Genomic DNA, 67,763 nt, shown 5'->3' with positions numbered 1-67,763 from the left:
CGAGATTTTTAAATATACCATAATAGAAAAAAATATTTATTTATTTATTTTCCTTTTTTTCCTATTTTTCTTCCCAAATTGATGCGGTTAATATCGAAATTTTCATTATATTATTTTTTAAACAAAAGATGCGGTGCAAGTTGAAGATTTTTTTTTTTTTTTATAAACCATAATTAGAATCAGTGTTTTAAAATGCGGTCGCATATGCTTATGTAGTGGTCTTCCGTATACAGAATCTCATGCAGTCAAGTTTATGCGGTTTTGAATATACGGGCACACATATGGTTCATGCAGACTTGAAAAAAGCCTAAAAGTTATTTTGCAATGGAGAAAATTAGAATCTATAACCTTTATAATATGATAAATAATATAAACCACTAGACTAAACAAGTCTTTAGATATAAATTAGTTTTATTTTATCTACATTTCTTTAACAAAGCATAGTAAAACTAAAACTGCATATGTACTTCTGCATACAAATCAGTATATGTGGCCGCATGCTGCATATGCGCTATGCAGTGGTCTTCCGCATGCATAAACAAAATCGCATTTTAAAACACTGATTAGAATACAAATTATCAAATTTAAAATACATATATTGAACAATCATAGGTAATTTCAATGATATTTGAATAATAAATGAAACAGTAATCTATTAAAAAAAAAAAAGTAAACACACACAATAAATAATAAATGCACAAGTTATGGTCGTTTAAAGAGCATGGGCGTGCCATCGATATTTTGACAATAAAACATCGATGTACTTCTGCCGTCGTTAAGCCGAGCATAAAGCATCGGTGCGTTATCGGTGTTTTTTGCACGGAAGCATCATTTTTTTTGAAAAAACTTTAAACAATTATAACTGACTAGAAAAGTCGAATTTGCGCGTATAACTCTAATTCAGAAGGAAGGGGGGGGGGTCCGAGAAGGTCGGAACTTGATCCGGAGATCATTCCTGAACACCCGACGGAATCAGAATTACAAAAACACTTCGTTTAATGCCTCAAAAGTTCAATTTAAATTTTCTATCAACAGTGTACCAGTAGTCTTTCTTTACTGAAATGGTCCGTATCCTCCCAGGTACTGATTTAACACAATTGAAACAGACGGCCCAGATTTACTCTCAGCCGGTTCTTTCTCGGAATGGCGCAGGGCAGTATTATTTGTGCTTTGAGATTCGTGCCAAGTTAAAGGCTGTCCAATTCAATTGTACTCAGTCCGGTAAGGCGGTAACCTGAGAGGATGTGAATTCCTCTTGTAATCGGATCTACTTTTTTATTTTTAAGCTTGACCGGTCAATTAAGTCCAATAAAATTCCGTATTCGATTTCTCTTCTTCCCTAACAAAGCTTCTTCGGTTCTCAATCGCACAACCCTGGTAAAAACCTACGAAACTATCAGTAACTATCAGTCTCACCATTTAAGTGGCTCTATTTGTTACCTTCGCTTTCGTCTATACAGTGCAAGAGAGAGGGATTACTGACGGCTTAAACTTATTACCTTCTCTCTCTCTTCTCTCTCGTCTGTACGTCACATGGTGAAAATGGGCTGTATCACAAGATGGGTAATTATCAGTCTTCCTCAATCAAACTTTCATTTCAGTAATTTATAATTTAGCTTTTAATTGTAGTCACGAGAACTATCTTAAATAGGCATGTCTAATTGTGTATATTTTTAAGATGTGTGCAATATAATGTCAAGCTTCTCGCTTGCTTGAAGATAGTAAATCATTTATAAGAAAGGCATATCGAACATGTATGATTGAATCACAGGAGTATTAATTCTACTGAAATGTTAATTGAGATTGGTCTTGGGGAGAGATTGCTGACTAGTCGAATTGGAGTTAAGATTGCTTGTATTTGTGTTTGATTCACCTGAGAGGCTGAGAGCCTGAGACTGATAGCTTCATTGGCGTTTGAAAGAGTTAAGCGATGGAGAGAGAAGGAGCACAGCGCACACCACTACACCAGATAGAATTTGGATGAAGAAGCGAAGAGGCGATCTGGAGCGCGCCCCAGAGAGAATTTGGGAAAGATTCTAAAGAACCGAAGCAGCTTTGTTAGGGAAGAAGAGAAATTGAATAGGAAATTTTATTCGACTTAATTGACCGGTCAAGCTTAAATATAGAAATAAAAATAAAAATAAAAGTGGATCCGATTAGAAGATAACTCCGCTAATTATCATAAGTGTCTGATGAAATCGTACGGTGCTACTGCCTATCGAATGCGATGCGGTGTATTATTATTATTATTATTACTAGTGTCAGACCGTGCGGTGTAAATATATGACCGCTTTAGTTCAATAATCTTCTATGAATGTCAGTTGCTGCAGATCCTGACAAAAATAATAATATAAATTTGTTTTCTTGAAAAATGTATATCAATTAGTGATAGTGCAAACAAACATACATTTTTTTTTAAAAACCTAATATTATTAAAATAGTTGCATAAGAATTAAACGACTAAATAAAAAGATGAGTGGATATAAAGAGGTGAGGAGGCAGAAATTTCAGGTGCATGAGAGAAGCGCCTCATCAAAAGATTTCCTTATTTTATATTAAATTTGAAATAAATATGAATAAAAATAAATCTGGTGTTTATCATTTATCACATTGAAATATTATTTATTCGTAGCAATTATCAAATTAAAGTATCAATAATCCATTTATAATATTTTATATGAACTTATGTGTGCTGTGTGAAGAAATCAGAGGAAATAATTAATACAAGGAAATAAAATTTTAACATTGGCATTTCTTCCTAAATAAAATTAGATGCCACAAAATTAATGATTCAGAGAATCAAATAAAAATAGAAATAAAGATAGCCACTTTTAATAATTTAGGAAATAAAAATCATTTACGATTTTATTTCTCTATTTTTTGAAAGCAATATAATTTTCAATAAAATGCGTTACCAAAATAGTTATAATCTTTATTATATTATAAAAAAAATTGTAAGTATAGATAATTATAAATTAATTTTTCGGAATGTTAACTGATAATCTAAGTGATAAATAAGTTAATAATCTAAGTGCCAATGAATCAACAATAAATTATGTATTATTTTGGTTCAGACATTTTCTTGAACACAAAAAAGCATTAATATATACATTGTTTAATAACGTTAAGCAAAATATAGTTTTTCAATCAAATAATAAGAGATAATAAGAGGGACACAAAGAATTAAGAATTACCAAGTTAATTTGAAAAAAATAAGCTCTTGATTCTTGATTTTCTCTGGACTGTCTGTGTAGAAACAAAATTGAAAAAATGAAAATAAAATGGGGTGATCTGTATGGCACAAAATTTTTAATATATAAATTTTCATTCTGTCGTTAGATGATCTTAATATATAAATTTTCTAATAGATGATATGTATAGAAACAAAAGAGAAGTAAGGAAAGTAAGAAATAAGGAAAATAAATAAATATACTGCTATATTTTTGGTGTCTGTTCAATTTTAATTGTAACGTATCGTGTGCCATTATGTATGGCGAGTATGTTTTTAACTAAATTTAGACTTCTACATATTATTTATATGTATTTAATCAAAAGAAGATGAATAATGTGATCGGAGGGTTGAGATTAAATTCGAAATTTTATCTTTCAATCGTAGCCGTTGGCGGATAGGACACCCAACGTGCTTAATAATGGAATGGAGAAATGGAGATATATATTAATTTGGAATCATGCTGATATTGAATAGAATATATTATATTTATTTAAATGAGATTATTAAATGATAAATAATATTTTTAAATAAAAAATAAAAAATAGAGATATCAATATATAATCAATTAATTTAAAAGTTTCTTAAATAATATTTAAAAAATGAAAAGAAATTATCAGAATCAATTTGAAAATTAAATATCTGACAATTAAATAAGTGCGGTAAAAATGTGTCTAAATAAATTTAGACTCTACACATAAAAAATATTAAAAAAAATACATATAATAAAAAAGCACAAATTATTTGATGAAGGATTGATATTCAATTTGAAATTTTATATTTTCGTCAACGGAACAGAACATCTACAAAGTTAATAAGAGAAGATTTTTTACGCTCGTTAATACTCTTACAAAGTATCATAAATATCCAAAAGCCCTTGGTACTCCTGTTTGTAGATGCTTGTTCTTCCCATAGAGTAGAACTAGGGTGCTTTAAGCTCACCAAAGTTTTGGTGAGCTTAACTCTAAAACTCATCAAATCGATTTCAAACGACGAATCCGAACCGTTGAAACCCGCTTACCTTACGTGTGATGCATCTACATGTGAAATTTTTAAACATTCGAATTAATTTAGTATAAAGTCAAGCGGTCAAAATTAGAAAGTTAATAAATTAATTTTAGTGCATTCATTTTTTGAACGTTTTTTACCGCTTGACTTTATACTAAATTAATTCGAATGTTTAAAAATTTCACATGTAAATGCATCACACATAAGGTAGGTGAGTTTCAACGATTCGGATTCGTCATTTGAAATCGATTTGATAAGTTTTAGAGTTAAGCTCACCAAAACTTTGGTAAACTTAAGAGCACCCTAGTTCTACTCCTTCCCATATTGATATTGATCATATTTTGAATTCTCTTTTATTTATTTCTCTTGTTGTCTTTTATCAAGGGGGTTCTTTTGGAAAGTGGCATCGAGAGATCAAACAATTATTAACAACTCGTGAAAAAGCACGCTTACAAACACGACCACCTTTTTCTCTCTGTTTTTTCCAATACAAGTTACAAATTATATATTATTAAAGGGAAATGGGGTGTTACTGTAGCGAGAAACAGTAGCACCTCCATTCCCTGCCCTTTGATTCTTATCCTGTGGTTTATATTCAATTCTTTGATGTCATCTTACGTCACAGCAGATATTTCCCAATCTCCTTGTATCATGTCATGGGTGAAAGTAAAAATGGTTTGGCTGTGAATATCTGCAAAATATTTGAATGTGCACCTATTTATTTCTTCTGTTATTTAAGTGGTGTGATTATTTGGCTGATCAAGTAAAAATTAGAATAACAAAATGACTATTTTTCGCAATCTCTAGGTATGAAGGTTACTGTGGGGAGAAAATCACTTCCTTAATTTGGGGAAAAATTTATAATGTCATGGGTGAAAGTAAAAATGGTTTGGCTGTGAATATCTGCAAAGAGCAATAATATTAGTCTACTGATTAATTATAAAGCTATCAGTGATATACGTAGAGAAACAAAAAAGTGACGTGACGTAATGTATCTAATACGTTGTAACTTGATTTTATATCACGTCACGATACATCACACAATTAATTAAAATTTATTTTTATTTGACATGACATAATTAAAATAGAGGAAAACAATCATGTCACATATAGTCCTGACTTAATTATTGTTTTTATATTCAAGTTCGTTAAAAAAAATAATGACAAAATGTACCACAAAATAAATTATAATTAAGAAATAATATTAAAAATAAATAATCATGTGACATGACTAAGATAGCGGAGAACCGTCACGTCACGTGATCAACACATATAACGTGCTGTACCGTGACACGACTAATTTTTTTTCTCTAGATATACGTATTATATATGCTTATTGCATTAGATCGGATTGGATGTAATCAGGCACGGGTCAAGGATGATCTGACCCGCATCCGATTTGGATGAGTACACTGGTCAACCGATTCGACCTAGCTGTTAAAGAATAAATATAAGTTAAACTAGAAGTCCGCACTAAGAATGAAATTTCTGTCTTGCGACTGCTGCTCTTTGGACTCTAGCAAGATCTGCTCTTTGGACAAAATGTTATAAAAGCTTGTGGATGCAATGGAAAATAGAGAAGAGTGACGCCCATGAGTTGTACGATAAGTTAATGACACTCTTTTATGTGACACCAGATTACACTCTATGTTTATATTTTAAAGTCTAAACAATTGATCTAAATTGTTCAACATGATAGATATGTTAAAATGTGCTTGCAGATCAAATTTAATATTTTTTGAATTTTTTTTACTATTTATTAAGATGAGTACAAAAATTCAATGGTCCGAATATATATAGAGATTTTGTTAAATACTTAATAAATAGTAAAAAAAAAAAATCCAAAAAATGTAAAATTTGATCTGCAAGCACATTTTAATATATCTATTATATTGAACGGTTTGGATTGACTAATTGAATTTTGAAAACTTTAAAAATCGAGAGTGTAATTCGATATCACAAAAAAAATATGTAATTGAATCCCTCCTCATTATATATATGAGGAGGGTTCAAATGCACCCAAATTTTTGTGCACCCAAATGCACCATATCTTTCAAATCATTTTTCTTCGTTTTCAAAGTCTGAATAGTCAATCCGAACCGTTAGATACGATCTATATATTAAGATCTGCTTGGAGACCAAATTTTATATTTTTTGAAATTTTTTTACTATTTATTAAGCCACTTTGAAAATCGCTGATTTTGCATTTTCTGGATCATTGAATCAGTGATTTTTAAAGTAGCTTAATAAATAGTAAAAAAATTCCAAAAAAAATATAAAATTTGGTCTCCAAGCACATCTTAATATATAGATCGCATCTAACAGCTCGGATTGACTATTCGGACTTTGAAAACAAAGAAAAAAAATAGGGTACATTTGGGTGCATTTGAACCCTCCTCTATATATATATGGGTAATTTTTTTTTTCATTAACATGATACCGGTAAGGGTAGTATAGTACTTGATAAGTCAATAACACATTTTCGTTTAGTTTATCTTATTATATACGGATAAGGGTAAAGTTTTTTCGTTAACATGAAACAAGTAAAGACTATTCTTTACTCGTTATCCTATACGATAATAAAAATTACAAAATTATATATATATTAATATATATTTATTTAGAGATGATGAATGATACTATATAGTTTTATTCATGCTTATATATATATATAGAGAGAGAGAGAGATGGGCTATGGTGCATTGCAATGCATGGAGGGGTTTGTGCATTGGACCATAAATCTAAAATTTAAATTTCAAATGACTGATCCAAATCGTTCATCTTGTTCTCCATATTAATATGTGTTTGAAGACCAAATTTTTCATTTTTCTGAATTTTTTTACTATTTATTAAGTATTTTACAAAATTGTTGATCCAACGGTGGCTTAACAAAACAGTAAAATCAGCAGCCACCGTTGGATCAACAATTTTGTAAAATACTTAAAAAATAGTAAAAAAATTCAGAAAAATGTAAAATTCGGTCTCCAAGCACATATTAATATGGAGAACAAGATGAACGGTTTGGATCGGCCATTTGGATTTTGAATTTTAGATTTATGGTCCAATGCACAAACCCCTCCATACATTGCAATTCACCATAGCCCATCTCTCTCTCTCTCTCTCTCTCTCTCTATATATATATATATATATTTCATGGCATTTTTTTATTCGTTTATTCGATAAGACAAGGACAAATAAGTTTTTATTTTCCATCTAACTTATCATGTACGAATAAGGTTAGGGATCTAAAAAAGTCACGACGTGTCCGAATACGTCACTGCATGGCATGGTACGTGTGCCGGTTACATGCCGTGACTCACGTATCTCATGCCGTGATCATTCATGTGATGTGACCATCTTTTGAAATTTTGGTATGTCACGTCACGCGAAAGATCTGGTCACAACACGCGGTCACGCGAATAATGTGTAATTATGACCATTAGATCTTGATCAAATGGTGAATCTTGAATAAACTAACTTAAATTATGAAAAAAATAAAATAAACGTGACTCTTCACGTGTGGTCATGGCGTGCCTTAGTCATGGCGCAACTAACGGGTCATGACCATCCTTCCAAATTTAATCATGGCATGCATGACACATCACATATAAATTTGACTTGATTACGATACAACACGGCACACCAGGTATTGAGTATTGAGAACCCTAGGTAAAGGTAAAGTGTTTTTCGCTAACATAATAGGTAAGGATATGAATATACTTCACCCGACCCGTTTATACCCATTAACTCCCCTAGTCGGGTTAAGAATTGACATATCTACTCTTGATTTACTTTTTGCTTATATATGAAGAGAATGGTGTACTATTTTCCAGGTATGAAAAACATATTCACATGATGTTGGAGGGCAGAAAACTAAGATACCATGCTTTGAGACAATACAATAATTAATGTTGATAGAAATGGTAAATGAACTGAAAATTTAGGGTTTCAATAATACCAACAATGAAAAACAGAAAAAAAAAATACTTATTGTTAGATGCATGTGATATCAGTATCACAGTATATATATAATTTAAAAGAAGATCTGAAATAACTTTAATCCCCTGACTTGAGTTCTCTAAAAAGAAAAATTAAGGCCCTGATCACACACACACACACACACACAAATCTCATTCTATCTACAGTAACTATATATCTAACAAACTAATCGTATTATTTTCTTATGATTTTTTAATAAACCGGTCAACAAAATGTTTAGGGGTTCATCTTACAGGTTCATCCTATATATAAAAGTTGAGTACAGAGAACACATGTTAAATTGTTAATGAGTCACATATGGAAAACGTATCACAAAAATACAAAATGTGTAATGCATTACATAAAAGTATCACATAAGATCATCTCTTGCATTTTTTTCTCAAAAAAAACCCATCTATAGCATTTGTACTTGATCTCTCTTCAAAAGTGTAAAGTGTTCCTAGTTCTTGTTCAACCATTGAACTGTAATTAGTCCATCTAACAAAATGTGGAGTTACTCCTTTACAACTAACCTGCTGTTCGAATCAAATTCATTCCATGCATCATGCATGTGCTGCATTTAATTTGTTTTTTTAATCAATTATCACTCAAAAGTGTGGTTAAAGTAACCAGACATCATGGGGCCAGGACTAGCCTTAATTAGCTAGTTACTAGACATATTTTATATAATTTTTGCTAAAAAAATGCCCAGTAGGCCCAATGACAAGTTGGTAAAAATCACTAGTTTTCCATGTGAACTGTTATTGCCAAATAGGGCAATGCCTGTCCCAGAGAATAGAAAGACATATAGCAATATACGTCAAATTAAATTAATCATGTGCACTGGGGATAATTATCACAAACTAAAATAGTATAGACAATTATGAATTTACTTGATATAACAGGGAATATGTTCTTCAAACAATGTTTTCATATGCCATCTTACTTGTGTAGTCTTTTCCTTCAAGCATTTTTTAACTTCACCTTATAATTAAGCCAAACATGGCTTTTTCAATGATTTTCTAGGTAAGCGATTCCTGTGGTTGAAAAAAAGGGTAGCATAATACATTACAGGATAGCATTCCTCTTCAGTTTTAAGCATAAGCCTCAATCCATACTAGGCACCAATATATCTACCAATGCTGATCCAGCATGAAAGCCAATATCAGTTATGCTAGCTAGCTAGCCCCACCTTAGGAAGAGGAATTAAATCCATGAAATAATTAGTTATGTTATAAGTCACAATGTTTTTAACCAAAATTTGAAAGAGAAAAAAAAGTTACAGGAAAGTTTACTTGACAGCACATGCTGAAACTTGATGAAATGAGACATCTTGAATTTTCTTAGTGCGCACCAAACCGCGAATTCACTTCTATTGGGATTTGGGAGAGAAAAGAGAAGCCGAGGCGCGCGGTGGCCATGACAGAAAGAGCAGAGAGCACACCCCAAGCAAAAGTGAAATGCCTTGTCACAGATACTGGATTGTGCCCTCTCTCTTCTGTCACAAATTCCAGCTTATGCCTCCTCTTCTCTCCTCTCCTCTCCTCTCCTCTCGTAAGCTATATAACATATAAATAGAATCATGCAAGTTAAACATATATAAAAATTAAAGGAGAAATTATGAAGCATAAACATCCACATTTCCTTTACATGCACGTCTCATGATGTATAAAAATGAAAAATGAATGGTCTAACTAATCAATTATTTGTGCATATGCATGCGTGCATGCATATATATTGCATAGTTTATTCATGACAGAATCTGAGTTGTTGGAAACTAGCTAACTGCTAATTAAGGAATTAAGGGTAATTCGACAGGAGGAGATCCTATAACCATCGTTCTCATTGTATAATAAAAATTTCTTTTTGAGTATGTGAGGTAAGTCATGCATGCCTTCCATTTGAAAGATACTTCTATACGACTAAAATTTAAATTGGACAGAGATTTTTAACCAGCAACACGCCTTGGCGATGGATATCGTTGTTTCTTTCTAATTCTCTGTTGGGTGCATGAATGAGTGTGTGTGTGTGTGGTGGTGGGGTTGGAACGGCACTACTTCACAGGTCGAGAATTGAGCAATTATATAGCAGAAAGGAGAGTTTACAACCGGTTTACTCTGAAGAATTGACCGCCTATAGCAGGTGATGGAGTGGTCCAGCAATTTGGGGCCCGTTTAGTTTCTGTTGCATTGCAAGTTTGCAACTATTTTTACTGCTCAAGCTTTATGGTTTATTTCGACTTTTTTTTTTTTTGGACTAGTTCCCCAAAGAGTGTCGGCCAAAATATAGTAGCTTACAAAGTTAAAAAAAAATATGTTGATTTTTGGGTACTTTTTAGATATTTTTTTCTCTCATCTGCTGGAACAGGAAAAAGATGCTTTGCCATATATCTATTTCAGACATTTTAATTTCTTGGTTTTGGATGGAAGAGGTTTTCCCGTTCTTTATATCCTGCATTCAAATAATACTGAACAGTAACTTGTTCGAGATAAAAAAGAAGGTTTAATTATATATGAGGAGGAATTCAATTATACATCATTTTTATGGTGATACATTTTGACACCATATTTTTATAAGAATTTTTGCAATTTTAAAATTCAAACAGATGATCCGAACCGTTCGACATGATCTCCATATTAAAATGTGCTTGGAGACTAAATTTTACATTTTTTGGAATTTTTTTTAGTATTTATTAAGATGTGTACAAAATTGTTGTTTTGAAGCAATTTTGGGCCATTGAAAAGCAACAATTTTAAAAAATTCTAAATAAATAGTAATAAATTTTCAAAAAATGTAAAATTTGGTCTCTAAGCACATTTTAATATGGACATCACATTAAACGGTTCGGATCGACTATTTGAATTTTGAAATCGCAAAAATGAATTATAAAAATATGGTGTCAAAATGTGTCACCATAAAATAGTGTAATTGGATCCCTCCTCATTATGTATATTTTAAATATAGTTAAATGTCACTGCTAAATTAACTGTTTTGTCAATTTGGGACTGCTAACTAATTACATTTGTATTAAATCAAGATTAAGAGGAAAGTTCAGTCCAAATGCTTTAATTTTCGTCGGTAAGAAACGAAAATATTCTCCCATGAGTAATGCCCATTTTACTTTAGCACCTATCAATAAAACCATGAAGCATGCATATAGCTAGATTCATTTTACTGGGATAGCATGCAGTATATTATTATAATGTGAGGCCACCACCAGTGCCAAACTGCCAATTTATAAGGATTCCACAAATGGAAATGGGGCTTTGATGACGCCCCTGTTGAGGTAGAGGGGTCAAAAGGGAATTGAAAGAGAGAGATGACAAAAATAGGCCTTAAAAGAAGGGCCTAAAAATGGAGAGCGACTGAAACCCACCCTGGCCGTTTCAGGTTTCCTACGTTGGATGTTGCATGCATGTGACCCCAGTCCAGATCCCCTGTGGTCATCATAGATGCTTCACATCGTGTGGCATTTCACTGGTAAGGAGTGACTAGTCTAGACTCTAGAGAGTATAAATAAAACTTAGAGCTACAAAATAGAAAAGCATTCACACTTCAATAACATCAACTTTAGTGAGTTATTTTTATGGATGTATATTAAACAACCACAAAATAGTACCGGCTCAATGCTATTCCGATATGAATCAGATACATTTGGATGAAACAAGAAATAGATCAGTAAGAATAAAGTTAATCTCAAATTTGAAAATAATAACTAACTCAACTTTTGATTATGTTAATAGAATAGTAAGCTAACTAATATAAGACAAACAAAGAATAGTGTTAATATTCTTGCTACATCTAAACGCACCCAGATAACTTCAAAAAAACAATGAAAACGAATTAACGATAGTGATAGGTGCGGTGTCACAGAAAAATTGGGAAAGAATGGCTAAGCATGTAAACTCGAAACATTAAAAAGATGATAACCTCGTTACAAAAATAGATATAGTGGTAACTTTTGGTCTAGAAATTGCATCATCTGCAGTCGTATCATAATAATTACAGAGTCATATAAACAGACATAAATAAACTCGAATAATTCGGAGGGTTTATCTCATATTAGAGATTTAAGACCGTACGTAATATACACTGAAGAGTTGCTAAAAATTATGCTCTTGGCGGATCCAACATTTTCGTCCGGATTTAAAAAAATATTGAATCAGGTTTAAATAGTTAATTGACTTTAAATTTATTAATTAATTGGATACTCGATAGAAAAAAATAATATTTTGACTTATATTTTTCAATACTCTGATTGGTAATTTTTGATGCTTTAATTTATAATTATAATTGTCAATTATAATTTAAAAAAAAATATTTTGATTTTAATACTAAAATTTACTCAAATTACAAATCAAACATCGGAGGGGGAAGAAAATTTTTAGAGGAGGGAGGCAAGTCTATCAGTACCGATAGCTCACTGCTAAAAGTCAAAATCCAGAAGGGTATCAGCCCGCCACCCACCCACACTTGATGGGCCCGCCTCAGCTTCAAAAATATCTTAATTCAATGAATAACACAATCGTGAGTGTTTCTCTGTGTTGTATGACAAGTCATATTTAATATGTTAATTGATATAATATTATATGGAGTGAGGCTATGGTACTATGCATAGCGCGCATTGAACGGTACTGCAGATTCATATCTATATTTTTAAAATTCAAACACTCTATGTGAACTATTTAATATAATTTTTATAAAAAATGTACTTAAAAATTAAATTTTTATTTTTTAAAACTTTTTACTATTTTTTTAATTCTAGACCATTTGAAAATAGTGATTTTTTCCCTATTAAAAACTAGTAAAAAATCTACAAAATGTAATATTTGACCTCCAAGTACAATTTCTTATGAAAATCATGTTGAACGGTTCAAATTAATTGTATTAACTTTAATAATAAATACATATATCTATATTACGGACCGATATGTGTTGTATATGCATAGTGCTCTTTCTCACTCATATTACATATGTCATGCAAAAAAATATGTATATTGATCATAATGGCTTAACGGCTCAGCCAATGATGATTGTGACATACCTATTTTTTTTTTATCAAGTATATGTCCTGATTCGTTAGCTAAAAAAAATGAAATTTTAGATTGAATATTAGTCATTAAATCAAATAGTATGTTTTTTTTTTAAAATTCTATGTATTCTTTGATGTTTTATATTTATTTTTATTCTAGACCATTTGAAAATAGTGATTTTCCACTATTAACAAGTAGTAAAAAAAAATCTATAAAATGTAATATTTGACCTCCAAGTACAATTTCTTATGAAAATCATGTTGAACGGTTCAAATTAAATGTATTAACTTTAATAATGAAGACCTATACGGACGGATGTGTGTTGTATATGCATAGTACTCTTTCTCACTCATATTACATGTCATGCAAAAAATATATAAGTATATTGATCATAATGGCTTAACGGCTCAGTGAATGATGATTGTGACATATCTTTGTTTTTATTAAGTAGATGTCCTGATTTGTTAATGGTTGTGATTAAAAAAAAATGTAATTTTAGATTGAGTATTAGTCATCTAATCAAATAGTTTTTTTTTAATAATAGTCATCCAATCAAATAATTGATTTTTTTTTACGTGAAGAAATCTAAATTTATATAGACACGTACTTACCGATACCTCTGCAATGCTCTCTATCTCACAAAATCTACGTTTCTTCCTCTTTCCTCATTTTTTTTTCGAAAACTTTCATAAACTTTCTTATTTGATAGTCAGCTACTAAATTTTCGGATTAATCCATATTTCTTTAAATTTGTAAATGTCATTTAAGAAATTTTCGGATTGATTGATAATTGATTAATCATGTCTTCATTTTTTTCCAATCTATTTTATTATCATTCATGGATATTGTTGAATAATTATTCTTTTTATTAGTCTATTTTTTATGAAAATATATCATTTTGTATGATTTTGTTTGTTATCTTATAATATGTCATGTTATCACGCACATACACGATATTAGTATATAATTATGATGCTAGATATGATGCTTGGAATGATCATGACATGTAGTGATAACCACAATGTCTTAATAGCGAATTGTATTTTTCATATAATGTAAAATTCTTATGTTATATATATGATGACATTATACAGTTGGATAGTGAGGAAGCAAGGAGGATATTAATTTTAGCAAGATAGTGCTATTTATATTACTCTTTAGATTTAATTAAGTTGTCTTTTGAAGTAAGTAATTGGCAAGTCCATATAACTGAGTTTGGTGATTAGAAAGTATGTTTGGTGCTTTAACCAATAATTAGTATGTTGCCGCATAGTGTTATATGGATACGAATCTGCTACTATTTTAAGAAGAATAGCAGCTTCCTACTCTCTATTTTGCAGGTTGTTCAAAAAGAGACAAAATTTTCTTTGAAGTAAATAACAAACTAATTTATACATAGATATCTGATTTTTAAAATTCAGAAATAGATAATTACCTAATTCTAATTCATTGTAGCTTTGCTACCGATTATTTGAGTTGAAAATAGGTTAACTTAACTTGGCAGCCGCGACCTAGAATTGAAAAAGAAAATGGGGTTAACTTCAGAGATTGATTTGGGTTCAAATGTGCATTTAATATAATTGTAAGTTAAAAAATTCTTAACACGATGGAAGCTGAAAGCTTTAGTGGTTTCGACACGTATGAGAAAGAAAGAAGAGAAAAATAACTATAAAAATATTATTACTCTTAATATTCTATTATATAACATCAGATAATAAATTAACAACGGCTTTGTACACTAACCATAAGATAACAATTGTAGAAATTTGTACATAAAAAAAATGAAAAACAGTTATCATTGGTCTTCTTAATTTGTTGTATTACCTGCTGTCCAATAGGACAACGGAGAGATAATTCGTAAAATCAATGCTCTGAAAGTTTTCAAAAGTGTACAGAGATAATTGGTATAATCAATGCACTGAAGCTATCAATTAAAACAGAGATAATTGGTCCGAAAGTTACCAAATCTTTTTGGATTGGTTCTAGTCCACAAAGAACAATTCTTTTTTGGACAAAGAAGACCAATCATCTCTCCGTACACTTTTACGGACTTATGAAAACCAATATGACAACGGACTAGAAGTCTAGAACCATATCTCATTTCTATACTTTTACACTGTCCGGCGTACATAACAAAATACCCAAAGGAAACCAATTATTTTTTTCTTTGGTTATTTGTAAAGAAAATTAAACTGTATCCTCACATGCATTTCAAGTATGAAAAAACTATCAAAGTTTTAAATAACATTTATCACATTATAGCGGAACAGTTAATAAAACGATGTTATGTCAGTATTGCACCATTATAATGCACTATAATACTGACAGTGTCATAGCTTTTATAGTCCGAAAATGATATAGCGTATTTAGAAACTTTGAGAAATATTGACTTTTATTCTATGTTACCCCGATACTTCATAATAGGCTTCGTACGTACCTCGATTGTCAATACGTGTTGAAATGCATCGATATGGCTGGATACGTTATGATGTGTTATGAATACGTTCTTGATATGCATCTGATTCATGAACCGTGCTTGTGAACTGAGCTTGCGCCATTAAGTCGCATATACACCGGCGTAAATGTGTTTTTTCTGTTGTTGGCGTGAATTGAATTTGGGAAGTTTATTTTTTGCATCAAAACTTTTAACCACTACACCGAGTGTCATATATGATATATATTAGTAACAATAATATTTAAGGTATAAGTAGATTAAGCTTTTCATTTTTCTGATAAATTTGATTTAATCTATGATTATCTAAATACAATATAAAAAACAAAAATATAATATACATAATAGATGTATCGTATTATATATATTTTTTTAAATTGACGTATCGCCGTATCTGTATCGTATCTGATACAGTACTTGTATATGTATCCGTACAACATATTTTTTATCTAACCAAAATTTGAAATTTGTTGAGTAAGAGAATGTTTAAGAAAAAAATGGTTTGATGACAAAATTGACATTTGACATTTTCTACCTACCTTTTATTGAAAAGATTATCTTTAATAAGAATCTTGTTATGCATGACTAACCACGCGAACATTCTAATTTTAGGTGGAATTAAAAATTTCCACCAGATCATAGGTTTAACATGTTGGATGTGATACTAAAAATTTTATAATAGAGTGAACTAAAATAAAATTCCCTGAATTTTCTCGTCTCTAAACAATCTTCATGCAAGTGTGTGAATGATGTGATACTTATGCCCATTCTATAAGTAAAAAGATCTGTTAATGTCCTTCTCTAAGGTCATGTTCGGCCGCGTTACTGTTTCTGTGAGAAAAAAAAATTCAGTTCAACTGATTTTTTTTCCCACAGAAACAATACTTTTTAGTTCAATTTCCGTGCCCATGCCAATTCCTAATTAAAGGCCGAACATACCCTAAGGACCTGTTCGGCGTTTAAATGGGCTAGGGAATGGGCATGATAATTGAATTGATTTTCACTGTGCTTGTGGGAAAAAAAAAATTCAGTCTGAGTGAATTTTTTTTCCCACGCGCACAGTAGCGCACCGACGCACACAGTAGCGCACCGACGCGCACAGTAACGCACCGAACAGGCCCTAAAAGTCACACCTGAACCTTGGGATCTAACAACTTCAGGTAATAGTATTTGTTTGTTGCTTCACAGTTGGAACAAATAGAGATTTAGACTCTGAGCTTCAATTTTGGTACCAAATGTCTTGTCAGAATCCTACTTTTGACCGAGTACCTGGTTTAACAGTTCTACCTAGCTGGCTGAGTTAGGTGAGCTATTACCTAAGTAGATGTTCTAGCTTTAAGATTTCAGCCCTTAAGGAGGAGCTAGGTGAGCTATTACCTAAATAATACAATTATATTTCTTGTGTTCTACTCCTTTCCAACCAGTAAAGTTTGCACAAATTTTACTGCACAAAATGTTAACATGCACCGTGATACATGCAAAAAAATAAAAAATAAAATAAAAGGTAACGTAGTTAGAACGTAAAATTACCAAAGAAGGATATCAGAAATAACATTTAGACTCGCTGTCAATTACAAGTTCAGTACTTCTATCTTGTGCTAAGTAGGCATTTTTTTTAATAGATTAAAGTCTTATTAGCACTTGTGAGCACAGTGACAAATGAATTATTCGGGTTCGGTTCGGTGAGATAAAAAATTTATGATTCGGGAATAATTCGGATATAATTCGGGAATGATTCGGAATTATCATGATCAGAAATCTCAGTCCTTGCAAGGGATTAAAAAAAAAACCAAAAAATAATAATTGTTCTTGAAAAAATTCGGAAAAAATTCGTGAATAATTTGTAAAATTCAGGAAAGGTTCGTAAAATTCGTGAATTATTCGGGTTTAATTCAGTCAAAATTCAATTAACCGAATAATTCGGCGTTCGGTTCGACATCACTCTAGAAAAAAATTATTCTGTATAATTCGGATATCTTGTCACTATGCTTGTGAGTTGTGACTAACGATGAAGTTAGATATCACTAATCACCCATATATATATTTTGGGCTGTACCTTTACGGCCTCTTTTAGGCCTTTTACTTTGTTCTAAATTGATTAAATATCCAGCCCAATTTTTCCTTCTATCACCTAGTGAAATATCTGTGAAAAGGAGAAAGCAGAAAAATGCTCTCTCTATTCCCTCGCTCTTACACTCAGTTCGCACATGCAATCAAATCTAATTCTCTCTTTATCATTGGTCGCTGCCTTGAGCATATGGACTCCGCACAACTCTTGAAGAAAATCGTACGATTCTACTGGTAATGTGCCTCATGATATGTCCGAATTGGCGGGAAAACTACACCAATAGCGATTGGTTTCATTTGTTTCCTTGTTTATATCATTAAATTGATAAATTATTTTATTTGTTCTTTTTTAGAGAAAGATCGAGCTCCGAGGTCTTCTTCTGTGACGGAGAAAAATGATGAACATAAGAGTTTTTGCTCCTCATAGAGCCGGTGAGAATCTGTTTATGAGTTTGAATCCCCATTTTAGCGTCAAACATTGCAGCTGGTTTTATCTAGAAATAGGTTAGAAATGCCTCATCTTCGCATCCCCTTTAACAAAGAACTTTTTCCTTTTTCAATTCTCTTTATATGAAATGAAGGAAGGACTGAATTGGTATAAGTCATTATTTGTAAGGACTAATATAGGAACTTTTACGCCTTAGGGAAATTACCATTTGTGTAATATCATCTTAACCATTAGCGGCAAACTTTTTAAGAGGAATTGCTATTATTACTTGCCTTTGGTTCTACTAACATCCCTATAGTGAAATGCTGGAACAATTGATTCAGCCACTTTACTTTCCTGCTATATATTTTTTTGAGTAAACGTCGGAGGTCAAGCCACCCAACTATTATTATCCACAAGGGATTCCCCCATCCGGGTTTTTCCTTTGCCACTATACCAAAGGTTGGTTCTCTTTCCTGCTATATATTGATGTATATCATTTCTATCTGTAAGAGATAGATTGGGCATCTATATTTATTCCCTCATTGTTTACTAATTATTTGGAACAGTTGCAGCAGTTAGGCTATTAAGGATAGAAAGGGGCAGGGCTTTTGCTGATTTGTTGAATGCAAAGGGAAAAGGTTCAGGGAAGAATGAGATGGATTATGTTGAGAGAACTCTAGGGTTTAGAACTCGGGAACTGGAAAATAGAGATATTAGACTGATTACTCATCCATTTTACCTTCTCTTATTTTCTATTTCTTTGGGTTGATAAGAATGTAACCTCTTCTAGGTGACTGAAATTGTTGGGGGCACTGTCAGGTGGAGGTGTTATTTTGATCACCTGATCTTATCTCTATGCAATGAAAAAAGGGTCTTCAGTGATATGGAACCCTTATGTCTACAAGTAATTTGAAATATTTGTTAAATGAGGTGGATTCAAAGGCCTTCATATTTTGTGGATCAATTATATATCCATTCACTGAAACATTAGTAATTAAAAAATCTATGAACCAAATGACAAAACAAAACCTTAGATGTGACCTAGATATCGCTCTCTTTAAATGAATGTAAAAGGTTTGTTTTGAGTGGCATCAAGAGAGCAAAAAAAATTAAAAACATGCATGAATTTCTCAGATCAGTCAACATTAATGAACCTCTTCATGCCCATAACAATGGAACCAAAGCCACATAGTTCTTTGACATCTATAGAGGGAAAATGATAAAGATCAAATTTAATGGGTTTATTTTATCATTCTAGTTCTTAGACATTTGGGGGACCAAGGATGGAGACATTTGTGGTGCTGACCAATATATGTCTGATGTAGGAGTATACTGTACAACCTATACATGTATTGGTCCCACCAGATATTATCTCAGAAAATGGCTTCTATTCTGGAATCCAGTAAAGCATTGCATGGACGGAGCATTTGCAGCCTGCCTGGCTCGGCCACTCGCTAAAACAAATTTGTATGTGACAGGAACCCTTATTTAGATCTGTTACATGCTCCATGTTTTATAAAAGATATCTTCTTACATATGTTTACCCTATGAGTATCTTTCCTTAACCATCTTGCTTTATGTCAGTAATAGTTTGAGCATGTCTTCTAATATAATTTTAATCTAATGTACTGCAAAAACAAAAAATACTGCCTAGATTGATTCCGGTTAAATGTGAAGCTTACCTAGTCGTCAGTGAAGAAACCACAGCAAGGTAAAGACCTCTATTCTCTTTTTGTTTTTGTTTTTTTTGGTTTTTCTTTTTAACTCGTACATTCCTCGTTAGGATTACATCCCTTCAATAGTAAGTTATTCAAGTTTTTTTTTTCCCTGAACATATAGCTGGTTTCTGTGCTGATAAATATCTGATGAAACATTTCTAAGCACTCTTACTTTTAGGAGAGTCATAAATAAAAAAAGAAAAGAAGGAAGAGTCACTCGAGTCTATTTGACAAGCTTTCATTGTTCAATGTAAGGCATCATTACACCTTTGCATTTAAATAAGAATTCTGGGCACATAAAGAACACTGCTAGCTAATTATGTGGCTTTAAACAATAGGTACTAGACACACCAGCATCACAACCCCAAGTGAGGTAAATGTAACTGACCAAGGAATACTGCCCTTATCATTCCTTAACAAAAGCCCTTCGTATATCGCCACATTTACCGCCACTACTAACCCTGAAAGCACAATCTGAAGAAAGTACCTCTCTAAAACACCAGCCCATCCCTCCATCACTGCACAACTTGTTGCACCAACCAAACATGCCAAATTGAGCAATGCAACAAAAACTATGATAGCCAGAGTCAATGGAGATGTATCAAACTCTATATTCTCCTGCTCATACCTTTTCAACGAATCTTCTCCGCTGACCTTTGTGGTAAGTGTGAATCCCATTTTACTGACTCCTAAAGTTTTCAAAAATGCAGCCAGGGTTCCATATAGGTATGAGGTGAGCCGTTTTATTAGCCACATTCTCTGTAGGTTCCACCAACCTCGTACTGTAATCTCTTTTGTTAATAGTGCCTCTATCAGGCTGTAGATTTGTTTCCCGACCATGACATAGGCAAAAGGTACGAACCATGGGCTTGTCATCTGAATTAGCAATTTTAGTGAAGATTAGGTTAGAAATACCAGGTAATGTTCTGAATCCAAGTTTTCAGTTGTTATAAATCTGTTTTATGATGTTAAATAGGCAGGAATTTATAGTAGATGCATCCAATTTCGGTTGCTACTGGTACCTGAACTTGGCTGTTGGTACTCGTCAGTGTAGGTATTCTTACAATTTTCCATTTAGTTTTTTTTCAGAAAAAATAAAGTGAAGAAATTTACCATACATTTGGAAATAATGGAATGCCTCTGAGGAGGCTAAGGGACGGAACTATGACATAGTAGAGAGTAGGAACAGAATTTGCGGCCCACAAGTTATAGATGCAATAACCCATCTGGAGCCCTATCTTTATCTTCCCATGACCATAGATGAAGACACAATACTTGGAAAGAAAGATCTGAAAGTTTCCTTCAGACCATCTCTTGTGTTGTAGTACTGTCTGTGCCAGTGTTGTTGGACCCACTCCTAGGAACCCTTTCTGTGCAGGGCTGTAGTACACGGATTTCCATCCTCTACATTGGATCATTAGGCCTGTTATAATATCCTCCACCGCAATACCGTATTTCAAGCCAACCTGCATTTCTTGTGTTAATGCCCTTTTCCTTTACTTTTCCTTTTTTTTTTTTTTTGTTTGAGAAAAGAGTAAATGATAGAAAGAGAGAAAGACCTCATGTCCCCACAAGGTGTTTAGCTCATAGGTGCAAGTAGCTAGAGATTCAGCTTTCTCTTCTAATTCTCTGATATCAACTCGTGGGTTCCTTTTAGACCCTCTATTCCAGTCTTCCTTGTAGTCCTTTGTGTACTTTGTGCCACAGAGGATCTCTCTCCTGTGGAAACATCCGGTGCCGATGTATGGTGGGCCACCCCAGCTATCCAAGCCTCGCATCTCCACCTTAGATTATTCAATTATATTTATTTCTGGTTATCTTTCCTTTTCAAGACAATAAGGCAAAACATTTGAAAGATATGCTTGTGTAATAACCAAACCTCATTTATAACACTGAGGGTATTTCCGTAAGTATCATTCTTCGTCAAGTTGTTATAGTTCTGTGGATATTGCACAAAGGCAATGTTGTGACCCTTCTGTTCATCTAGAAAGAAGCACAATGCATCTCTGATCGAATCAGAATTGTTTGAGTACATGTCACAGTCCGCATTTAGGATTATTGGGCTGTTGCTTATAACTGATGACACTCTTATCTGCATTTAAGCTTTTTAGTTGGTAGTTTATCATCTTATTTTTGGAACAGGTATTGACATAAAGAATTGCATACCAGAGAGTTCATGGCCCCTGCTTTAAAGTTGTGATGATATTCAGGGTTCTTTTCACGTGCCATGTACACCATTGTGGGTAATGCATTACCATCATTGTCAAGTGCATCGGGGTCCTTTCCATCAATTAGTATCTGTCAAGGGCAAAGGAAAATCAATTATTCAAAATTTTAATCATTTAGTCAATGATTTAGCTCAAGTTCATGGTGTTAAGAAAATGACAAATTCAGGGCAACCACCCTCCACACCACAAAGACTAAGGATAATGATAATAAAAATGAAATAGAATAACAATTCTGAAAATTTAGATCTTCAAATATAAACAATTTTTCTGTTAATTCTAACTGACAATGCTGACCAAAATGGAAATGATAGGAGACCTCAAACATGTTTGTTAATAGTGTCAAACCCCTTTCCTCCCAACCATTAAATTTTATCCAGCACTTTTGACTTTGACATGAAAAATGATCAAGTTTTATTTTGGCAGTAAAATATATATTGCAAAGTCAAGGGTGTTAAATGAAATAACTGTAGTTTTTCTTTTCTTTTCTTGTTAATTGTCAAAATTAAAGGTTTTCTAGGCTATTTATCAGAGCTTTTTACTTCTTTTGGGGGGGGAGTTGCATCAATCAGTAAACATAATTATAATAAGGGGAGGGATCACTTAACAATCATTTCAAATAAAAATAAGATTGAAATAATAAAATAAATTTACAGTATGTTGTTCGATGTGTAGATACATACTAACAGATGTCATGCAATTTGAGTATCACTTTATGATGTATCAAGAGCTCTTAACTTTAAATCAGTGAAAAGTTGAAATCCCTTGATGAGTAAAACATGCACCAAATCTATCATATTATAATAGGCATGATATGTTGCACCATATAGATCATGATTATAATGTTGGATTTAAAATTTTGAATTTTATTTTAATAATTGTCAAAATTGGCAAGATAAATAATTGTTAAGTGAATTGTTTCCTTATAATTATTTATATTTTTTTATTAAAATAATCATTACAAACACTTTGAAATGGGTGCATTGTAATGGTTGTTACCTGAACAATAGGGGGGTGATTTTTTGAAGTCATCTCAGGTGTCCATTGAATAAATCCTTTGTGATTTGCCTTTAACTCTTCTGGGACCTTGCCCGATGCTAATATGGAGTCTATACGGTTTGTCATTTCCTCGTATAAAATCTGCATGCATGCATATTAGTGTAGTGCTATTTTCATCTAGTTAGACTATCCAAATATACAGAAAGTTAATTATTTAAGGTAGCATTACGGACTGCACATATGTCGGTATGTTACCAAAGTGATCTGTTGCAGATAGGTTACTGATACAGCACTTCTATGGATTGGTACTGCTTTGGTAGGACTTTTTATCAAGAAAAAAATTTATAAATTTCTTATAGAAACCAAAACTGTCAGACAAATTTGACAATTTAAAATTGTAAGTCAAGGATGAAATCAAGCAGCTGCGTCCCCAGAGCAAGGGTTTTCTGCAACTTCCAGAAAACTGACTCTTCTTTTTAGGGGGGGGGGGGGAGGTATAAACATTCCAAAGAATGCAATTTGGGATAGAATCCTTGGGGATGTGAATCAGCCCCACAGTTGGATTGCTTACCAGGGATGCAAATAATTCCATGCATCCTTGAACTCCAGATTGAGGCTGATTCATATGAAATTCTCTTTCTATTGTTCTTAATTGCTGGTTTCGTGGTTGTCTTTCAATTTCTGGCAAATTCATCTGACAGTTTAGGTTTCTATGAAAAAAATTAAAGTTTATGTTTCACATACCTTCATATCTAACCACTCATGGTTTGACGTGTTGTTGGTACCATCTGCTAAGGAGAAATATGCAGCTGGGGCTCTGGGCTCTACCTTGTACCTTTTGCAATACGGAATCCAATACTTGGCAAACTGAGATGCTTCCCACATTGCATAAAATGTCAAAATGGAGCCACCATCATCAGAAAGATAAATATTCAATTTCTCTGGTGGATAATTGTATGCCATGAATGAGAGAACCGTTGATACTACTAGACTCGGAGGCTCTGCAAATGGATCGGCTGTGCATACAAATATGTCCACATTTGGTAGTCTTTCTTCGTTTCTGCTCCAAAAGTGTTAAATAATTTTATGTTCAGGAAAACCTATGCAGACCGGGAGCTTTTTGGAGAATTCCAGCAATTCTATCAAATCCAGTATATGAATTACATGAGTAGAACTAAGGTGTTAAGTCCTGGTGAGCTTTAACTCCAAAATCTATCGGATTGGCTTCCAACCATTGAAAAAAATTTAATGATATACATGTGAAATTTATAAATTTTTGAATAAATTTAGTATTAAGTCAAGCGATAAAAAAAAAATTATAAGTTAATTTTAAGGATGTTTGTTTGTTTTTTTTTTAACCGCTTGATTTTATACTAAATTAATTTCAAAATTTATGAATTTTACATATAAATGCAGCACTAAAAAATTTATATATTAACTCGTCATGTGAAGCCAATATAATAAGTTTTGGTGTTAGAAGTTTTGGTCAGCTTAAGAATATGTACAAATGTTTGAATTTTGAGGTTTGTAACAGTTAAAAGACGAATAGAAAATTAGAACAATAGTTTGTATAGGTGCATGTGTCACACATTGGTGGATGCCATCCAATAATTCATTTTCAAATATGTTATTTGGAATCATTGTGTATATTTGGAATTTTGGATCAATTGTGGCTTTTTATTCAAAACTGACTTTTTTATGGAAATTGAAGTTCTGTTAAATTTGATCAAATATAGAATGGAGCGGTTTATCGAAAATATTGGACGTAGGAAAAATTATGAATATATATATGCTTTTATATATATATATGGTGTTCTATGGAGCGGTTTATAAAAAAATTCTTAGACTTGGTAAAGAGAGAAAAAAAAAAATCAGAGCAACTTTGTCATTAAAATTGGTGAAACTGGTTATTGAAATGATATGAAAACAACTGTAAACTAGTGCTCGAAAAAATGCTTCCATAGATTAAAAAAAAATAAAAATGACCAAATGATCCAAATGGTTTGGGACCTGTCTGTAGTACAGTATCATGCATATTACAGCAAATTGTTCTCTTGTAACTTTGACATCAGGTTTTGGGTTTGAGAATTAGAGGGACTTTTTGTTATGACTTCGGGTTTAAGAAAAGAAAAGTTGCTCTTCACTGAAATATGTTCTTGAACATAATTTTGGATCAATTTATGCTTTAAACCGTTGCATTTGATTCGATCAAATTACTGTTTCTATTAGCACTTAATATATCCAAATATGATAACCAGGGTAATTGTCTGGACCATTAGATGATGAGAATTAAAAACGAAAAATGGTAAAATTAAATAGGATGGCACAAAGATTCAAGTGAAGAGGTGTTTAAAGAGAGAACCTCTGTGAAAGTTTCTCTTTGAAGGTGCGGCGATACACCGGGTTCCAGCGTACCGACTGGGTGATGATCCAGTAAAATGCATACCAGAGCTCGGCTAGGGAAAGCCCGATCCATGTCCATCTTCCTTCTTGCCATGTGGCTGGTAAGTGGGTTGATCTGTAGTATAGTATCATGCATATTCCAGCTAGAATAGTGCAAGCATATAGCCTATATGCTACTCTTCCCCAGCTTGCTTGCTCAGTTGAAAAGAGACTACTATCACCCATCTCTCTATTGGCAATGGCTGGTAAGTCTCTCTTTGTTTTTTTTTTTTTTTTTCTTTTAAAAATTTGCCAAGGTTGCTCTCTCTCTCTCTCCTTTATTGAAATACTTGGTAGTGACTACCAAGTTTCTCCCTCTCTCCCTCCCTCCCAGTCTGGTGGTCAGAAAACTTGCCAAGGTTGCGCTCTCTCTCTCTCAGTCTCTCTCAGGAAAATAAATCTGCTGTAATTCTTGGAGAATTACAGGACCTGTAATCCCAATCCGAACCGTTGGTCTTTCTCGAGATTTGTGCATGAAAACTTACTTTTTTTTAGATATGTGGAGAAAATATTTGAACGGTTGAAATTGGAATTTCAGGGCCCTGTGATTCCTTCCGGGATTACAGCAGATTCGGACTCCTCTCTCAGTCTCTTGCCAATGTTTATCAAATGGAATTTTTTTATTTTTTAAAAAGGGTCCCTCCAAACTGGCAACCACTGCATATGTCAATTGGGAGCTGATATTAATACCACCAACTTTACTGTGAGCAGTGCCTCATTTTTTTCATACCTTATTATACTTTATATTTTATATCTTAGTTTTTAAAGTTCAAATTGTCGATTCGAACCGTTCAACATAATATTTATACTAAAATATGCATGCAGATGAAATTTTATATTTTTTGAAATTTTTTTTTACTATTTTTTAAGATAGATACAAAATCACTGTTTTTGAACCGTTCAAAAAACAGTGATTTTCTATCCATCTTAAAAAATAGTAAAAAAATTTCAAAAATTATAAAATTAAATTTCTAACCATATTTTAGTATATATATATCATGTTGAACGGTTCAGATCAACAATTTGGATTTTGAAAACAAAGATATAAAATATGAGTTATGAAAGACATGAGGCATTGGAACCCTCCTCCTTTACTATTAATATATAACATTATATAAGTTTTTTAATTAATAGACTATTTTGTCCTTATAAATCATACTTGAACAATATAATTCGGTCGGTTTGGTTTAGTCGATTTTGAAAAGTTTAAACCGAACCGATCTATTTGAACTGAAATAATTCAAAAATTGAACCGAACTATTTAAACCGAAAAACCAGACCATTTAAACCAAAATTTTTCAGTTTGATAAAAAACTAAACAAACTGAACCATTTGAACACCCCTAGCTATGGAGTAGGAAGAAAAAAATTGATACAATAGTAACCCACAGTGGAATCCAGTTAGGGACATCGGCACTATTTGGCAACGACACTCACCCTGCCATTACAGAAAATGAAATCACAGGAAGAAAAAAAAACATCCGGGATAGACTATTTTCCAAAAATTTTAAAAATACTATTTTTTCAAAAATGATAAATCAAAAGACTACAATTCTGTGAAATTTCAAAATATAGCATTGCCGCGTCTCCTAGGTGTGGCCACCTTTTTCGGGCCACATCCCCTAGATGCGGCCACCTTTTTTTTTTTTTTTTTCTTTAGTTTGAACTGCCGCACGAGAAGGCAAAAAAAAAAAAGGTGGCCGCACCCTCTAAATACGACCACCAGAAAAGTTGATGCATTTTCTAGATGCGGCCATGCTATTTTTCAAAATTTCACAAAATCGTGATCTTTTGGTTTATCATTTTTGGAAAAATGATATTTTTAAAAATTTCGAGACTATTTTGTTCATAATTTATTTTTCCTTTTTGATTCATATAGCGATCTAGCTTGAGATTACAGTTACGATTAATTAGACGGGATAAACTATCATATTCTTCCTACTATATAAATTGAGATTTCATGAAACCTAATTATTTTCGATATTTATTATTTTTTGTATTAATAAAAAGATCGGGTATGATTGGTATTCTTCCGAAATTGGGAGGCAGCGTATGATTCCAACATTTATAAGAACAATAAATAATTGCAATTGGTTAATCTCACAAAGCTATCCTAACACAACACGCCATCAAGCATAAAGCGACAAAATGAACAATACTATCCATTTAAAAAGACAATGAGCAATATTATAAAACACTTTCTTCTCAGTAATTTTGTGTTGTTTATCCTAGCCTTTGTTTGACCTAGTCTTGCGGTAGCTTTTTGAAAGCTCAAACAAGCAGATCTGTGACTGTACTTGTACAATAAAAAATTAAAATGTCGATCTCGTGAGATGTGAGGTGGATTTATTTTATTTCGTTTTTTGTGCGCAGAATTGGACTTAGTAATGAACTAATAAATTTTCATCCTAGCAACCTAACGGGTTGATTAAGGACCTGAGGGGCATTATAAGTTTCCTTCAAATAAGACAAAATCAACACAAGATTCCATTGTTTTGTTTTTTTAAAAAAAAAAAAAACACACACACACAAGATTCCATCAATTGTCATGGAAGATGCCTCGCCAAATTTTCATTTCATGTCTGTGTGTCATAATTAATTTTCAGTTAAAACTTACAGACCAAAACCAGTATTTGTCAACATAGCACAGTAGGGTGGCAAAAAAAGCTCATAGTTTGTGGATTGATCATGACTCGTATCTGGCTCGGTCGCTAACAACTCGTTCATTAGTGGACCGAGCTATTAACGAGCTAGCTTATCACTATCTCGATCTAAAATTAACAAGTTTGAGCTGGGGCCTAGCTTAGTCCAAATACGAATTTCTGCGAATTTAGTATGTATGAATTTATTTTGTGAACTGTAGAGGTTTAATAATTTATTATGTATGAATTTAGTTACAAACTTAATTTATGATAGTTGACTTTATAAAACATTATCTAAAACATTTGAGCTTTTGGTCTCCGAGTTTTCACGAGCAGATTCAGCTCGCTCGTTGTCAAAACAAGTGAGTCACGAGTCACTTTTTCAGCTCAAATTCAAATATTGGCTCGCTCATAACTCATTCGTTGCTAAAACGATTATTCTAGCTCGGACCAAGCCAGCCTTAGAGCATAGTGTCCTTTTTTAGTCTTTTACTCAGCCGCAATATCACCATCATATTTCTAAGATATGACAAACTAATAGGTTGTGATTAATAGTTCAATCAGTAACCCGAATTCCTGGTAGTATACGAAACCATCTTTTATTATTTTTTGTCAAACTTGTTTGTCCTTTTGCGAACTTAATTTGAATTCAAGTACATGTCATGATCAAGATGAAGTAAAGAAAGCAAGATCATAAGAGAAAACAAGCCACGTAAAACCATCAACTACTGTAAAATTATTTTCCCAATTCAAATTCAATCCAATTGTGTTGTGACGCACTTTGTAAGATTCCAAAATGAATGGAGCAAAAAAGAAAAAAGGAAAAACAAAAACATTGAATTGACACTTTGACAGTCTTTCAACTCTCGTGGGAACTGGGGACATCAGTAATTATTATATATGTCAATTGACCAATTCCTCACGTCTACATGTACACCACATGTATAAACTCCCGAAATTTTTATTAATATCTAAAAAATACGAAATTTTAAAATCTACTCCAACTGCAAAATTATTTTGCGGTTTTAAAATTCCTATTACTGCAAAATAATTTTGTGATTCTATAATTTTTTTTAATTAAATAGAAAATACTATAATTTATTTATTTTTTGTATTGAAATATTAGAAATATTCTATATATATCTTTGAAAAAAGATGGAATACTATATAATTTGATTTATTAGAAAGACTGCGACAAATAATCTGGATCAATATTTTTCAAGATAGATTTTTGGCAGCTATAAGAAAAATTAAAATATTTCTTTTTGTATTATTGAAAAAAAAATGTTTTGAATCTGAGTTATTGATCCCGGTTCAAAAATCACTTCTAGGTAATACATAAAATATTGTGATCATTCTCTTTTTGAAAAAAAAATAATAATTGGCTCTAACAAAAAAATCAGATGAAATGATTTCTTATCGATTTTTTTTAAAAGGATACAATATCTTAGAATTTAAATGTACCAGAAGGACCACAATATTTTCTTTATTTACTCATAAGTGACTTCTGAATCGGGGTCAATAACTCAAATCCAAAATATTTTTATTTTTTTTCAATAAGACATAAAAAAATATTTTAATTTTTCTTACAGCCTAAAAAATGTTGATCCGAATTATTTGTCGTAATCCTAATAAATCAAATTATATATTATTCCATCTATTTTTAAAGATATATATAAAATAGATCTAATATTTTGATACAAAAATAAATAGATTATAATATTCTGTTTAATTAAAAAGAAAAATAGGAAAATACTAAAACCGCAAAATTATTTTGCAAAAAGATGTATTTCAAAACCGCAAAATAATTTTGCGTTTTGGGCAGATTTTGAAAATTTTCAGCATCGGATGTAGATTTTGAAATTTGGTGTTCTTTTTGGATATTAATAAAAATTTGAGGAGGGTTCAAATGCCTCCATTTTTTGTGCCTCCACCATGCCTCCATTTTTTAAAACTTTAATAATTCAAAATTTAAAACTTAAAAATCAAAATAAAACCCTTGGATATGATCTACATCATTTTATCTATGCACATGTAAAAAATTATGACATTTCAATTTTATTTTGATTGTCATCAAGAGCTTGTAAAAAATGCACTAATTTGGATGATTTCTAGACGTTGATTTTTGAACTTATTGATTCACATAAAAACAAAATTGAAATGTGATAATTTTTTATGAGTACATAGAGAAAATAACATAGATCACATCTAACGGTTTTATTTTGACTTTTAAGTTTTAAATCTTGAGTTATTAAAGTTTAAAAAAATGGAGGCATGATGGAGGCACAAAAAATGGAGGCATTTGAACCCTCCTCTAAAATTTTTGGTATAAGCTCAGAAAAAAAGAAAAACATTTTTGCAATAAAAATAAAACCAAGAAAAAACACTGTTTGTGATCCGTGTTTGTCTTTTTTTTTTTTGAAATTGCTTGGTAGTGATCCGTGTTTGTCAGTTTTTACAAAAAGAATTTTATGATATGTGGTTTGCAAAATACATCCATTAAAAACATAAATACTAACAAGGCATTATAAAAAGATACTAACAAGGCATTATAACAAGGTTGACTGGTCCAAATTCGAAGGAAATTTACCAGATTCAAACGATAAATTGGTCCCCAAAACCGATTAATTAATCGAACAAATTGTGCACCGTGACTTGCTCAAATCATATATATATTTTCTAGTTCCTAATTTTAGTGTGTTCATATTTTTTTTAAAATAATCAATTGTTTCATTAAAATATTATATTATTCAAAATTCTCAGGAAAAATTTACATCTTGTTCAATATTTTTTTATTTAATATTTTATTTAGTTATTCAAAATTAAAGTGACAAATATGTTCCTTTATTTGAAACTTTCATTTTCGCTTTCCTGTATTGGAAAATTGTCATTTTTATTTCATTTTTTTACTATGTAACTTCGTACTAAATAAATTTCAAATTTTTAAAATTTTACATGACACGTCATTTGTGCAATAATGGTTTGGAAATATTATTTAAAATCAATCTAATATATTTTGAAGTTAAAACATAAGATGCCAGATAGACGTATTGACACTACACATATTTATTAATACACAACATTTAAAAAAAAATTAATGTATAGATAATTTTAATCCTCTTTAAATATCTTTCTAACTATTGTATTTATTTAATAATGTAATTAATATAGTGATCATTTATTAATTATTTGATTCCATAAATTATATATGCTCTTTTCCTTTTTTTTGTTATTTTGCCTTGATGTATCTTTCCAAAAAAATTATTATTAATAATAATAAAAAGTCATTTTTTTTCAGAATTCCAAAAATATTAAGGTCGCAGGTCAATGAAAGAAAGAAAGAAGAAGATGGTACTGTCTGAGTTGAACAATATATTTGAGTTGGGTCGAAGTGCTAATGTCACACCCTGGAACTAGGGGTCGTGCAGTTACGCCGTGAATATATAGATGACTATACATTCACAAGGCAATTACGGTGTAAACCTAACATAATATCGGTTTACAACATCACAACTTATCATTTAATCCGATTTAAAATCATGTTTATACAAATACATTTATAGATTATCAAACTATACTCAATAGTATATGTATAAATTCGTGCAATAACTATATAATCGAAAGATTAAACAATCCCAAATCAATTCCCATTTTATACCATTTCTCTTCCCCGATTTCAACTCGATCGATCCCCATATTTCCAAATCAATATAAACCATTCCCATTAACATTTTATACACAGTTTAAAACATAAAAGAAAATTCCTATTAAATCACAGTAAACGTTTAATATACAATTAGGTTTACAAAACCACTCGACACGGTCCGATAACAAGGTTATACACAAATACCATACCAAAACCCTATCAACATCAAAATGGACTCAACGTGAGGCATACCCTATCGCTATGCGGCTTAAACCTCACTGGTCGAGCACTCGAATCCCTTCTATTCGCGTTTACCTGCAAACACATACGAAAGAATAAAGTTCCCCGAGGGGATAGGGGGTGAGAAAACTTGTCAACTGTTTTCTCAGTGCGGAATTTAGTCAGGGCTACTGGATTTGTAAGAAATCCATTACCGGAACTAAATAAACCCGCAACGAGTTTCAATTCAACAATTCGATAAAAGAAATGCATATGCAACATATATAGAAGCAATTGAAATCTAACTCATATCACAATCAAATGAAATCGAAGAATTCATAGAATGGTTTGGTATAACAGATACAATTGCTAAGTCCGGTTACAATTGATAGATATCGACTATCCATCTCATTTGGCTTAACATTTCTCTGGTCTGGTTTATAGTCAAACATCCATATCAATTCGTCAATTTCCAATTTAGGATTGCATATCTCTCGATCATGCAACGGGTTGTCACTCTTCCAAAGAGAGACCAATAACAATCAATTATCCACAGTTTCAATCCTCCTGCTATACGCTACCTTTTTGGTATCAGTTAACCTAGCTCTGCCTTTCTCCTTGGTTACCGATACCCTCCACAATTAGGGTTATTCACCGTATGCGCATATGGGCCCTGAGACAAAGTCTAGTAGCTAGCTAGACATTGTCCCTACAATTCACTCATTTCATTCACAATTAACTTATCCTCTGCCCTCTTCACATTTCAGTACTGGGGTTCCATTCAATTATCAAGACGATAGAACAATCAATCGAATAACAATACCAACATGCTAGATCAACAATATCATATCAATTCAATTATATCATTACTTATTTTCATGCAATGCTGCAAATAATGCTAACAATAGAGATCCAACATGAGGTCATGCACAATAAGTCAATTAACAATTCAATCGGTATATATATATAAGCACATATATATATATATATATACATGTACCGTTATTTAATTTAATTCTAAGTAATAGAATCCAAAACAGATCCCGTGAACCCCCGCACCTGATCAAGTAGGGCACTTGGGTAGGATCCGGTATCGCTAAACTCGACGACCTCGTCTAATCCGCTAATCCTCGGTTAATCGGGTCTAGGCCTAAATTACATGGCATAGCAAGTCAATTTCAATATATTTCATAATTCCTATACCCAATCGCATTCTAATACTCGTAAACGGTCAATTCAACAAATTCGGACGTTTTACCATCTTACCCTTGCAATTCACCCTTTTTTTTAGGGTTTAAGTCACATTTCTTCTCAATTGGGGTTTATATCGAATAGATAGCAATACGGAAGTCTCAATTCACTCAAACTCGTAATCACGGTCATTTACAATTCAATTCGTTCGAAAGTTGGTTCAAAACCCTAATCAATTTGGGATAATCTCACCATTCGGGTTTTAGTTGGAATTGAGACATGAAATCAATCAAATAACGCTCAAGAAGCAACAAAGACATTGATTCTCGAGTTTGGTTCAATTTGGTCGGGTTTCACCGAAACCCTAAAAATCAAGGGACGAGAAAATAGAGCAAACGAGAAGAGGGATTACCAAACCAAGTGGAGGAAGGGGCGAGATTTGAGCTCCTCTACGATTTTCTCAAGTTTCGGCCAATTCCGCGGGAAATCAGACTCTCTCTCTCACTCTCTATCTCTCTCTCGTGTCTCTCTGTTGGGGCGGCCAAAGAGAAAAAGGGGAAAGGAGGAAGAGAAAGAAGGAGAGAGAACAGGAATTTTTGCTAAATAAACCCTCACTTTATCGGATAAAACGTTATGACGTTTTGTTAAATCGTTATAACGATTCAGCTAGTGAAAAACGCAGGAAATAGTGTATAAAACGCATAATTTGGTGTATAAAACGTTATAACGTTTTCTGAAAACGTTATGACGTTTTAATTGAATCCAGCCTTCATAAAATCATCGTTTTTCATCAAGTTTTACAGTGGAAAACGTTACATAACGTTTTAAAAACGTTATAACGTTTTAGGAAATTTTTTTTTTTTTTTTTTTTTTTTTTCACGGTGTTACATTTCTCCCTCACTTAAAAACAAAGTTCAATCCTTTGAACTTAACTACGTACCTGAACTGTCGAATAACTCAGGATATTGTTCGCGAATTTTCATTTCAAGTTCCCACGTCGCCTCTTTTTCTGAGTGTCGTCCCCACTGCACTAATACAAGTCCAATCGTTCGGTTCCTCAACCTTTGCTCTTTTCGGTCCAGAATTCGCATTGGTTCTTCTTTATACGCCAGATTCTCATCTACTCGCAGGTCAGAATGATCGATGCAATGAGATGGATCCTTTACATACTTCCGGAGCTGCGATATGTGAAACACTGGATGAACTCGGCTCAAAGCCGGAGGTAACGCAAGCTCATATGCCACTTGTCCCACTCGATTTTGAATTTGAAACGGACCGATATATCTCGGACTCAACTTGCCCGATACACCAAACCGATGTACTCCCCTGACTGGAGATACTCGGAGCCACACATGGTCACCCTCTTGGAATTCCAAATGCCGCCGGTGTACATCCGCGTACTTCTTTTGTCGATCTCGAGCGGACTTTAGTCGGCTCAAGATAACCTGTGTCTTTTCTGCAGCCTCTTGTATCATTTCTGGTCCTGTAGGCAAATAAGTGCCCGCGGGACCCCACCACAAGGGTGTCCGACATGTCTCACCCGTAAGTGCCTCCAACGGTGGCATCCCAATACTCGAGTGGTAACTGTTGTTATAAGCGAATTCAACTAGGGGCAAATGATCTAACCAAGACCCTTGGAAGCTCAACGCACACGCTCGAAGCATGTCTTCCAGGGTTTGAATGGTCCTCTCTGACTGTCCATCTGTTTGCGGATGATGCGCGGTACTGAACCTCAGTTTTGTTCCCATAGCCTCTTGGAAACTCTTCCAAAAATGAGAGGTAAATCTCGTATCTCGATCCGATATGATCTCACGTGGACAACCATGATACCTGAAGAAAAATTTCATAAATATCTCCGCTAAGGCCCGACCCGAGGTATCAGGTCCAAGCGGAATGAAATGAGCCACCTTAGTCAGCGTATCCACAATCACCCATATGGTCTCATGTCGCCCTTTTGTCCGTGGAAAGCCACTTACGAAATCCATCGTAATTATCTCAAATTTACCTCTTTTCTTGTCCAACGGCTGGAGTAATCCGGCTGTCCTTCGTCTATCAGCCTTCACCTGCTGACAGACTTGGCATTTCTCGACGTATTTCCTCACGTCATTCTTCATGTTGGGCCACCAGAAGTATCGCCTCAGATTCTGGTACATTTTCACTTCCCCCGGATGGATAGTGTATCCCGAATCATGCGCCTCCGATAGAACCAAGGTCTTCAACTCTGCATCTTCAGGAATGCATATACGGTTGCCAAACCGCAAGATTCCTTCATCATCTATCCGGAATGGAGTCTCTCTGTCTGATGTCGCATGATCTCGGAATTTCTGACATTTCGGATCCTCATGTTGCGTTACCCGAATACGATCGTGTAATTCGGGTCTCACTTCAATAGCAGCAGAAATAATCGACATAGCTGCCGATGCACTCGTACCCGCTTCAGCTCCAAGCAAGCGAGTTGCTGTTGCCACAGCCAATTCACGAGAAGCGCCCACGTGCAAATTCATTCTCCGCATCTCCTCTATCAAGTGTGACTCTCTCGTAACCAGGGATGCCAGGTTCACCTGGTTCTTTCTACTCAGCGCATCCGCAACTACATTCGCCTTACCCGCATGATACTGAATGTCGAGGTCATAATCTTTCATTAGTTCGAGCCACCTCCTTTGCCTCAAATTCAGCTCCTTCTGAGTAAATATATACTTCAGACTCTTGTGATCGGTGAAAATCTGACACTTTGCACCATACAGATAATGTCGCCAGATTTTCAAAGCAAAGATCACCGCCGCCAACTCCATATCATGTGTCGGGTAATTCTGCTCATGTGGTCTCAGCTGACGAGACGCATAGGCAATCACATGCCCATCCTGCATCAAAACACATCCCAAACCCGAACGCGATGCATCGGTAAACACCGTATAGTCCTTCCCAACTACCGGCATTGCAAGAATCGGTGCTGACACTAACCGACTCTTCAACTCCTCGAAACTCTTCTCTTGAGACTCACCCCATTCAAACTTTACCCCTTTATGCAGCAGCTCGGTGAGAGGTCGAGCTAGTTGAGAGAACCCCATCACAAATCTCCGGTAATAACCGGCTAAACCGAGAAAGCTACGGATCTCGGTCACGGTAGTTGGTCTCTTCCACTCTGTCACGGCTCGAATCTTTTCAGGATCAACCGCCAATCCTTCACCTGAAACAATGTGGCCCAGAAATGCCACTTAGTCCATCCAGAACTCGCACTTAGAAAACTTCGCATACAGCTGGTGATCGCGTAGCCGCTGTAGCACCACTCTGAGATGAGCTGCATGCTCCTCATATGACCGGGAATAAACCAGGATATCGTCAATGAACACCACCACCGTAGTGTCCAACAGATCTCTGAACACTCGCTGCATGAGGTCCATAAAAGCCGCGGGTGCATTCGTCAGCCCAAATGGCATGACTAGATACTCGTAGTGCCCGTACCGAGTACGGAAAGCCGTCCTCTCCACATCACTCGGACATATCCGCAGCTGATGGTACCCCGTCCTCAGATCAATCTTGGAATAGACTGACGACCCTTGTAACTGATCAAAGAGATCGTCAATCCGTGGCAACGGATACTTGTTCTTCACTGTCACTTTATTCAACTCTCGGTAATCGATGCATAACCGCAGAGTTCCATCTTTCTTCCGCACAAACAATACTGGCGCGCCCCACGGGGACGTGCTTGGTCTTATCAGTCCTTTCTCCAACATTTCCTCTAATTGCACTTTCAACTCCTTTAGCTCCGCAGGAGCCATTCGATACGGAACTTTCGAGATTGGAGTTGTACCCGGTACTAAATCTATCTTGAACTCAACTTCACGTGCCGGGGGTAACCCGGGAATCTCCTCCGGAAAGACATCTACAAATTCCGAAACAACCGGAATGTTCGCTATTTCGGAAACTTCCGTGTCGGCACCCATAATCATCACCAGGTATGCTGTACATCCCGACTCCACTAAGTTCCTTGCCTCAATCGCCGAGATGTACGGTACCACCTCCTTCACGCCCCTACACCTAAGGGTACAATTCGAACCACTCGGCAACGCAAATTTCACGGTATGACGCAAACATTCAATGGTGGCTACGTGTCGGGTTAACCAATCTATACCCAACAATGCGTCATACTCTGAAATATCCATTACTAACATATCCGCTAACAAGTCTCTCCCATCGATTCTTATTTTCAGGTTTCGGCAGATTTTTGCAATTTTGGTAGTTGAACCGAGTGGGGTACGAACATCCAGAACTTTCCCACTCGACTCGGTTGGCCATCCACACTTCTCAACGAATATACTAGATACTATCGAGTGACTACAACCCGTATCGATCAACACATATGCAAGATGCCCGGAGATAGAAATAATACCTGCCAACATATCATTCTGAGCGGATCCCGATGCCCGCTCGCTTTCCTTATCCGGCAGCTCGATCGCATGCACGGCATTAGCACCAACCCGGCCTCCTGCACGGCCTCCTCGCGTCTGTGGTGGAGTGCCTCGGCCTCCATTTCCACGCCCCTGTGGACCCCGATAGCCTCCTCTGCCACTACTTCCCGAAGCACCCGAGTGAGCTTGTTTTGGGCACTCTCTAGCCCAATGGTTCATGTCACCGCACAACATACAGGCTCCTCTGATGCGGCGACAGGATGCCTCTGTATGTGGTTTCTGACAAACATTACACCAGGGTCCAGTGGTCCCCTGTGTAAACCTCGATACCACTAACTGTCCAGTCGGGTGTCCCGAAGTTGGGGGTTGAGACCCCGACCCACTTGCTTGCTTCTTGTGATCAAACTTTGGCCTAACATTCCTCGGGTGGGTCTGTTGTGCACTCCTCTTGAGATACACCTCGGTTTGCTCCGCTTGTTTCATTAGGGCTGGAATCCCTGCGGCTGTGGAGTGGTGTATGGCTAGAGCAACCTTTGGGTCCAACCCGTCAAGATACTGCCTGCGGTACCTTGCAGGATCTGCCTTCACATCTGGAGCATATCTGGACAAGTCAAAGAATCTTCGGTTGTACTCCTCAACCGACCTCTCCCGCTGACGCAAGTTCAGGAACTGACTCCTCAGAGCCTCCTGATGCATAACACTCAGATACTGCTCCCCGAACATCTGCTCGAACCATGTCCAGGGAATGTCTTGCTCAGCTCCCTCATACTCCGCTTTCACGCCTTCCCACCAATGCCTGCCTGACTTCTCTAGCAGTTGCACGGCCAACTCCACCTTGTTGGCATCCGGAATCCGGCACAGAGTGAACTTGGCCCTCACGTTCACCATCCACTCTTCCGCCTCAGGGTATCCCCCTGACCCGTCAAAACGAGGGGGTGCTGAGCGCATGAACGCGTCGTAGAGTTGCCTAAACTCCTCTCCCGGTGCCACTTGAGCAACCGGTGCAGCTGGTCCTTGTGCCTGTTGCTCGGCTCTACGACCTCTCTCGTAGGCCGCAATCAACATCTCCTCTAGACCGCGCTCCATTTTCTGAAAACTTAATACGCTTCATATTAAGTTTCACGACAATTTAAACTACCGTCCCATTCTACTTTTAATCCCCACTCGCGAATCCTATCAAGTCTGGTTATGGTTTGGTCTGGTTAGGGTTTGAAAAACGAACCAAACCTGCGCTCTGATACCAACTTATAACTGTCACACCCCGGAACTAGGGGTCGTGCAGTTACGCCGTGAATATATAGATGACTATACATTCACAAGGCAATTACGGTGTAAACCTAACATAATATCGGTTTACAACATCACCACTTATCATTTAATCCGATTTAAAATCATGTTTATACAAATACATTTATAGATTATCAAACTATACTCAATAGTATATGTATAAATTCGTGCAATAACTATATAATCGAAAGATTAAACAATCCCAAATCAATTCCCATTTTATACCATTTCTCTTCCCCGATTTCAACTCGATCGATCCCCATATTTCCAAATCAATATAAACCATTCCCATTAACATTTTATACACAGTTTAAAACATAAAAGAAAATTCCTATTAAATCACAGTAAACGTTTAATATACAATTAGGTTTACAAAACCACTCGACACGGTCCGATAACAAGGTTATACACAAATACCATACCAAAACCCTATCGACATCAAAATGGACTCAATGTGAGGCATACCCTATCGCTATGCGGCTTAAACCTCACTGGTCGAGCACTCGAATCCCTTCTATTCGCGTTTACCTGCAAACACATACGAAAGAATAAAGTTCCCCGAGGGGATAGGGGGTGAGAAAACTTGTCAACCGTTTTCTCAGTGCGGAATTTAGTCAGGGCTACTGGATTTGTAAGAAATCCATTACCGGAACTAAATAAACCCGCAACGAGTTTCAATTCAACAATTCGATAAAAGAAATGCATATGCAACATATATAGAAGCAATTGAAATCTAACTCATATCACAATCAAATGAAATCGAAGAATTCATAGAATGGTTTGGTATAACAGATACAATTGCTAAGTCCGGTTACAATTGATAGATATCGACTATCCATCTCATTTGGCTTAACATTTCTCTGGTCTGGTTTATAGTCAAACATCCATATCAATTCGTCAATTTCCAATTTAGGATTGCATATCTCTCGATCATGCAACGGGTTGTCACTCTTCCAAAGAGAGACCAATAACAATCAATTATCCACAGTTTCAATCCTCCTGCTATACGCTACCTTTTTGGTATCAGTTAACCTAGCTCTGCCTTTCTCCTTGGTTACCGATACCCTCCACAATTAGGGTTATTCACCGTATGCGCATATGGGCCCTGAGACAAAGTCTAGTAGCTAGCTAGACATTGTCCCTACAATTCACTCATTTCATTCACAATTAACTTATCCTCTGCCCTCTTCACATTTCAGTACTGGGGTTCCATTCAATTATCAAGACGATAGAACAATCAATCGAATAACAATACCAACATGCTAGATCAACAATATCATATCAATTCAATTATATCATTACTTATTTTCATGCAATGCTGCAAATAATGCTAACAATAGAGATCCAACATGAGGTCATGCACAATAAGTCAATTAACAATTCAATCGGTATATATATATAAGCACATATATATATATATATATACATGTACCGTTATTTAATTTAATTCTAAGTAATAGAATCTAAAACAGATCCCGTGAACCCCCGCACCTGATCAAGTAGGGCACTTGGGTAGGATCCGGTATCGCTAAACTCGACGACCTCGTCTAATCCGCTAATCCTCGGTCAATCGGGTCTAGGCCTAAATTACATGGCATAGCAAGTCAATTTCAATATATTTCATAATTCCTATACCCAATCGCATTCTAATACTCGTAAACGGTCAATTCAACAAATTCGGACGTTTTACCATCTTACCCTTGCAATTCACCCTTTTTTTTAGGGTTTAAGTCACATTTCTTCTCAATTGGGGTTTATATCGAATAGATAGCAATACGGAAGTCTCAATTCACTCAAACTCGTAATCACGGTCATTTACAATTCAATTCGTTCGAAAGTTGGTTCAAAACCCTAATCAATTTGGGATAATCTCACCATTCGGGTTTTAGTTGGAATTGAGACATGAAATCAATCAAATAACGCTCAAGAAGCAACAAAGACATTGATTCTCGAGTTTGGTTCAATTTGGTCGGGTTTCACCGAAACCCTAAAAATCAAGGGACGAGAAAATAGAGCAAACGAGAAGAGGGATTACCAAACCAAGTGGAGGAAGGGGCGAGATTTGAGCTCCTCTACGATTTTCTCAAGTTTCGGCCAATTCCGCGGGAAATCAGACTCTCTCTCTCACTCTCTATCTCTCTCTCGTGTCTCTCTGTTGGGGCGGCCAAAGAGAAAAAGGGGAAAGGAGGAAGAGAAAGAAGGAGAGAGAACAGGAATTTTTGCTAAATAAACCCTCACTTTATCGGATAAAACGTTATGACGTTTTGTTAAATCGTTATAACGATTCAGCTAGTGAAAAACGCAGGAAATAGTGTATAAAACGCATAATTTGGTGTATAAAACGTTATAACGTTTTCTGAAAACGTTATGACGTTTTAATTGAATCCAGCCTTCATAAAATCGTCGTTTTTCATCAAGTTTTACAGTGGAAAACGTTACATAACGTTTTAAAAACGTTATAACGTTTTAGGAAATTTTTTTTTTTTTTTTTTTTTTTTTTTTTTTTTTTCACGGTGTTACATTTCTCCCTCACTTAAAAACAAAGTTCAATCCTTTGAACTTAACTACGTACCTGAACTGTCGAATAACTCAGGATATTGTTCGCGAATTTTCATTTCAAGTTCCCACGTCGCCTCTTTTTCTGAGTGTCGTCCCCACTGCACTAATACAAGTCCAATCGTTCGGTTCCTCAACCTTTGCTCTTTTCGGTCCAGAATTCGCATTGGTTCTTCTTTATACGCCAGATTCTCATCTACTCGCAGGTCAGAATGATCGATGCAATGAGATGGATCCTTTACATACTTCCGGAGCTGCGATATGTGAAACACTGGATGAACTCGGCTCAAAGCCGGAGGTAACGCAAGCTCATATGCCACTTGTCCCACTCGATTTTGAATTTGAAACGGACCGATATATCTCGGACTCAACTTGCCCGATACACCAAACCGATGTACTCCCCTGACTGGAGATACTCGGAGCCACACATGGTCACCCTCTTGGAATTCCAAATGCCGCCGGTGTACATCCGCGTACTTCTTTTGTCGATCTCGAGCGGACTTTAGTCGGCTCAAGATAACCTGTGTCTTTTCTGCAGCCTCTTGTATCATTTCTGGTCCTGTAGGCAAATAAGTGCCCGCGGGACCCCACCACAAGGGTGTCCGACATGTCTCACCCGTAAGTGCCTCCAACGGTGGCATCCCAATACTCGAGTGGTAACTGTTGTTATAAGCGAATTCAACTAGGGGCAAATGATCTAACCAAGACCCTTGGAAGCTCAACGCACACGCTCGAAGCATGTCTTCCAGGGTTTGAATGGTCCTCTCTGACTGTCCATCTGTTTGCGGATGATGCGCGGTACTGAACCTCAGTTTTGTTCCCATAGCCTCTTGGAAACTCTTCCAAAAATGAGAGGTAAATCTCGTATCTCGATCCGATATGATCTCACGTGGACAACCATGATACCTGAAGAAAAATTTCATAAATATCTCCGCTAAGGCCCGACCCGAGGTATCAGGTCCAAGCGGAATGAAATGAGCCACCTTAGTCAGCGTATCCACAATCACCCATATGGTCTCATGTCGCCCTTTTGTCCGTGGAAAGCCACTTACGAAATCCATCGTAATTATCTCAAATTTACCTCTTTTCTTGTCCAACGGCTGGAGTAATCCGGCTGTCCTTCGTCTATCAGCCTTCACCTGCTGACAGACTTGGCATTTCTCGACGTATTTCCTCACGTCATTCTTCATGTTGGGCCACCAGAAGTATCGCCTCAGATTCTGGTACATTTTCACTTCCCCCGGATGGATAGTGTATCCCGAATCATGCGCCTCCGATAGAACCAAGGTCTTCAACTCTGCATCTTCAGGAATGCATATACGGTTGCCAAAGCGCAAGATTCCTTCATCATCTATCCGGAATGGAGTCTCTCTGTCTGATGTCGCATGATCTCGGAATTTCTGACATTTCGGATCCTCATGTTGCGTTACCCGAATACGATCGTGTAATTCGGGTCTCACTTCAATAGCAGCAGAAATAATCGACATAGCTGCCGATGCACTCGTACCCGCTTCAGCTCCAAGCAAGCGAGTTGCTGTTGCCACAGCCAATTCACGAGAAGCGCCCACGTGCAAATTCATTCTCCGCATCTCCTCTATCAAGTGTGACTCTCTCGTAACCAGGGATGCCAGGTTCACCTGGTTCTTTCTACTCAGCGCATCCGCAACTACATTCGCCTTACCCGCATGATACTGAATGTCGAGGTCATAATCTTTCATTAGTTCGAGCCACCTCCTTTGCCTCAAATTCAGCTCCTTCTGAGTAAATATATACTTCAGACTCTTGTGATCGGTGAAAATCTGACACTTTGCACCATACAGATAATGTCGCCAGATTTTCAAAGCAAAGATCACCGCCGCCAACTCCATATCATGTGTCGGGTAATTCTGCTCATGTGGTCTCAGCTGACGAGACGCATAGGCAATCACATGCCCATCCTGCATCAAAACACATCCCAAACCCGAACGCGATGCATCGGTAAACACCGTATAGTCCTTCCCAACTACCGGCATTGCAAGAATCGGTGCTGACACTAACCGACTCTTCAACTCCTCGAAACTCTTCTCTTGAGACTCACCCCATTCAAACTTTACCCCTTTATGCAGCAGCTCGGTGAGAGGTCGAGCTAGTTGAGAGAACCCCATCACAAATCTCCGGTAATAACCGGCTAAACCGAGAAAGCTACGGATCTCGGTCACGGTAGTTGGTCTCTTCCACTCTGTCACGGCTCGAATCTTTTCAGGATCAACCGCCAATCCTTCACCTGAAAAAATGTGGCCCAGAAATGCCACTTAGTCCATCCAGAACTCGCACTTAGAAAACTTCGCATACAGCTGGTGATCGCGTAGCCGCTGTAGCACCACTCTGAGATGAGCTGCATGCTCCTCATATGACCGGGAATAAACCAGGATATCGTCAATGAACACCACCACCGTAGTGTCCAACAGATCTCTGAACACTCGCTGCATGAGGTCCATAAAAGCCGCGGGTGCATTCGTCAGCCCAAATGGCATGACTAGATACTCGTAGTGCCCGTACCGAGTACGGAAAGCCGTCCTCTCCACATCACTCGGACATATCCGCAGCTGATGGTACCCCGTCCTCAGATCAATCTTGGAATAGACTGACGACCCTTGTAACTGATCAAAGAGATCGTCAATCCGTGGCAACGGATACTTGTTCTTCACTGTCACTTTATTCAACTCTCGGTAATCGATGCATAACCGCAGAGTTCCATCTTTCTTCCGCACAAACAATACTGGCGCGCCCCACGGGGACGTGCTTGGTCTTATCAGTCCTTTCTCCAACATTTCCTCTAATTGCACTTTCAACTCCTTTAGCTCCGCAGGAGCCATTCGATACGGAACTTTCGAGATTGGAGTTGTACCCGGTACTAAATCTATCTTGAACTCAACTTCACGTGCCGGGGGTAACCCGGGAATCTCCTCCGGAAAGACATCTACAAATTCCGAAACAACCGGAATGTTCGCTATTTCGGAAACTTCCGTGTCGGCACCCATAATCATCACCAGGTATGCTGTACATCCCGACTCCACTAAGTTCCTTGCCTCAATCGCCGAGATGTACGGTACCACCTCCTTCACGCCCCTACACCTAAGGGTACAATTCGAACCACTCGGCAACGCAAATTTCACGGTATGACGCAAACATTCAATGGTGGCTACGTGTCGGGTTAACCAATCTATACCCAACAATGCGTCATACTCTGAAATATCCATTACTAACATATCCGCTAACAAGTCTCTCCCATCGATTCTTATTTTCAGGTTTCGGCAGATTTTTGCAATTTTGGTAGTTGAACCGAGTGGGGTACGAACATCCAGAACTTTCCCACTCGACTCGGTTGGCCATCCACACTTCTCAACGAATATACTAGATACTATCGAGTGACTACAACCCGTATCGATCAACACATATGCAAGATGCCCGGAGATAGAAATAATACCTGCCAACATATCATTCTGAGCGGATCCCGATGCCCGCTCGCTTTCCTTATCCGGCAGCTCGATCGCATGCACGGCATTAGCACCAACCCGGCCTCCTGCACGGCCTCCTCGCGTCTGTGGTGGAGTGCCTCGGCCTCCATTTCCACGCCCCTGTGGACCCCGATAGCCTCCTCTGCCACTACTTCCCGAAGCACCCGAGTGAGCTTGTTTTGGGCACTCTCTAGCCCAATGGTTCATGTCACCGCACAACATACAGGCTCCTCTGATGCGGCGACAGGATGCCTCTGTATGTGGTTTCTGACAAACATTACACCAGGGTCCAGTGGTCCCCTGTGTAAACCTCGATACCACTAACTGTCCAGTCGGGTGTCCCGAAGTTGGGGGTTGAGACCCCGACCCACTTGCTTGCTTCTTGTGATCAAACTTTGGCCTAACATTCCTCGGGTGGGTCTGTTGTGCACTCCTCTTGAGATACACCTCGGTTTGCTCCGCTTGTTTCATTAGGGCTGGAATCCCTGCGGCTGTGGAGTGGTGTATGGCTAGAGCAACCTTTGGGTCCAACCCGTCAAGATACTGCCTGCGGTACCTTGCAGGATCTGCCTTCACATCTGGAGCATATCTGGACAAGTCAAAGAATCTTCGGTTGTACTCCTCAACCGACCTCTCCCGCTGACGCAAGTTCAGGAACTGACTCCTCAGAGCCTCCTGATGCATAACACTCAGATACTGCTCCCCGAACATCTGCTCGAACCATGTCCAGGGAATGTCTTGCTCAGCTCCCTCATACTCCGCTTTCACGCCTTCCCACCAATGCCTGCCTGACTTCTCTAGCAGTTGCACGGCCAACTCCACCTTGTTGGCATCCGGAATCCGGCACAGAGTGAACTTGGCCCTCACGTTCACCATCCACTCTTCCGCCTCAGGGTATCCCCCTGACCCGTCAAAACGAGGGGGTGCTGAGCGCATGAACGCGTCGTAGAGTTGCCTAAACTCCTCTCCCGGTGCCACTTGAGCAACCGGTGCAGCTGGTCCTTGTGCCTGTTGCTCGGCTCTACGACCTCTCTCGTAGGCCGCAATCAACATCTCCTCTAGACCGCGCTCCATTTTCTGAAAACTTAATACGCTTCATATTAAGTTTCACGACAATTTAAACTACCGTCCCATTCTACTTTTAATCCCCACTCGCGAATCCTATCAAGTCTGGTTATGGTTTGGTCTGGTTAGGGTTTGAAAAACGAACCAAACCTGCGCTCTGATACCAACTTATAACTGTCACACCCCGGAACTAGGGGTCGTGCAGTTACGCCGTGAATATATAGATGACTATACATTCACAAGGCAATTACGGTGTAAACCTAACATAATATCGGTTTACAACATCACCACTTATCATTTAATCCGATTTAAAATCATGTTTATACAAATACATTTATAGATTATCAAACTATACTCAATAGTATATGTATAAATTCGTGCAATAACTATATAATCGAAAGATTAAACAATCCCAAATCAATTCCCATTTTATACCATTTCTCTTCCCCGATTTCAACTCGATCGATCCCCATATTTCCAAATCAATATAAACCATTCCCATTAACATTTTATACACAGTTTAAAACATAAAAGAAAATTCCTATTAAATCACAGTAAACGTTTAATATACAATTAGGTTTACAAAACCACTCGACACGGTCCGATAACAAGGTTATACACAAATACCATACCAAAACCCTATCGACATCAAAATGGACTCAATGTGAGGCATACCCTATCGCTATGCGGCTTAAACCTCACTGGTCGAGCACTCGAATCCCTTCTATTCGCGTTTACCTGCAAACACATACGAAAGAATAAAGTTCCCCGAGGGGATAGGGGGTGAGAAAACTTGTCAACCGTTTTCTCAGTGCGGAATTTAGTCAGGGCTACTGGATTTGTAAGAAATCCATTACCGGAACTAAATAAACCCGCAACGAGTTTCAATTCAACAATTCGATAAAAGAAATGCATATGCAACATATATAGAAGCAATTGAAATCTAACTCATATCACAATCAAATGAAATCGAAGAATTCATAGAATGGTTTGGTATAACAGATACAATTGCTAAGTCCGGTTACAATTGATAGATATCGACTATCCATCTCATTTGGCTTAACATTTCTCTGGTCTGGTTTATAGTCAAACATCCATATCAATTCGTCAATTTCCAATTTAGGATTGCATATCTCTCGATCATGCAACGGGTTGTCACTCTTCCAAAGAGAGACCAATAACAATCAATTATCCACAGTTTCAATCCTCCTGCTATACGCTACCTTTTTGGTATCAGTTAACCTAGCTCTGCCTTTCTCCTTGGTTACCGATACCCTCCACAATTAGGGTTATTCACCGTATGCGCATATGGGCCCTGAGACAAAGTCTAGTAGCTAGCTAGACATTGTCCCTACAATTCACTCATTTCATTCACAATTAACTTATCCTCTGCCCTCTTCACATTTCAGTACTGGGGTTCCATTCAATTATCAAGACGATAGAACAATCAATCGAATAACAATACCAACATGCTAGATCAATAATATCATATCAATTCAATTATATCATTACTTATTTTCATGCAATGCTGCAAATAATGCTAACAATAGAGATCCAACATGAGGTCATGCACAATAAGTCAATTAACAATTCAATCGGTATATATATATAAGCACATATATATATATACATGTACCGTTATTTAATTCTAAGTAATAGAATCCAAAACAGATCCCGTGAACCCCCGCACCTGATCAAGTAGGGCACTTGGGTAGGATCCGGTATCGCTAAACTCGACGACCTCCTCTAATCCGCTAATCCTCGGTCAATCGGGTCTAGGCCTAAATTACATGGCATAGCAAGTCAATTTCAATATATTTCATAATTTCTATACCCAATCGCATTCTAATACTCGTAAACGGTCAATTCAACAAATTCGGACGTTTTACCATCTTACCCTTGCAATTCACCCTTTTTTTTAGGGTTTAAGTCACATTTCTTCTCAATTGGGGTTTATATCGAATAGATAGCAATACAGAAGTCTCAATTCACTCAAACTCGTAATCACGGTCATTTACAATTCAATTCGTTCGAAAGTTGGTTCAAAACCCTAATCAATTTGGGATAATCTCACCATTCGGGTTTTAGTTGGAATTGAGACATGAAATCAATCAAATAACGCTCAAGAAGCAACAAAGACATTGATTCTCGAGTTTGGTTCAATTTGGTCGGGTTTCACCGAAACCCTAAAAATCAAGGGACGAGAAAATAGAGCAAACGAGAAGAGGGATTACCAAACCAAGTGGAGGAAGGGGCGAGATTTGAGCTCCTCTACGATTTTCTCAAGTTTCGGCCAATTCCGCGGGAAATCAGACTCTCTCTCTCACTCTCTATCTCTCTCTCGTGTCTCTCTGTTGGGGCGGCCAAAGAGAAAAAGGGGAAAGGAGGAAGAGAAAGAAGGAGAGAGAACAGGAATTTTTGCTAAATAAACCCTCACTTTATCGGATAAAACGTTATGACGTTTTGTTAAATCGTTATAACGATTCAGCTAGTGAAAAACGCAGGAAATAGTGTATAAAACGCATAATTTGGTGTATAAAACGTTATAACGTTTTCTGAAAACGTTATGACGTTTTAATTGAATCCAGCCTTCATAAAATCGTCGTTTTTCATCAAGTTTTACAGTGGAAAACGTTACATAACGTTTTAAAAACGTTATAACGTTTTAGGAAATTTATTTTATTTTATTTTATTTTTTTTTTCACGGTGTTACAGCTAACTCAAATATAAAATACTTCTATCCAACTCAAATATATTGTTTAATTTTTATCATTTTTATCCTAAATTTGATACTTATAATCTATGCCAATTTTTTTTAATATCCAATATTAAAGAAAAAAAATATAAATATTCAAATATAGGACCGCTGAAATTTTTGACGACTGAGTAACACAAAAATTTCACTTGATTTCTTTAGTTTTGCGGTTCATGACTTTTATATTTTTTATTTTTTATTCAATTTGAAATTTTTATGATATTTTTATTTATTCTACTAAAATATATATTTTATCTATTTCTTCAAAAATAGATGTAATACTATATCATTTGATTTACTAGAAAGAATAAAATAAATAATCCGGATCAACATTTCTCAGGCCGGATTTTTTAAAGCTTTAAGAAAAAATAAAATATCTTTTTGTGTGTAACTGAGGAAAAAAATAAAATTTCTGAATCTGAGTTATTGATTTCGATTCAAAAATTATTTCTAGATAAATATAGAAATTATTGCGATCCTTCTATTTTCGAAAAAAAACAAAAAAAATCTTTGACATTTGTCAGTTGGAATGATTTTTTTTCAAAAAAAATTAAAAATAGATAAATTATTTTAGAATTTAAATGTACTAGATAGACCACAATATTTTTTTTATTTACTCAGAAGTGACTTTTGAATCGAGATCAATAATTAGGATTCAAACAACAACAACAACAACCAAGCCTTTAGTTCCAAACGAGTTGAGATATGCTAGAAATAAAACCCAATTATAATCATACAATAAAGATAAGTAGTAATAAAGTAGTCATAAAATAAAAGTAATAAAAATAAGAGTGAAAGTGATAGTAATAATACTAATACTAATATTAACTATATTCTACCTAATCGTAGATGTCAAAGTCCTAAGCTTACATCCTAGACTTCAAATTTCTACTCCTATGACCTAAGACCTATAATATTATCCCTAAATAATCCCTAATTAGCACTAGGTCATGTTTATGGTACATGGATCGCTAGCTTCCACGCGCTCCTGTTCGAAGCCGACTCCTTAGCTATATTCCACTCCTTCATGTCTCTTTTTACTGCTTCGTCCCATGTCAATCGTGGAATAATTAGAATTCAAAATATGTTTAATTTTTTCACTAACACACAAAGAAATATTTCAATTTTTCTTACAGCTACAAAAAATATGGTCTTAAAAATGTTAATCCGGGTTATTTATTGCAGTCTTTCTAATAAATCAGATTATATAGTATTCCATCTATTTTTGAAGAAATATATAAAATATTTCTAATATATTAATAGAAAAAATATAAAAAATTATAATTAAATAAAAAACCTTAAATATAAAAAATGGTTTGACTGAACCCACATAAATGAAGTCAAATTTTTATGTTACTCGGCCGCCGAAAATTTTAGTGACCCATATCTTTTCTTGGCCGTTAAAATTTTTGACAATACAGACATTTTTAAAATCTTTCAGAATACTTGAACATTCGTATTATTTTTTATTTAATGTTAGATATAAAAAAATTGATAATCTATACGTCTATTTTAATTAAAATTGTTAGAAAAATAATTTAGTGATATTTTGTAATTAATATCACTTCTTATTAAAGTTTAAAATAACAATTATAGCAGTATAACGAGGAGACAAAAGAAAAGACTATTATGAATAATGTAGCTATTTGCAAAAGCTATTATTCATATCTTTTTTTTTTCTTTTAAAAATTTATATTTTATATTTCTACTAATTATTAAATGATCAATATTGGAGAATAGAAATAACAACTAAATGACAACTAATCTAAATCTATATTTTTTTTTCAATCGTGCGAATAAGAAGAAAAAAAAAATATTACAAGGTAATATTATTTAATAATTCATACTTCATAGTATTACAAATTATAATAGACGAAGAGCCAATTAATTTTACAAGTGAAATGAACTCAGTATACCTAGTTGAACATTTTATATATTATAATAAATAAAATCAGTTTTCAATAAAATGAATGACAATAATTTTACAAGTGAATACTAGACGAAGCAAGCAAAAGGAATAATTAATATTTGAATATTTTTCGATATAGAATGAGAGACTATATCACAAGAATAGAAGTACATAGTTCGGTTTAGCATTTATCAGAACAAACCATATAGTATCAGAAACAGGAACAGAAGCACGGAAGTCCACGTATATCGCAAAAAAAAAAGTCCATCTAGCATAGCGGAAGCAATAACGCGTAGCACGTAGCAGTAATAGCGATCAGCTATTACAACTATAGCAGTCGTAGCTGAATTAATTCACTTTTATCTCATAACTTAGTTTTTATGGTCCGAAAAAGCTATAGCTAGTTATTTAAAAGTTGAAATGAAAAAAAGAAAGATCAAGCTTCATTTTGAGGCATCATGAGAGCTCCAACATAAAATGATGAAATTTGGTTTACAATGACAATTAAAAAAGAAAGCTATAGCTAGCTGAATTAATGCACTTTCTACCTACAAGTTGGTTTGCAGTGACAATGATGAATTGAAAGAAAGCTTCAAACTGAGTACATGGAATGCTCCATTAATAAAAAAAAGAAGAAAGATTGTAGATAAAAATTTAAAGAGCCAGCTCAGTTAGGTCGTCTTCAATTTTTTCTGAACTAATTGTACGACTAGATATATATAAGATATCGTGCATATTTTGAGATTGCCGAGGAAGGCGGACCATAGTACCATTAATCTGAATAGAGAAAAGGTTCTTGTCCACTGGCTTTTGTCCACCATCTGTCCACAACGCTATTTCTGGATAAGTCTTCTGACGGTTCTAACTGTTATCCCAAAATACCATATATAAAATCTTTCCTTCGTTACCAATTTCTCATTTAAATTGGCGATCTCTCTTCGTCCTTTCTGTTATTGAAATAATCTTTCCTTCGTTGTCAATTTTCATTTAAATTGGCAATTTCTCTCTCCGTCACTTGAAAATAGCGATCTCTCTTTCTCAATTATCTTCTCCGATTAGTCATGGCTCTCTCCAGAATTCAGATTCATCGTTTCTTTGCTCGATCCTCCTTCGAGCGACACACAGTGACGGCAGCAACGGTCGCAACGGCTTCGATTAACCTGGTTCGATTTGCTTCAATCAAGCCCTTCGCTCTTCATTTGTCTCTGTCCTTCATTTGCTTCAATCAAGTACTGGTTCGATTTCGACTCGCTACTCCGAACAGTGAATGCATTGTTTCAAGCTTTGGTAAGAAATATTGTACATTTCTGATTCATTTTTCCTTTGCAATGTCGATTTTAATTGAGATTACTGACTCGATCTCGTTTTTTATACATAATCGCAATGGAACCTTCAATCATGGAGCGCGATCGAATAGAAGTTGTTTTTGTTGAAGAGCACGGCAAAATTCAAATCTAGTAAGTTATTTCTGTTGAATTTGTTGTTTTCGTTGTATGCAGTAACAGATCTAGCATTTCAAATGAAATCTGGAGAAAAGAGATGATAGAGAGGCGATATGGAGTATTGATCTGTTAATTTTACTGTATTGCCCCGTTAATTTTACAGTATTCATCTGTCATTTTACAGTATTCATCTTGTGGAAATCTGGAGGAAATAGATGATAGAGAGGCGATATGGAGTATTAATCTGTTAATTTTACAGTATTTCCTTGTTAATTTTACAGTATTCATCTTGTCATTTTACAGTATTCATCTTGTGGAAATCTGGAAGAAAGATATGATAGAGAGGCGATATGGAGTATTGATCTGTTAATTTTATAGTATTGTCCCGTTAATTTTACAGTATTCATCTTGTCAATTTATAGTATTCACCTTGTGAAAATCTGGAGGAAAGAGATGATAGAAAGGCGATATGGAGTATTTATTTGTTAATTTTACAGCATTTATCTTGTAATTTTACAGTATTCATTTTGTGAAAATCTGGAAGAAAAAGATGATAGAAAGGCTTCTTACTCATCCGAACAATATTCAATTGAAAATTCTACTGTATACAAGATTCAATTTTACAGTTCTGCTGATTCAATTTTACAGTATACAAGATTCAATTGTAAATTTTACTGTATAGAAGATTCAATTTTACAGTATACAAGATTCAATTGGAAATTTTACTGTATACAAGATTCAATTTTACAGTATACAATATTCAATTTTACAGTATATAATATTCAATTTTACAGTATACAATATTCAATTTTACAGTATACAAGATTCAACCCAGTGCTAATAACCGCTAATAACTAACTCTAACTGCCAATAACTTCCTATAACTGTAATTTCCGAAAGTACAGTTTGAAAGTACATTTATTTTGTTATGTTGTGCAAGTTGCAATCTTTTTCTAACTATCATGAGACCACTTCAAATAGTTGCTGGATGTTTTGTGATTAAGTGATATATTTTATGTGATATATTGTATAATTATACAACATGTAGAAGTAATTTTACAGTATTCGCGCAAGTCAAAGCTGTGGACAAATGGTGGACAAAAGGCTGTGGACAATTAGACGCTTCCATCTGAATAATGTCAACAGATGTAGCCTATTAAGTATTAATAGAGGCCTCTTTGGGCCTTTAACCTGGTTTTAAAATTGAAATATCCAGCCCAATTTCTTTCACAATAGTTCCACAGGTTCTCTACCAGACGAAAACCATATCACCTACTAGGCTGCTACTCTGCTACTATGCTTCTCTACTGAAATATCTGTGCAGAGAAGGAAAGCAGAAAATTGGAGGGAGTTGTCTCTCTCTTCCCTCACTCTTACACTCAATTCGCTGCCTCTCGCTCAAATTTCTCACATGCAATCAAATCTAGTTCTCTCGCTACCCCCGGAGTGGTCGCTGCCTCAAGTGTATCGACTCCGCACAACTCTCGGAGAAGATCCGACCAATCCATCGGTAAGGTGCCTCTTGATGTGTCCGAAGTGGCGGGAAGACTACTGGCAATTGGTTTCATTTCTTTTTTCCTTTTTTTATAAATTCTATTGTTGTTTTTGTGAGAAAGATCGAGCTCCAAGGCCTCCTTCTGTCACGAAGAGAAAAATGCAAAACATAAATCAAGAGGTTTCTCCTCATAGAGCCGGTGAGGGCCTGTTAATGAGTTTAAATCCTCATTTTAGCCTTAAACATTGCTGCTTGTATTTTATCTTGAAATTGGTTAGAGATGCCTTATCTTTACATGCCCTTTAACAAAGAACTTTTTCTTTTTCAATTCTCTCTTTATATGAAATGAAGAAAGGACCGAATTGGTATACATCATTATTTAGGACTAGATAAGAACTTTTAAGCCTTAGGGAGATGACCATTTGTGTAATATGATCTTAACAAGTAGTGTCAAACTTTGCAAGAGGAATTGCTATTACTTGCCTTCGGTTGTACTAACATCCGTATTGTGAAATGCTGGAACAATTGATTCAGCTATTACTTTTCCTGCTATTTATTAATTTAATTCCTTTCTAGCTGTAAGAGATAAGTTGGGCATCTACGTTTATTTCCTCATTGTTTTGTTAATTATTTGGAACAGTTGCAGCAGTTAGGCTATTAAGGATAGAAAGGGGCAGGGCGTTTGCTGATTTGTTGAATGCAAAGGGAAAAGGTTCAGGGAAGAATGAGATGGGTTATGTTGAGAGAACTCTAGGGTTTAGAACTGGGGAACTGGATAATAGAGATATTAGACTGGTAATGATGCATTACATTTTCATTTCATTGGTTACTCATCCTTTTAATCTTCTCTTATTTTCTATTTCTTTGAGTTGATAAGAATGTAACCTCTTCTAGGTGACTGAAATTGTTGGGGGCACTGTCAGGTGGAGGTGTTATTTTTATCACCTGATCTTATCTCTATGCAATGAAAAAGGGTCTTTAGTGATATGGAACCCTTACGTCTACAAGTAATTTGAAATATTTGTTAAATGAGGTGGATTCAAAGGCCTTCATATTTTGTGGATCAATTATACATCCATTCATTGAAACATTAGTAATTAAAAATCTATGAACCAAATGACAAAACAAAACCTTAGATGTGACCTAGATATCGCTCTCTTTACATGCATGTAAAAGGTTTGTTTTGAGTGGCATCAAGAGAGCAAAAAAAGATTAAAAACACACACAGGAATTGCTCAGATCAGTCAACATTAATGAACCTCTTCATGCCCATAACAATGGAACCAAAGTCACATAGTTCTTTGATATCTATAGAGGGAAAGTGATAAAGGTCAAATTTAATGGGTTTATTTTGTCATTCCAGTTCTTAGACATGTGGGGGACCAAGTATGGAGGCATTTGATTACTCTTGACATTATAAAAAGTTAACAACAGATTCAATTTTATAGTATTTAAGCCAATATATACTATCAATTTTCAGATATTACGGATTGGATTCTTCGATATTTTGAAGTTAAATATTCCATCTTATGCTGTTGTTAATGAGGTCTTTCTCTTTTTCTCCCTCTGTTACTCTCACTCTCATATGTCATATGTCCACATATATATTCTCCTTTAAGATTTGTCTACAAGCAATTTATATGCATGAATTGCTGTAATTTGGAGGAAAAGGAGGATAAATGTATAAGGATGTACAAAGCAACTTCTATGCAAGTTCTGCCTTGTATTCTTCTTCTTTGATTCATTGTGAATTCATTGTAGGTTGGTGAAGCCAGGTGGGGGTACTTGTATTTAGTACTTGCTCAGTTGATCCTGCAAAAACAAGGGGAGAGTCCTGTCTTTTCTTCAGAGAGGTTTGTCCTTTTTTGTTACTTTTGCCTCATATGAGTAATTTGCGCTATTAATATTTTTCTTTATGTTATTACAGAAAGTCGCATATCACCATCAAAACATTGAAGCCCAACAATTTTACTTTGGAAAAGTTAATTTTCATGTTGGACCACTTTGTTGTTACCTGAAATTTAACAAGTATTTGATCACTTATTATTTTAAATTAATTTAAAAGGAAGTAAACAAAAACTTAAATTCCAACTGACTGCAATTACTCCGCTTATATCTACCTCTTATTAAATTTAGCTTGTGGCGCTGACCAATACGTGTCTGATGTAGGAGTTTACTGTATAACCTACACATGGATTGGTCCCATCAGATATTTTCTCAGAAAATAGCTTCTATTCTGGAATCCAGTAAAGCGTTGCATGGACGGAGCATTTGCAGCCCGCCTGGCTCAGCCACTTCGCTAAAACAAATTTGTATGTGACAGGAACCTTTATTTAGATCTGTTACATGCTCCATGTTTTATAAAAGATATCTTCTTACATATGTTTACCCTATGAGTATCTTTCCTTAACCATCTTACTTTATGTCAGTAATAGTTTGAGCATGTCTTCTAATATAATTTTGACCTAATGTACTGCCAAAAACAATAAATACTGCCTAGATTGATTCCGGTTAAATGTGAAGCTTACCTAGTTGTCAGTGAAGAAACCACAGCAAGGCAAAGACCTCTATTCTCTTTTTCTTTTTGTTTTTTTGGTTTTTCTTTTTAACTCGTGCATTTCTCGTTAGGATTACATCCTTTCAATAGTAAGTTATTGAAGTTTTTTTTTCCCCTGAACATATAGCTGGTTTCTGTGCTGATAAATATCTGATAAAACATTTCTAAGCACTCTTACTTTTAGGAGAATCATAAATAAAAAAAGAAAAGAAAAGAAGGAAGAGTCACTCGAGTCAATTTGACAAGCTTTCATTGTTCAATGTAAGGCATCATTACACCTTTGCATTTAAATAAGAATTCTGGGCACTTAAAGAACACTGCTAGCTAATTATATGGCTTTAAACAATAGGTACTAGACACACCAGCATCACAACCCCAAGTGAGGTAAGTGTAACTGACCAAGGAATACTGCCCTTATCATTCCTTAACAAAAGCCCTTCGTATATCACCACATTTACTGCCACTACTAACCCAGAAAGCACAATCTGAAGAAAGTACCTCTCTAAAACACCAGCCCATCCCTCCATCACTGCAAGACTTGTTGCACCAACCAAGCATGCCAAATTGAGCAAGGCAACCGAAACTATGATATCCAGAGTCAACGGAGATGTATCAAACTCTATGATCTCCTGCTCATACCTTTTCAACGAATCTTCTCCGCTGACCTTTGTGGTAAGTGTGAATCCCATTTTGCTGACTCCTAAAGTTTTCAAAAATGCAGCCAGGGTTCCATATAGGTATGAGGTGAGCAGTTTTATAAGCCACATTCTCTGTAGGTTCCACCAACCTCGTACTGTAATCTCTTTTGTTAGTAGTGCCTCTATCAGGCTGTAGATTTGTTTCCCGACCATGACATAGGAAAAAGGTATGAACCATGGGCTTGTCATCTGAATTAGCATTTTGAGTGAAGATTAGGTTAGAAATACCAGGTAATGTTCTGAATCCAAGTTTTCAGTTGTTATAAATCTGTTTTCTGATGTTAAATAGGCAGGAATTTATAGTAGATGCATCCAATTTCGGTTGCTACTGGTACCTGAATTTGGCTGTTGGTATTCGTCAGTGTAGGTATTCTTACAATTTTCCATTTGGTTTTTTTTCAGAAAAAAAAAAAGTGAAAAAATTTACCATACCTTTGGAAATAATGAAATGCCTCTGAGGAGGCTAAGGGAAGGAACTATGACATAGTAGAGAGTAGGGACAGAATTTGCGCCCAACAAGTTATAGATGCAATAACCCATCTGGAGCCCTATCTTTATCTTCCCATAACCATAGATGAAGACACAATACTTGGAAAGAAAGATCTGCAAGTTTCCTTCAGACCATCTCTTGTGTTGTAGTACTGTCTGTGCCAGTGTTGTTGGACCCACTCCTAGGAACCCTTTCTGTGCAGGGCTATAGTACACGGATTTCCATCCTCTACATTGGATCATTAGGCCTGTTATAGTATCCTCCACCGCAATACCGTATTTCAAGCCAACCTGCATTTCTTGTGTTAATGCCCTTTTCCTTTTCCCTTTTTTTTTTTTTTTTTTTTTTTTTTTGTTTGAGAAAGATTAATTGATAGAAAGACCTCATGTCCCCACAAGGTGTTTAGCTCATAGGTGCAAGTAGCTAGAGATTCAGCTTTCTCTTCTAATTCTCTGATATCAACTCCTGGGTTCCTTTTAGACCCTCTATTCCAGTCTTCCTTGTAGTCCTTTGTGTACTTTGTGCCACAGAGGATCTCTCTCCTGTGGAAACATCCGGTGCCGATGTATGGTGGGCCACCCCAGCTATCGTAGCCTTGCATCTCCACCTTAGATTATTCAATTATATTTATTTCTGGTTATCTTTCTTTTTCAAGACAATAAGGCAAAACATTTGAAAGATATGCTTGTGTAATAACCAAACCTCATTTATAACACTGAGGGTATTTCCATAAGTATCATTCTTTGTCAGGTTGCTATAGTTCTGTGGATATTGCACAAAGGCAATGTCGTGACCCTTCTCTTCATCTAGAAAGAAGCACAATGCATCTCTGATCGAATCAGAATTGTTTGAGTACATGTCACAATCCGCATTTAGGATTATTGGGCTGTTGCTTATAACTGATGACACTCTTATCTGCATTTAAGCTTTTTAGGTGGGAGTTTATCATCTTATTTTTGGAAGAGGTATTGACATAAAGAATTGCATACCAGAGAGTTCATGGCCCCTGCTTTAAAGTTGTGATGATATTCAGGGTTCTTTTCACGTGCCATGTACACCATTGTGGGTAATGCATTACCATCATTGTCAAGTGCATCGGGGTCCTTTCCATCAATTAGTATCTAACAAGGGCAAAGGAAAATCAATTATTCAAAATTTTAATCATTTAGTCAATGATTTAGCTCAAGTTCATGTTGTTAAGAAAATGACAAATTCAGGGCAACCACCCTCCACACCACAAATAATAAGGATAATGATAATAAAAATGAAATAGAATAACAATTCCGAAAATTTAAGTCTTCAAATATAAACAATTTTTCTGTTAATTCTAACTGACAATGCTGACCAAAATGGAAATGATAGGAGACCTCAAACATGTTTTGTTAATAGTGTCAAACCCCTCTCCTCCCAACCGTTAAATTTTATCCAGCACTTTTAACTTTGGCATGAAAAATGATCAAGTTTATATTGTTGTCATTTTTACCCAAAAGTCAAGGGTGTTAAATGAAATGACTGTGGGCTGTGTGTGTGTGTGTGTGTGTGTGGGGGGGGGGGGGGGGGGGGATTTGGGGAGTTGCTTCAATCAGTAAACATAATTATAATAAGGGGAGGGATGACTTGACAATCATTTCAAATAAAAATAAGATTGAAAAAAAAAAAAATTACGGTATGTTGTTTGATGTGTAGATACATACTAACAGATGTCATGCAATTTGAGTATCACTTTATGATGTATCAAGAGCAGTTAACTTTAAATCAGTGAAAAGTTCAAATCACTTGATGAGTAAAACATGCACCAAATCTATCATATTATAATAGGCATGAGATGTTGCACCATATAGATCATGATTATAATGTTGGATTTAAAATTTTGAATTTTATTTTAATTATTGTCAAAATTTGCAAGATAAATAATTGTTAAGTGAATTGTTTCCTTATAATTATTTATATTTTTTATTAAAATAATCATTACAAACACTTTCAAATGGGTGCGTTGTAATGGTTGTTACCTGAACAATAGGGGGGTGATTTTTTGAAGTCATCTCAGGTGTCCATTGAATAAATCCTTTGTGATTTGCCTTTAACTCTTCAGGGACCTTGCCCGACGCTAATATGGAGTCTATACGGTTTGTCAGTTCCTCGTATAAAATCTGCATGCATGCATATTAATTAGTGTACTGGTATTTCCATCTAGTTAGACTATCCAAATATACAGAAAGTTAATTATTTATTTCCATCTAGTTAGACTATCCAAATATACAGAAAGTTAATTATTTAATTAAGGTTGCACATATTGTTAGTATTTGATATATATTTCGGTGGAGGGAAGAGAGACACAATTCTCAAATAACTATTTTATTATTCAAACTATCTTTTGTATTTTCTCTCTTACATTCTTCAGAGGACACAACTCAATTTATAGACTCTTACCATTAAAGTAAACTCTTAAAATTCGTACACAAAATAAATGAGAAACATAATTCTAAACAACAACCCTTAATTCTGACCCTTGGTTACTAAAACTCCAATAACTTATTATAGGGAACTCCAAACGACTTGAGACTTGAACCATCAGAAACTAGACTCCAAGACACGTTAAATAGACTCCTCATTTGTCTAGAATAATCTAGAATTGCCCTTTCAAATTATCATTTAAAACAGCCTTAAATCTGTTCACTGTGCAGTCACGAATTTAATGACAAATTAAGTTTATTCATCAACACCCCTCCTTAAACTTAATTCTCTTCTGTCCTTCATGCCGAGTAGATTTCTCATTTTCTCAAATAGTCTTGTGGACAATGGCTTTGTAAAGATGTCAGCTGCTTGGTCCTCGCTTTTCACATGCACCGGTTCTCTCCTTTTTACCCGTGTCATTCAAACCTGATCCATTGACAACCTGATTACCATTACCAGATTTCAAATTCACCTTCTCATCCTCTGTACCATTTTCCTCATGTGGAGGCTCACTCTTTGCCATTTTACTCTCCTCCTCTTCTTCCTTTGCATCTCCATTCTCCCCTTCTTGTTCAATATTATCTTTGCACCTATGAAAAAACTCTTCTTCCTCCACTTTTGGTTTCTCAATTTCTACATCTAACATGGGATTTGCTTCCTTAGGCATTTCTCGGGCTTTCTCTACAGTCACCACCTCCTTGAGCTGAGAACTCAACTCATCTATCATTTCTTCAGTTTTTGACTGACGGGTCTGTAGCTCTTCATTCTTTTGTGTTATACTCTACAACTCATTTTCCTTATCCAACAACCTGTCCTTCAATTGCAAGCTCTCTGTTCTTGCCTCTTCAATTGCCTTACTTGCCACATTTACTTGCAACTCTACTTGATGCAACTTCTCCAGCAGCTGCTCCTCCTTCGCAGCTTGCATCTCCATTTTCTCTTTCAAAGTATGAATTTCAATTTCTTTCTCATGCAACAATGTCTCCTTCTCCTCTAGTTGTTGAATGGCTGAGGCAAGAGATTTTGTCTTGCACTTCTCTGATTCGTGCACCTCCTCAAGTCGGATCTCCAGTTCCTCTGCTTTTCCTCTCCATTCATCCACCAAACTGGAACGCTGCTCAGCCTTCTCCATGTTGACTTGCAAACACTTTTCTCGCACATTTCTTAAGTTCAGTTTGTACATTTGATTCTTGGCCATCTCTACATGTGCAAGCAATCGATCTTTTTTGTCCTTTAAGTGCAACATCTGGTCTTTCATGAAAACCGAATGTCCCTTCTCCAATAGTTGCCCTATACTAAGGATGTTACTCTTCAAGTCGGACACATAATAGACATCCTCAATCAACCCTTCTTTACCATCTTTTGGAGAAAAACAGATTTTACCTCGACCTTTTACTTGAACCTTCGATGTGTCTCCAAATGACACATGCCCATCATCTATCTCTTGCATCTCCACGAAGAGGTGTTTGTAAAGCCATCATGAGAACCCGCACATGTGATTACTAGCGCCAGTATCGAGATACCACACCGTGTCGCTGTCGGGAATGGTATTTTTGTAAGCCATCATGAGAACACTATCTTCTCTTGTCTCCTCTTTCGAGACTAGATTCGTGTTTTCTTCTACCTTTTTCTCGGAATAGCACTCCTTTGCATAGTGCCCATACTTACCGCAATTATAGAACTTGACATTTGATTTGCACTCTTTTGCATAGTGCCCAAGCTTGCTGCAATTGTAGCACTCGACATTTGAATAATTTGACCGGCCACCTCTCCCATGACCACGTCCTCGACCGTGCCAATTCTGTTGGCTCGGCTGACCCTCTTCTTTAGAATTGTTTCCACGTTCGTGACCTCCACTGCGATCAAACCCACGACCACCACGGCCGCGTCCTCTTCCTCGATTTTGCTGCGCGTACATCGCTTTGTCCTCCTTAATAGTTGCCTTTGCTTGTAAGGCCTCCTCGAGCAGCTCTTGTTGAGTTCTCTTCATTTTTTCTTTATGGGCCAACAATGACCCGCTCAACTCATCAACTGTCATGGATTGCCACCACCACATGATTGAACTTTGCGTTAAGAGAGCGCAATATCTTCTCTACAACTCTCACATCTTGTACTTTTTCACCAAGCCTCTTCATTTGATTCATCACTGCCAATACTCGAATAAAATAGTCTCCAACCAACTCACTCTCCTTCATCACAAGCGACTCAAACTCAGCTCTTAAAGTTTGGAGCCGCACCTTCTTCACTTTGTCTACTCCAACTGCTGAATTTCTAAGAATCTCCCATGCATCCTTAGAACTTGTCTCATTGGCAATCTTCTCGAACATGTCGTCATCCAATCCTTGATGGATGATACTTAGCACAGTTTGATCTCCACTTCTTTTCTTTCGCAAAGCATTTAACTCGGCTACCGTCAGTGCGCTATCATCTTCGGACTCTTCAATCCCGTTTTCGATAATGCTCCACAAGCCATGAGCGCCAATAATGGCCTTCATTCGCAACGACCATTGATCATAGTTAGTTTTGGTTAGAATTGGGTATTGGAATGAGACATTTGGATTTCTAGTGGTAATTTCCAATGAGGCTCTGATACTAATTTGTTAGTATTTGATATATATTTCGGTGGATGGAAGAGAGACACAATTCTCAAATAACTCTTTTATTATTCAAACTATCTTTTGTATTTTCTCTCTTACATTCTTCACAGGACACAACTCAATTTATAGACTCTTACCATTAAAGTAAACTCTTAAAATTCGTACACAAAATAAATGAGAAACAGAATTCTAAACAACAACCCTTAATTCTGACCCTTGGTTACTAAACCTCCAATAACTTATTATAGGGAACTCCAAACGGCTTGAGACTTGAACCATCAGAAATTAGACTCCAAGACACGTTAAATAGACTCCTCATTTGTCTAGAATAATCTAGAATTGCCCTTTCAAATTATCATTTAAAACAGCATTAAATCTGTCCACTGTGCAGTCACGAATTTAATGACAAATTAAGTTTATTCATCAACACATATGTCGGTATGTTACCAAAATGATCTGTTGCAGATAGGTTACTGATACAGCACTTCTATGAATTGGTACTGCTTTGGTAGGATTTTTTATCAAGAAATTTTTTTATAAATTTCTTATAGAAACCAAAACTGTCAAACAAATTTGACAATTTAAAATTGTAAGTCAAGGATGAAATCAAGCAGCTGTGTCCCCAGAGCAATGGTTTTCTGCACAACTTCCAGAAAACTGACTCATCTTTTTAGGGGGGAAAATAAACATGCCAAAGAATGCAATTTGGGTTAGAATCCTTGGGGATGTGAATCAGCCCCACAGTTGGATTGCTTACCAGGGATGCAAAAAATTCCATGCATCCTTGCACTTTAGATTTGAACTCCAGATAGAGGCTGATTCATATGAAATTCTCTTTCTATTGTTCATAATTGCTGGTTTTGTCGTTGTCTTTCAATTTCTGGCAAATTCATCTGACAGTTTAGGTTTCTATGAAAAAATTAAAGTTTATGTTTCACATACCTTCATATCTAACCACTCATGGTTTGGCGTGTTGTTGGTACCATCTGCTAAGGAGAAATATGCAGCTGGGGCTCTGGGCTCTACCTTGTACCTTTTGCAATACGGAATCCAATACTTGGCAAACTGAGATGCTTCCCACATCGCATAAAATGTCAAAATGGAGCCACCATCATCAGAAAGATAAATATTCAATTTCTCTGGTGGATAATTGTATGCCATGAATGAGAGAACTGTTGATACTACAAGACTCGGAGGCTCTGCAAAGGGATCGGTTGTGCATACAAATATGTCCACATTTGGTAGTCTTTCTTCGTATCTGCTCCAAAAGTGTTAAATAATTTTATGTTCAGGAAAACCTATGCAGACCGGGAACTTTTTGGAGAATTCCAGCAATTCTATCAAATCCAGTATATGGATTACATGAGTAGAACTAAGGTGTTAAGTCCTGGTGAGCTTTAACTCAAAATCTATTAGATTGGCTTCAAACCATTGAAACCAATCTACTTCACGAGTGATATACATGTGAAATTTATAAATTTTCAAATAAATTTAGTATAAAACCCAGCAATAAAAAAAAATTATAAGTTAATTTCCAGCATGTACGTTTTTTATTGTTTTTTAACCGCTTGACTTTATAATAAATTAATTTCAAAATTTATGAATTTTACATATAAATGCAACACTAAAAAATGTATATATTAACTCATCATGTGAAGCCGATATAATAAGTTTTGGTGTTAGAAGTTTGGTCAGCTTAAGAATATGTACTCTAGTTCTACTCAGATTACATAGCAGGTTTACATGCTATTTGGGGAATATATGTACAAATGTTTGAATTTTGAGGTTTGTAACAGTTAAAAGACGAATAGAAAATTAGAACAATAGTTTGTATAGGTGCATGTGTCACACATTGGTCGATGCCATCCAATAATTCATTTTCAAATATGTTATTTGGAATCATTGTGTATATATATTTGGAATTTTGGATCAATTGTGGCTTTTTATTCAAAACTGACTTTTTTTTATGGAAATTGAAGTTCTGTTAAATTTGATCAAATATAGCATGGAGCGGTTTATCGAAAATATTGGACGTAGGAAAAATTATGAAAATATATATGCTTTTATATATATATGGTGTTCTATCGAGCGGTTTATCAAAATTCTTAAACTTGGTAAAGAGAGTGAAAAAAAATCAGAGCAACTTTGTCATGAAAGTTGGTGAAACTGCTTATTCAAATGATATGAAAACAACTGTAAGCTAGTGCTAAAAAAAGTGCTTCCATAGATATAAAAAAAATTGACCAAATGATCCAAATGGTTTGGGACCTGTCTGTAGTACAGTATCATGCATATTCCAGCAAATTGCTCTCCTGTAACTTTGACATCAGGCTTTGGGTTTGAGAATTAGAGGGACTTTTTGTTATGACTTTGGGTTTAAGAAAAGAAAAGTTGCTCTTCACTGAAGAATTATGTTCTTGAACATTATTTTGGATCAATTTATGCTTTGAACTGTTTCTATTAGCACTTAATATATCCAAATATGATAACCAGGGTAATTGTCTGGACCATTAGATGATGAGAATTAAAAACGAAAAATTGTAAAATTAAATAGGATGGCACAAAGATTCAAGTGATGAAGAGGTGTTTAAAGAGAAAACCTCTGTGAAAGTTTCTCTTTGAAGGTGCGGCGATACACCGGGTTCCAGCGTACCGACTGGGTGATGATCCAGTAAAATGCATACCAGAGCTCGGCTAGGGAAAGCCCTATCCATGTCCATCTTCCTTCTTGCCATGTGGCTGGTAAGTGGGTTGATCTGTAGTATAGTATCATGCATATTCCAGCTAGAATAGTGCAAGCATATAGCCTGTATGTAACTCTTCCCCTTGCCTGCTCAGTTGAAAAGAGACTACTATCACCCATCTCTCTATTGGCAATGGCTGGTAAGTCTCTCTTTGTTTTTTTTTTTGTTTTAAAAACTTGCCAAGGTTGCTCTCTCTCTCTCTGTCTCTCTCAGTCTCTTGCCAATGTTTATCGAATGGAATTTTTTTATTTTTTAAAAAGGGTCCCTCCAAGCTTTTAGGGCAACCACTGCATATGTAAGCCGATATTAATACCACCAACTTTACTGTGAGGAGGGGGAGCTGATATTAATACCACCAACTTTATTGTGAGGAGGGTTTTAATGTCTCATTTTTTTCATACATCATTCTACCTCATATTTTATATCTTAATTTTTAAATTTCAAATTGTCGATCCGAACCGTTTAACATAATATTTATACTAAAATATGCATGAAGATGAAATTATATATTTTTTGGAATTATTTTACTATTTTTTAAGATAGATACAATATCACTGTTTTTGAACAGTTCAAAAAACAGTGATTTTCTACCCATCTTAAAAAATAGTAAAAAAATTATAAAAATTCATCTCTAACCATATTTTAGTATATATATATCATGTTGAACATTCAGATCGACAATTTAGATTTTGAAAAAGAAGATATAAAATATGAGGTATGATAAGGTATGAAAGACACAAGGTATTAGAACCCTCCTCCTTTACTATTAATAAATGACATTATATAAGTTTTTTAATTAAAATATTATTTTTTTAAAAATTGAAGGACTAATTTCATTAATTTTTTTTATTGGTACTGCACAATGACTTACACAACTCTATCAGAGGCTTCCTAGTTATACACGTACTGGTACAACTTTATCAGAGGATTTTTTTTTTTAGAAAAGTTACATTGATTTCATTCTTTGCATTTTAGACATTAGGTCCATAGTTAATTCATCTTGTAAATTTCACAAAGTCAGCAACAATTTTTCATAAAATTAACTTTGCCCAAATTTAATACTGCCCAGCTTGAGGATTGGTCGCTTTAGTAAATTTGCCCTAAGACTTCACCTAAAAGATTTTTTGACCCCATATTCATACACGATAAGCTAATAAAAAAAAGGAGGACATCATTCCCATCCCTCTTATCACCAAGTGCAGATACACAAACTTCAAAATTCTAAGGAGATTTTATGTTATTGTGGAGAAAAATCATATTAATAAATGAAGAGGAGGGTTCAAATGCCTCCATTTTTAAAAATTTAATAAATAAAAATATAAAATTTAAAGGTCAAAATAAAACCGTTGGACATGATCTACATCATTTTATCTATGCACGTATAAAAAATTATGACATTTCAATTTTATTTTGATTGTCATCAAGAGCTTGTAAAAAACGCACTAATTTGGATGATTTCTAGACGTTGATATTTGAACTTATTGATTCACATAAAAACAAAATTGAAATGTGATAATTTTTTATGAGAACATAAAGAAAATAACATATATCACATCTAACGGTTTTATTTTAAAATTTAAGTTTTAAATTTTGAGTTATTAAAGTTTTAAAAAATAGAGACATGGTGAAAGCACAAAAAATAGAGGCATTTGAACCCTCCTCATAAATGAATTGTGGCTTTCAAATCATTCATAAATGTGTGTATACTATTGTTTCAACATGCCAAAATCACTAAAGACAAAATACTTTGGATGCAATCTAAAATAGCTATTATTTGAGAATGGTGCTAACTCAAAGCTATTCGGAATAGCTAAAAAATTGTTTGGATGCATTAATTATTTGAAATAGCTACTATTGAAGAGCCCATTCACGTTATTCCAAGTATTTGTTGAGTTAGTGGAATAAGGCTATTTTGACGGTTCAAAATAGCGTTTGATATTGTTTGGATGACTCTAGAATAGAATAACACTGCTATTATAAGAATAGCGCTATTCTTAGTGCATCCAAACATACTCATAGTGTAAATCAATAACGTCCCTACCAGTATAGATTAAGAATGTGCATACCAGCTGTAGCTAGAATGACTTTTCAAATCTCATCAATAGAACTGGATATCGTATCATAAAAAATTACATCGCCAATGTATGTACCACAAGGTGCTTTTACCATCATCAAATAAATAAATAAAATATTATTTTATATGTTATTTTGTTTACTAGATAGATATTGATGAGTCGACAATTCCATTCAAACACAACCGAAAAAATTGAATTACTAAATTTAGCAATCACTTAAATTTTTATATTTTAAAAATCACTTAAATTTAATTTTCTTTATATTACTATGCATGAATATCTTATTATTGCAATCATACTTTCGTCATTGTAATTTTGTATCTGCAAAAATACAGTCAATAAATTTTAATTAAACTGGTCTATTTTTTTTAATAAAAGTAAAACTTCCGTACACAGTTAATAAACAAAAATTATAAAGTTATAACTGTTTGAAAAATAAAAATAATTAAGCATTT

General features: G+C 35.3%; 3 protein-coding genes and 1 long non-coding RNA gene across 5 annotated transcripts; 2 read left to right on the top strand and 2 right to left on the bottom strand.

The window, feature by feature from the left end:
* Window positions 1-19,498: 19,498 nt before the first annotated feature.
* LOC144558867 (uncharacterized) lies at window positions 19,499-25,476 on the top strand. Its single transcript, XR_013513024.1, has 3 exons — window positions 19,499-19,908; window positions 20,892-20,969; window positions 24,234-25,476. It is a non-coding gene; the product is annotated as an uncharacterized LOC144558867 (long non-coding RNA).
* Window positions 20,129-25,887, bottom strand: LOC144558860 (cellulose synthase-like protein E6). Its single transcript, XM_078307763.1, has 8 exons — window positions 25,502-25,887; window positions 23,884-24,199; window positions 23,140-23,280; window positions 22,082-22,213; window positions 21,795-22,007; window positions 21,475-21,699; window positions 21,034-21,381; window positions 20,129-20,791 (listed from the first exon to the last, which is right to left on the bottom strand). The coding sequence occupies exons 1-8, from the start codon at window positions 25,765-25,767 to the stop codon at window positions 20,243-20,245; spliced, it is 2,190 nt and encodes a 729-aa protein (XP_078163889.1). The 5' UTR covers window positions 25,768-25,887; the 3' UTR covers window positions 20,129-20,242.
* A 27,568-nt stretch (window positions 25,888-53,455) lies between these two features.
* On the top strand, window positions 53,456-56,922 carry LOC144558864 (uncharacterized). Of its 2 annotated transcripts, none has more exons than XM_078307775.1 (8): window positions 53,456-53,708; window positions 53,811-53,892; window positions 54,334-54,488; window positions 55,174-55,239; window positions 55,455-55,546; window positions 55,863-56,005; window positions 56,123-56,511; window positions 56,600-56,922. In XM_078307775.1, exons 1-7 carry the CDS (start codon window positions 53,610-53,612, stop codon window positions 56,131-56,133), a joined length of 648 nt encoding a protein of 215 aa, XP_078163901.1. In that variant the 5' UTR covers window positions 53,456-53,609; the 3' UTR covers window positions 56,134-56,511; window positions 56,600-56,922. The 2 variants fall into 2 exon arrangements, with proteins under 2 accessions (XP_078163901.1, XP_078163902.1); XM_078307776.1 differs by having other exon boundaries at window positions 53,457-53,708; window positions 56,435-56,511.
* Window positions 56,488-65,455, bottom strand: LOC144558861 (cellulose synthase-like protein E6). Its single transcript, XM_078307765.1, has 8 exons — window positions 65,090-65,455; window positions 63,432-63,747; window positions 59,448-59,588; window positions 58,428-58,559; window positions 58,141-58,353; window positions 57,821-58,045; window positions 57,381-57,728; window positions 56,488-57,137 (listed from the first exon to the last, which is right to left on the bottom strand). The coding sequence occupies exons 1-8, from the start codon at window positions 65,350-65,352 to the stop codon at window positions 56,589-56,591; spliced, it is 2,187 nt and encodes a 728-aa protein (XP_078163891.1). The 5' UTR covers window positions 65,353-65,455; the 3' UTR covers window positions 56,488-56,588.
* Window positions 65,456-67,763: the final 2,308 nt, after the last annotated feature.

Source organism: Carex rostrata, chromosome 8 (genome assembly GCF_964058835.1).
Source record: "Carex rostrata chromosome 8, lpCarRost1.2, whole genome shotgun sequence".
Taxonomy (NCBI): domain Eukaryota; kingdom Viridiplantae; phylum Streptophyta; class Magnoliopsida; order Poales; family Cyperaceae; genus Carex; species Carex rostrata.
This window is presented reverse-complemented; position numbering and strand designations above follow the sequence as displayed.

Bases quoted from the DNA above. Each gene is read 5' to 3' on its own strand.
- LOC144558860 (XM_078307763.1), bottom strand. From the start codon at position 25,767: ATGGGTGATAGTAGTCTCTTTTCAACTGAGCAAGCAAGCTGGGGAAGA. The intron at 24,200-25,501 runs GTTCTCTCTTTA...CTTTTGGAGCAG, and splicing joins AAAGAGAAACTTTCACAGAG to AAACGAAGAAAGACTACCAA. The intron at 22,214-23,139 runs GTAACAACCATT...TGCCCTTGACAG, and splicing joins ATCACCCCCCTATTGTTCAG to ATACTAATTGATGGAAAGGA.
- LOC144558861 (XM_078307765.1), bottom strand. From the start codon at position 65,352: ATGGGTGATAGTAGTCTCTTTTCAACTGAGCAGGCAAGGGGAAGAGTT. The intron at 58,046-58,140 runs GTTTGGTTATTA...GAATAATCTAAG, and splicing joins CCCTCAGTGTTATAAATGAG to GTGGAGATGCAAGGCTACGA. The intron at 57,138-57,380 runs GTATGGTAAATT...ATGCTAATTCAG, and splicing joins GCATTTCATTATTTCCAAAG to ATGACAAGCCCATGGTTCAT.
- LOC144558864 (XM_078307775.1), top strand. From the start codon at position 53,610: ATGCAATCAAATCTAGTTCTCTCGCTACCCCCGGAGTGGTCGCTGCCT. The intron at 53,709-53,810 runs GTAAGGTGCCTC...TGTTTTTGTGAG, and splicing joins AAGATCCGACCAATCCATCG to AAAGATCGAGCTCCAAGGCC. The intron at 53,893-54,333 runs GTGAGGGCCTGT...TATTTGGAACAG, and splicing joins GGTTTCTCCTCATAGAGCCG to TTGCAGCAGTTAGGCTATTA.